This window comes from Protomyctophum parallelum (assembly GCF_964188405.1).
Source record: "Protomyctophum parallelum genome assembly, chromosome: 9".
Taxonomy (NCBI): Eukaryota; Metazoa; Chordata; class Actinopteri; order Myctophiformes; family Myctophidae; genus Protomyctophum; species Protomyctophum parallelum.
Window position 1 is genome coordinate 17310196 of NC_139706.1, and position 57990 is coordinate 17368185.

The 57990-nt window shown below is 43.4% G+C and overlaps 2 protein-coding genes across 12 annotated transcripts; one reads left to right on the forward strand and one right to left on the reverse strand.

Annotated features, from left to right (window-relative positions):
* Positions 1-19094: 19094 nt before the first annotated feature.
* Positions 19095-46279, reverse strand: vezf1b (vascular endothelial zinc finger 1b). Of its 11 annotated transcripts, XM_083774064.1 has the most exons (9): positions 46155-46279; positions 31126-31206; positions 27948-28834; positions 26845-26934; positions 25687-25756; positions 24963-25131; positions 23486-23527; positions 23005-23073; positions 19095-22808 (listed from the first exon to the last, which is right to left on the reverse strand). In XM_083774064.1, exons 1-9 carry the CDS (start codon positions 46185-46187, stop codon positions 22444-22446), a joined length of 1806 nt encoding a protein of 601 aa, XP_083630190.1. In that variant the 5' UTR covers positions 46188-46279; the 3' UTR covers positions 19095-22443. The 11 variants fall into 11 exon arrangements, with proteins under 11 accessions (XP_083630190.1, XP_083630195.1, XP_083630193.1 ...); XM_083774069.1 differs by lacking the exon at positions 26845-26934; XM_083774067.1 differs by lacking the exon at positions 23005-23073.
* Positions 46280-50088: 3809 nt separating this feature from the next.
* Positions 50089-51189, forward strand: LOC310864831 (gap junction delta-2 protein; the record flags this gene model as incomplete). The annotated part of the gene is made up of 1 exon (XM_083773625.1): positions 50089-51189. The coding sequence occupies one exon, from the start codon at positions 50089-50091 to the stop codon at positions 51187-51189; it is 1101 nt and encodes a 366-aa protein (XP_083629751.1).
* Positions 51190-57990: the final 6801 nt, after the last annotated feature.

Consider the following 57990-nt stretch of genomic DNA (forward strand, 5'->3'; position numbering starts at 1 on the left):
GAAGGCATGAGCCACAATCCACCGTCTTGGCAAAGACCACACCACCCATAATTCACAACGGTCACAGCAAACTCTGTTGCATCACAACTGGTGTAGGTATTGGATGGAGCCCGCACATCACAGGTGTAAAAAAAACCTTCTGTATTGAAATACTGACAACGTTTCGATCTATTTGATCTTCATCAGGTCATGTGTACACAAAACATACACTTTTATACTAAGGGAGTGCCCCCATCAACCAATCAAAACACCACATTTTGGTGCCCCTCCCACCACTGCAGGTGTGACACGTCAACCCTGAGTGAGTATGTGGGGACCCAGACATATTGATGTAAATATAGTCTGTTCAGAAATGTTAGTGCCTCTCATAGAGCTTGTTGGTGATGCAGAGGAAGGAAATGGGTCGGTAGCTCTTCTGGGATAATGGGTCTTTGCCAGGTTTAGGGATTGCAACCACTTTAGCCTTTCTCCAGACAGAAGGGATGGTTTTCTGTGCCATGCACGTGTTCAGCATCCCCACAAGCCAGGTCTTTGCGCTAGGTCCCAGGTGCTGTATCATTTCTTCCAGCATGTCATCAATCCCTGCTGCTTTTCCGGGTTTCAACTTTCCCATTGCAGTTTCAAGTTCTTCTAGGTCGAAGGGTTTGGTTTGAGGACTGGCTGATTGTGGTTGGTCTGATACCACTGTGCGATGGTATTCTATGTGGGTCGGTGGCGGTGTTGGTTACGACTGTTGGCCACCAGTTGTGACCAACACCGCCACCGACCCACAGGAGAATACCATCACACAGTGGTATCAGACCAACCTCAATCAGCCAGCCCTCAAACCAAACCCTTCGACCTAGAAGAACTCGAAACTGCAATGGGAAAGTTGAAACCCGGAAAAGCAGCAGGGATTGATGACATACTGGCAGAAATGATACAGCACCTGGGACCTAACGCAAAGACCTGGCTCGTAGGGATACTGAATAAATGCATGGCACAGAAAACCATCCCTTCTGTCTGGAGAAAGGCCAAAGTGGTTGCAATCCCCAAACCTGGCAAAGACCCATCACCCCCAAAGAGCTACCGACCCATTTCCCTCCTCTGCATCACCTACAAGAGAGGCTGCTACTCCAACGCCTCATACCACTCATAGACACCAAGCTGACTAAAGACCAAGCTGGTTTCCGTCCCGTCCTGTGCTGGACAGAGCTCAACCTCACCCAACACATTGAGGATGGGTTTGAGGGAAAACAAATAACTGGAGCAGCATTCAGAGATCTCTCTGCTGCCTACGACACTGTCCAACACCGCACAATGGTCAGGAAAAGCCTCCTCAACAACAGGCGCTTCTATGTCCACTTAAATGACCAGAGGAGTAAATGGAAAGCCCAAAAGAACGGCCTACCACAAGGTAGCCTGCTCGCCCCCTCCTTTTCAATATCTACACAAACGTCGAGCCACTACCCAAAGTAGTAGTACTGGAATGAAATGATAGAACACCTCACACACACATAGTTTCCTTTCGTGGCTGTTTACATTCGAGGGTCGCCGGTCCTCTCGAACGGAACAGTTTAACGTCATGCCCAGGACGAAAAGATATAGAGAACACCAACATGACAAATAACAGCAGGAAGGCATGGGCCACAATCCACCGTCTTGGCAAAGACCACACCACCCATAATTCACAACGGTCACAGCAAACTCTATTGCATCACAACTGGTGTAGTTATTGGATGGAGCCCGCACACCACCAAAAAAAGAAAAACAACATACTATAGTATGCCCTCCGTGACCATGGACTTTAGCCTTTCGCTTTTCTGCGATTTAACCTTTTTTCAAATCCTCAACAATGATGAAGAATCGTGCACTATAGCGTGCCACTTAATGACCTTGACCAATATCAATGACCTTGAGCAGTATAAATTACCTTCAATAAGACTAGTAAATGACCTTGACCAGTATAAATGACCTTGACAAGTACAAATGACCTTGACCAGTATAAATGACCTTCACCAGTATAAATGACCGTGACCAGTATATGACTGTGACCAGTATAAATTACCTTCATGAGACTAGTAATTGACCTTGACCAGTATAAATGACCTTTAGAAGACTAGTAAATGATCTTCACCAGTATAAATGACCTTTAGAAGACTAGTAAATGATCTTCACCAGTATAAATTACCTTGACCAGTATGCGGTCCGTGACCATGGACTATAGCCTTTTGCTTTTCCTTGATTTTCACCTTTAAAAAATCCTCAACAATGATGAAGAATCGCACACTATAGCGCGCCGCTCAATGACCTGAGACCATGGACCAATGAATGAAATACAACACATTGAGCAGGGCACTGCAGGGAGTTGAACCCCGTTCCGGTAAACCAGAAGTCCGACACCAGTGCCTTAGTTTTTGTGTTGTTGTTCATTTAAAGGTCCAGGTGTGCATACGCATGTGCCCCTGTGTGTGTAGGTGCATGTGTGCATGTGTGTGCACGCTTCAATGACCACTGTTGGACCCAATGGCGATCAAGGACCTCAGGGAGCCACCCATAATTCACAACGGTCACAGCGAACTCTGTTGCATCACAACTGGTGGCCAACAGTCGTAACCAACACCGCCACGACCCACAGGAGAATACCATCGCACAGTGGTATCAGACCAACCACAATCAGCCAGCCCTCAAACCAAACCCTTCGACCTAGAAGAACTCAAAACTGCAATGGGAAAGTTGAAACCCGGAAAAGCAGCAGGGATTGATGACATACTGGCAGAAATTATACAGCACCTGGAACCTAACGCAAAGACCTGGCTCGTGGGGATGCTGAACACATGCATGGCACAGAAAACCATCCCTTCTGTCTGGAGAAAAGCCAAAGTGGTTGCAATCCCCAAACCTGGCAAAGACCCATCATCCTCAAAGAGCTACCGACCCATTTCCCTCCTCTGCATCACCTACAAGAGAGGCTGCTACTCCAACGCCTCATACCACTCATAGACACCAAGCTGACTAAAGACCAAGCTGGTTTCCGTCCCGTCCTGTGCTGGACAGAGCTCAACCTCACCCAACACATTGAGGATGGGTTTGAGGGAAAACAAATAACTGGAGCAGCAACTGGAGGGCGAAGCAAGCACGCAGGCAGCTTGTGCCTGCCTGCGTGCCTGCCTGCCTTCCTCATGTGGAAGCTGCATAGTTGAGTTTGTGTGTGTGTTTCTTTTTCTGTCTTTCTTTCTTAGGACGAAGATCAAGGTAGACGCCGTTGGAAGGCTCAACACAAGCCGATGCCCCTAGAGATCCATCCCAAAGCTTCCCTCAGGGAGTCCAGCAAGCCAGCTAGCCAGCAAGCCCGCCCAGTCAGCCAACGCAGCCAGCCAGCTCCGCCAGTCAGCCAGTGTAGAAAGTCAGGCTGCCAAGCCAGCGCACATCAGCCCTTGCAGTCAACCATTGTAGCCATACCAGCCTTGCTCAGTCAGCTCAGCCAGGCCTCTCTCGAGGCCTGGCTCTCTGTCTGCCTGGCCCGGTCTGCCCCGCCCTGCCTTGCAGCAACAGAACCAGCCTTGCTGGCAAGCCAGCCAGCTCAGAATACGAGCTCAGCAAGCCAGCGCAGCTGGCAAGCACGCAGTTAGTCTAAACCAGTTTCAGACTGGCAGGCCAAGGCAGACAGACAGGAAGACCGAGGCGCCTAGGCAGGCAGACAGGCCAGGAAGGCAACAAAGTGCAGGCAGGGGGACTGTCCGGCCTAAGGCTGCGCTGCAAGGGTTGGAGCCTGGCCAGCTCCTGCTGGTCTAGACTGAGTGGCTGTGGCTGCACAGTAAGGCTGCGGTAACCTAGTCTGGGCTTGCTGCTGCACTGGCTTGCTCAGCTCGCATTCTGAGCTGGCTGGCTTTCCAGAAAGGCTGGTTCTGTTGCTGCAAGGCAGGGCAGGGCAGACCGGGCCAGGCAGACAGAGAGCCAGGCCTCAAGAGAGGCCTGGCTGAGCTGACTGAGCAAGGCTGGTATGGCTGCAATGGCTGACTGCAAGGGCTGATATGCTCTGGCTTGGCAGCCTGACTTTCTACACTGGCTGACTGGCGGAGCTGACTGGCTGCGTTGGCTGACTGGGCAGGCTTGCTGGCTAGCTGGCTTGCTGTGCTCCCTGAGGGAAGCTTTGGGATGGATCTCTAGGGGCATCGGCTAGTGTTGAGCCTTCCTATGGCGTCTACCTTGATCTCCGTCCTAAGAAAGAAAGACAGAAAAAGAAAGACACGCACAAACCCAACTATGCAGCTTCCACCTGAGGAACCGAGACGCGAGAAAAGAACTGAGCGTCACTTGGGATGGTCACAAACTCTCCAACCATACCCACCCCATGTATCTTGGAGTTACACTGGACAGGACACTCTTCTTCAAAAAAACACCTGGAGAACACAAAAGCCACGGTCAACACCCACAATAACATCCTGTGAAAACTAGTGAACTCCCAAGTGGGGCGCAGACCCACAAACAATCCGTGCAACTGCCATGGCCCTGTCTTTCTCTACAGCAGAGTATTCCTGCTCAAGCTGGAGCCGATCACGTCACACCAAATTGGTCGACACAGCCCTAAATGACACCTGTCGCATCATCACGGGATGGGTCAAGAAAACACCTGTCCCGTCCGTGCCTTTATGCGCTAGCCGGCACCTCCCCCCGCACATCAGACGACTGTGTAACGCTCAAGATGAATGGAAAACACAGGAGATAGACAGTGAAGTCTGGAATGAAATGATAGAGAACACCTCACACACACAGTTTCCTTTCGTGGCTGTTTACATTCGAGGGTCGCCGGTCCTCTCAAACGGAACAGTTTAACGTCATGCCCAGGACGAAAAGATATAGAGAACACCATAATGACAAATGACAAATAACAGCAGGAAGGCATGGGCCACAATCCACCGTCTTGGCAAAGACCACACCACCCATAATTAACAACGGTCACAGCAAATTCTGTTGCATCACAACTAGTGTAGGTATTGGATGGAGCCCGCACACCACAGGTATAAGAAAGACGTGATGCAGAGGAGGGAAATGGGTCGGTAGCTCTTCGGGGATAATGGGTCTTTGCCAGGTTTAGGGAATGCAACCACTTTGGCCTTTTTCCAGACAGAAGGGGTGGTTTTCTGTGCTGTGCATGTGTTCAGCATCCCCACAAGCCAGGGCCTTGAGTTAGGTTGGTTAGGTAGGTCATGGTTAGTGATGGCTGATTATGGTTGGTCTGATACCACTGTGCGATGGTATTCTATGTGGGTCGGTGGCGGTGTTGGTTACAACTGTTGGCCACCAGTTGTGACCAAGACCGCCACCAACCAACAGGAGAATACCATCGCACAGTGGTATCAGACCAACCACAATCAGCCAGCCTTCAAACCAAACCCTTCGACCTAGAAGAACGTGAAACTGCAATGGGAAAGTTGAAACCCGGAAAAGCAGCAGGGATTGATGACCTACTAGCAGAAATGATACAGCACCTGGGACCTAACGGAAAGACCTGGCTTGTGGGGATGCTGAACACATGCATAGCACAGAAAACCATCCCTTCTGTCTGGAAAAAGGCCAAAGTGGTTGCAATCCCTAAACCTGGCAAAGACCCATTATCCCCAAAGAGCTACCGACCCATTTCCCTCCTCTGCATCACCTACAAGCCTATCCCGTCACACCAAATTGGTCGACACAGCCCTAAATGACACCTGTGGCATCATCATAGGATGCATCAAGACAACACCTGACCCTGTCCCAACACCTGTTTACATTCGAGGGTCGCCGGTCCTCTCGAACGGAACAGTTTAACGTCATGCCCAGGACGAAAAGATATAGAGAACACCAACATGACAAATAACAGCAGGAAGGCATGGGCCACAATCCACCGTCTTGGCAAAGACCACACCACCCATAATTCACAACGGTCACAGCAAACTCTATTGCATCACAACTGGTGTAGTTATTGGATGGAGCCCGCACACCACCAAAAAAAAGAAAAACAACATACTATAGTATGCCCTCCGTGACCATGGACTTTAGCCTTTCGCTTTTCTGCAATTTAACCTTTTTTCAAATCCTCAACAATGATGAAGAATCGCGCACTATAGCGTGCCACTTAATGACCTTGACCAATATCAATGACCTTGAGCAGTATAAATTACCTTCAATAAGACTAGTAAATGACCTTGACCAGTATAAATGACCTTGACAAGTACAAATGACCTTGACCAGTATAAATGACCTTCACCAGTATAAATGACCGTGACCAGTATATGACTGACCAGTATAAATTACCTTCATGAGACTAGTAATTGACCTTGACCAGTATAAATGACCTTTAGAAGACTAGTAAATGATCTTCACCAGTATAAATGACCTTTAGAAGACTAGTAAATGATCTTCACCAGTATAAATGACCTTGACCAGTATGCGGTCCGTGACCATGGACTATAGCCTTTTGCTTTTCCTTGATTTTCACCTTTAAAAAATCCTCAACAATGATGAAGAATCGCACACTATAGCGCGCCGCTCAATGACCTGAGACCATGGACCAATGAATGAAATACAACACATTGAGCAGGGCACTGCAGGGAGTTGAACCCCGTTCCGGTAAACCAGAAGTCCGACACCAGTGCCTTAGTTTTTGTGTTGTTGTTCATTTAAAGGTCCAGGTGTGCATACGCATGTGCCCCTGTGTGTGTAGGTGCATGTGTGCATGTGTGTGCACGCTTCAATGACCACTGTTGGACCCAATGGCGATCAAGGACCTCAGGGAGCCACCCATAATTCACAACGGTCACAGCGAACTCTGTTGCATCACAACTGGTGGCCAACAGTCGTAACCAACACCGCCACGACCCACAGGAGAATACCATCGCACAGTGGTATCAGACCAACCACAATCAGCCAGCCCTCAAACCAAACCCTTCGACCTAGAAGAACTCAAAACTGCAATGGGAAAGTTGAAACCCGGAAAAGCAGCAGGGATTGATGACATACTGGCAGAAATTATACAGCACCTGGAACCTAACGCAAAGACCTGGCTCGTGGGGATGCTGAACACATGCATGGCACAGAAAACCATCCCTTCTGTCTGGAGAAAAGCCAAAGTGGTTGCAATCCCCAAACCTGGCAAAGACCCATCATCCTCAAAGAGCTACCGACCCATTTCCCTCCTCTGCATCACCTACAAGAGAGGCTGCTACTCCAACGCCTCATACCACTCATAGACACCAAGCTGACTAAAGACCAAGCTGGTTTCCGTCCCGTCCTGTGCTGGACAGAGCTCAACCTCACCCAACACATTGAGGATGGGTTTGAGGGAAAACAAATAACTGGAGCAGCAACTGGAGGGCGAAGCAAGCACGCAGGCAGCTTGTGCCTGCCTGCGTGCCTGCCTGCCTTCCTCATGTGGAAGCTGCATAGTTGAGTTTGTGTGTGTGTTTCTTTTTCTGTCTTTCTTTCTTAGGACGAAGATCAAGGTAGACGCCGTTGGAAGGCTCAACACAAGCCGATGCCCCTAGAGATCCATCCCAAAGCTTCCCTCAGGGAGTCCAGCAAGCCAGCTAGCCAGCAAGCCCGCCCAGTCAGCCAACGCAGCCAGCCAGCTCCGCCAGTCAGCCAGTGTAGAAAGTCAGGCTGCCAAGCCAGCGCACATCAGCCCTTGCAGTCAACCATTGTAGCCATACCAGCCTTGCTCAGTCAGCTCAGCCAGGCCTCTCTCGAGGCCTGGCTCTCTGTCTGCCTGGCCCGGTCTGCCCCGCCCTGCCTTGCAGCAACAGAACCAGCCTTGCTGGCAAGCCAGCCAGCTCAGAATACGAGCTCAGCAAGCCAGCGCAGCTGGCAAGCACGCAGTTAGTCTAAACCAGTTTCAGACTGGCAGGCCAAGGCAGACAGACAGGAAGACCGAGGCGCCTAGGCAGGCAGACAGGCCAGGAAGGCAACAAAGTGCAGGCAGGGGGACTGTCCGGCCTAAGGCTGCGCTGCAAGGGTTGGAGCCTGGCCAGCTCCTGCTGGTCTAGACTGAGTGGCTGTGGCTGCACAGTAAGGCTGCGGTAACCTAGTCTGGGCTTGCTGCTGCACTGGCTTGCTCAGCTCGCATTCTGAGCTGGCTGGCTTTCCAGAAAGGCTGGTTCTGTTGCTGCAAGGCAGGGCAGGGCAGACCGGGCCAGGCAGACAGAGAGCCAGGCCTCAAGAGAGGCCTGGCTGAGCTGACTGAGCAAGGCTGGTATGGCTGCAATGGCTGACTGCAAGGGCTGATATGCTCTGGCTTGGCAGCCTGACTTTCTACACTGGCTGACTGGCGGAGCTGACTGGCTGCGTTGGCTGACTGGGCAGGCTTGCTGGCTAGCTGGCTTGCTGTGCTCCCTGAGGGAAGCTTTGGGATGGATCTCTAGGGGCATCGGCTAGTGTTGAGCCTTCCTATGGCGTCTACCTTGATCTCCGTCCTAAGAAAGAAAGACAGAAAAAGAAAGACACGCACAAACCCAACTATGCAGCTTCCACCTGAGGAACCGAGACGCGAGAAAAGAACTGAGCGTCACTTGGGATGGTCACAAACTCTCCAACCATACCCACCCCATGTATCTTGGAGTTACACTGGACAGGACACTCTTCTTCAAAAAAACACCTGGAGAACACAAAAGCCACGGTCAACACCCACAATAACATCCTGTGAAAACTAGTGAACTCCCAAGTGGGGCGCAGACCCACAAACAATCCGTGCAACTGCCATGGCCCTGTCTTTCTCTACAGCAGAGTATGCCTGCTCAAGCTGGAGCCGATCACGTCACACCAAATTGGTCGACACAGCCCTAAATGACACCTGTCGCATCATCACGGGATGGGTCAAGACAACACCTGTCCCGTCCGTGCCTTTATGCGCTAGCCGGCACCTCCCCCCGCACATCAGACGACTGTGTAACGCTCAAGATGAATGATAAACACAGGAGATAGACAGTGAAGTCTGGAATGAACGAAGGAAAGTCTGGAATTAAATGATAGAGAACACCTCACACACACATAGTTTCCTTTCGTGGCTGTTTACATTCGAGGGTCGCCGGTCCTCTCGAACGGAACAGTTTAACGTCATGCCCAGGACGAAAAGATATAGAGAACACCATAATGACAAATAACAGCAGGAAGGCATGGGCCACAATCCACCGTCTTGGCAAAGACCACACCACCCATAATTCACAACGGTCACAGCAAACTCTGTTGCATCACAACTGGTGTAGGTATTGGATGGAGCCCGCACACCACAGGTATAAGAAAGACGTGATGCAGAGGAGGGAAATGGGTCGGTAGCTCTTCGGGGATAATGGGTCTTTGCCAGGTTTAGGGATTGCAACTACTCCAGCCTTTTTCCAAACAGAAGGGATGGTTTTCTGTGCTATGCATGTGTTCAGCATCCCCACAAGCCAGGTCCTTGCGATAGGTCCCAGGTGCTGTATCATTTCTGCCAGTATGCCATCAATCCCTGCTGCTTTTCCGGGTTTCAACTTTCCCATTGCAGTTTCACGTTCTTCTAAGTCGAAGGGTTTGGTTTGAGGGCTGGCTGATTGTGGTTGGTCTGATACCACTGTGCGATGGTATTCTATGTGGGTCGGTGGCGGTGTTGGTTACAACTGTTGGCCACCAGTTGTGACCAAGACCGCCACCGACCCACAGGAGAATACCATCGCACAGTGGTATCAGACCAACCACAATCAGCCAGCCCTCAAACCAAACCCTTCGACCTAGAAGAACTTGAAACTGCAATGGGAAAGTTGAAACCCGGAAAAGCAGCAGGGATTGATGACCTACTGGCAGAAATGTTACAGCACCTGGGACCCAACGCAAAGACCTGGCTTGTGGGGATGCTGAACACATGCATAGCACAGAAAACCATCCCTTCTGTCTGGGAAAAGGCCAAAGTGGTTGCAATCCCTAAACCTGGCAAAGACCCATTATCCACAAAGAGCTACCGACCCATTTCCCTCTGCATCACCTACAAGGCTATATGAGAAGCTGCTACTCCAACGCCTTGTTGCCACTCATAGATACCAAGCTGACTAAAGACCAAGCTGGTTTCCGTCCCAGCCGCTCCTGTGCTGGACAGAGCTCAACCTCACCCAACACATTGAGGATGGGTTTGAGGGGAAACAAATAACTGGAGCAGCATTCAGAGATCTCTCTGCTGCCTACGACACTGTCCAACACCGCACAATGGTCAGGAAAAGCCTCCTCAACAACAGGCGCTTCTATGTCCAGTTAAATGACCAGAGGAGTAAATGGAAAGCCCAAAAGAACGGCCTCCAACAAGGTAGCGTGCTCGCCCCCCTCCTTTTCAATATCTACACAAACGACCAGCCACTACCCAATGCCTAATGCCAGCGTTTCATCTACGCCGACAACCTCTGCATTACGACCCAACAAGCAGACTTCCAGAAGATTGAGTCTGTCCTTGAAAGTGCCCTCCAAGAAATGTCAAGCTACTACAATACAACCACCTGAAACCCAACCTATAGAGAACACCTCACACACACATAATTTCCTTTCGTGGCCGTTTACATTCGAGGGTCGCTGGTCCTCTCGAACGGAACAGTTTAACGTCATGCCCAGGACGAAAAGATATAGAGAACACCAACATGTCAAATAACAGCAGGAAGGCATGGGCCACAATCCACCGTCTTGGCAAAAACCACACCACCCATAATTCACAACGGTCACAGCAAACTCTGTTGCATCACAACTGGTGTAGGTATTGGATGGAGCCCGCACACCACAGGTATAAGAAAGACGTTCTTTGTTGAAATACTGACAGCGTTTCGATCCATTTGATCTTCATCAGGTCATGTGTACACAAAACATACACTTTTATACTAAGGGAGTGCCCCCATTAAACAATCAAAATACCACATTTTTGTGCCCCTCCCATCACTGCAGGTGTGACACGTCAACCCTGAGTGAGTAGGTGGGGACCCAGACATATTGATGTAAATATAGTCTGTTCAGAAATTGTAGTGCCTCTCATAGAGCTTGTAGGTGATGCAGAGGAGGGAAATGGGTCGGTAGCTCTTCGGGGATAATGGGTCTTTGCCAGGTTTAGGGATTGCAACTACTCCAGCCTTTTTCCAAACAGAAGGGATGGTTTTCTGTGCTATGCATGTGTTCAGCATCCCCACAAGCCAGGTCCTTGCGATAGGTCCCAGGTGCTGTATCATTTCTGCCAGTATGCCATCAATCCCTGCTGCTTTTCCGGGTTTCAACTTTCCCATTGCAGTTTCACATTCTTCTAAGTCGAAGGGTTTGGTTTGAGGGCTGGCTGATTGTGGTTGGTCTGATACCACTGTGCGATGGTATTCTATGTGGGTCGGTGGCGGTGTTGGTTACAACTGTTGGCCACCAGTTGTGACCAAGACCGCCACCGACCCACAGGAGAATACCATCGCACAGTGGTATCAGACCAACCACAATCAGCCAGCCCTCAAACCAAACCCTTCGACCTAGAAGAACTTGAAACTGCAATGGGAAAGTTGAAACCCGGAAAAGCAGCAGGGATTGATGACCTACTGGCAGAAATGTTACAGCACCTGGGACCCAACGCAAAGACCTGGCTTGTGGGGATGCTGAACACATGCATAGCACAGAAAAACATCCCTTCTGTCTGGGAAAAGGCCAACGTGGTTGCAATCCCTAAACCTGGCATAGACCCATTATCCACAAAGAGCTACCGACCCATTTCCCTCTGCATCACCTACAAGGCTATATGAGAAGCTGCTACTCCAACGCCTTGTTGCCACTCATAGATACCAAGCTGACTAAAGACCAAGCTGGTTTCCGTCCCAGCCGCTCCTGTGCTGGACAGAGCTCAACCTCACCCAACACATTGAGGATGGGTTTGAGGGGAAACAAATAACTGGAGCAGCAATCAGAGATCTCTCTGCTGCCTACGACACTGTCCAACACCGCACAATGGTCAGGAAAAGCCTCCTCAACAACAGGCGCTTCTATGTTCAGTTAAATGACCAGAGGAGTAAATGGAAAGCCGAAAAGAACGGCCTCCCACAAGGTAGCGCGCTCGCCCCCCTCCTTTTCAATATCTAAACAAACGACCAGCCACTTGAAACCCAACCCATCAAAAACCCAACTATGCAGCTTCCACCTGAGGAACCGAGACGCAAAAAAAGAACTGAGCATCACAAACTCTCAAACCATACCCACCCCATGTAACTTGGAGTTACACTGGACAGTTTAACGTCATGCCCAGGACGAAAACTTATAGAGAACACCAACATGACAAACCCTACACTTAAACCCTCTATATTTAATAAAAAACAATTCTGGACAGGAATCCTGTATTGCAGGGGTGCCCAAAAGGTACATCGTGATTTACCAGTAATCACAAAGGCTGTGCAGGTAGACCATATGGCATGCCCCTGTATATAATCTATCACTTGAATTAAGGTGACTTGACACCAGTTCAAATGTTGCACACAAACATCAGTAGCAAAAGTACAAAGTTATTGTGACAGTAATAATTGCTATAGCGTGTGTTCAGTAACAGGAATATTCCTGTCTCTCCAGCCCTTTAATAAATAGAAAAGGGTTTAATCAGGAGTTGTAGTAGCCACAGGATAATCAAAGAGGTGGATATTGCTCTTGTCTTCATGTCTTTATGTATGTAAATTGTCTTGTTGTTTGTGTTATGTCAAATGCGTGTATACGTGTTCTGCATATACTTGGCTGCTGTGTTGCAAGATAATGGGAGTTACTGATACTATGGGACTGAATGGGAGTGAAAGGGAGGTACTGTTACTATGGGACTGATACTATGGGAGTGCATGGGAGTGGATGGGAGTGAATGGGAGGTATTGTTACTATGGGACTGATACTATGGGAGTGAATGGGACTGAATGGGATGTACTGTTACTATGTGACTGAATGGGAGTGAATAAAAGTGAATGGGAGTGAATGGGACTGAGTGGGAGTGAATGGGAGGTACTGTGACTATGGGACTGTGTTTAACAAAAAGCTGGAGAGACCGGGAGACCTCTGTTACTGAACAAACACTATAGCAATGATTACTGTCACAATATAGAGCTATTTAACACTGTTACTGAACACACACTATAGCAATGATTACTGTCACAATATCTATTTAACACTGTTACTGAACACACACTATAGCAATGATTTCTGTCACACTATAGAGCTATTTAACACTGTTACTGAACACACACTCTATAGCAATGATTACTGTCACAATACAGAGCAATTTAATTTAGGTAACCAAATTGACCCCAATAGTAGATCTTTACACTCTCAATAGTTCAATTGTTGTTAAGCATCTGCTTAATTTCCAAAAAACTACACAATTAGAGAATGTAGAAGATTGCTACTTTTGATCCTTTAATTATATAATGCTGATTGTAGCATAGTGGTTAGTGACTGAGCTTTGTTAACATGAGTGCCCGGGATCGTTTCCCACCAATTTCAAAGAATGTTTGTTGCTTCGCGCCAATTTTCACAGAATGTGTGTCCTTTACCTACCAAACAATACTCTTCTCACCTCTAGTCGATTATTTATTCAGCGTTTGAACCACGGACCAACATTTGACGCCATCTAGTCTCTCAGACCCATTTGAGCCACTGACCACCATTGTGAGAGTCTATTAATGTGAAATGGTGGTCCGTGGCTCAAACATGTTATCACTTTTTAAGTTACTTGTTGTGTTTAGAATCTGTGACCAGTGCCAGCAGAATATGCCTCAACTCGATTTTTACAGATTACAGTAAATTATTAAAGTACAGAATGTAAGCTTTCATATGATGTATCATTCAATGAAATTGGACAATAATTGAAGGAGATATGACCATCTAAAACTTGTTGAAACAGAAACCCCAAAGCAGAGAATAAGCCATGCAAAGAATCCTGAAATTTTAGCACCACTTGAATGGGTGTGACAATAGATACTTGTCCACAACCCTAATTTCTTGCATAATCACTCCCCCACCCACTAACCACTCCCCCACTAGGTTAAAGTAAAAGTAAGTTAAAGTAAAGAAATATAGGACTGAAGTTGTTTAGTGTATATTTTGTAATAATACAATCTAAAAAGTAACTAGTAGGCTAACAGAGTTTTCAATGGATATAGGCTATGTAGTTTTAGACCAATGCTTTAACATGTGTGCAATGAAACAAAGGGCAGAAGAATGAGATCTAACACCTTAGGTGCCCCAATAAACCCTTTTGAAAGTACAACAATTCAATTTAACTTATACACTACCTGGTTGTAAATAGCTGCAGTACAGAATTTTATGCAGGTCTACTTTAAGCAATCAAAGTCAGACAATTGACCCAGTATTTTGCTATTTAAAAAAAACAGATACAGCAAACAGCAAGTCATAATGATCATTAGTCAATTGATACCGTTTCGTAGAGACGGCCTACACGACGCGTGATCTTGGCGCTGGGTGCGCGAGGGAAAAAATAAAGCGATTTCCCGACATTTCCTTTTCAATTGATACCGTTTCATAGAGACGGCCTACACAAACGTTCTATATACCAAATGAAAGCCTGCATTTCATAGTTTACATAGTATATAACCTTTTTTTAAATGAGCAAGAAATGAGCGACACAGACGGCTAGCTAACTAGGCTAGCTAGCTTCTAGCCTGTTGTTTGTTGGTGAAAGACTCCAAGTTGGGAAGTGTATTTCAGCGAGTAGCTATACGTGGTTTTGTTTATTTACTCCAAGCTGGGAAGTGTATTTCAGCGAGTAGCAGCGAGGGTTATACTTTACAGAAAATAAACAAAACCACGTATAGCTACTCGCTGAAATACACTTCCCAGCTTGGAGTCTTTCACCAACAAACAACAGGCTAGAAGCTAGCTAGCCTAGTTAGCTAGCCGTCTGTGTCGTGTGTTAAAGAGCAAAGAGCCAAGATCATACGTCTTATACGTTCTTTTAATCATAACTAGCTCATTTCTAATGTGAGTCTATAAATGTAACATGGTGGTCCGTGGCTCAAATACTTAATGAATAATGGACCTCGACTAGATGGAAAAACAATTGTGTTTGTTTTGGTAAGAAGGAAAAACACTCGGTCATCGACGGGCCCGTTGTTTATAAACCTTCAACAGTAACCATTCGGTCGTACAAACATCATATATAAACATCATAACAAGTAACTTCAAGTGATAGACGTTTGAACACAAAAACAACAACAGCGTTAAGTATTAAATAACATTTAATCACTTACTTGCTCCGAAGACGGACCCGGAAGATGGTGACGTGGCACTTCCAAACAAACACTGACCAAGCCGACCTCCACGCGTCTCTTCCGTATTTGAGGACGGCGGCACTTCCTTCCGGTGTGAGGCCACGCCCGCGAGATTTAACAGCGAATCTATTGTAGTCACATTGTAGTCATCCTACTTACATCCGGGTCCCTTGGTCCCATCCGCTTCTAATGCAAAATAGCTACATAAAACGCGTGAATCTTTTTTTTTTTTTTACAATAACGTTATTTGTCAGAAAGGAAGCCATTGAGGGTTAAAATGGGTCTTAATGCTTCCAACTCATATAACTGTCACCAACAACACTTTTAATGATATTACATGAAGCAGACAGCCCTGTGATGAAACCTTTAGCATTACACTGTGGATAATACGTTTTTATTCACAATGGAATGTTATTGTACTCTTAATATATCATGGTGTAGCACAGCACAGTAGATTCATATTTCAATCGATCTGGGATGTTAAAATTGTGCAAAACTCTGTTCAATGAATGGCCTCTTCTGCTACATTAAACATTACTAAACATTAAACGTTACTTATACCTGTTATTGAGACTCCTATAGAGCATGTTGACATGGATAGCTTGGTTAGTAGTATCTCTGTTAGTTAATGCAGTTTGATTGATTAAATTAATAGCCTATTTTATTAGACAAAAATGTAGAACAGTAGTGTCATAGAGTGGAAAATGCCATTTGGTTTAATGTCACAGAATGCAGTGCCACGTAGAGCAGCATGATAAATGGTTAACTTTATAGTGTGTTCAAAAATGGCATATCTGCAAGTTCAGTGTCTTGAATGAGATGTGCTGTGAGTTTGCATATCTGCTATTGTCCAGCATAGGACCGTTGCACAGTGAAGTATAAACAAGGCTTATTCTGAAGGCAACCGGATGTCTTAAATTAGCTAGCTCTCAGACAGGAAGTTCTAAATTAGCTCAAAAGACGGAGCCGCTTTGGTACTGGTGCAAGGCAAAGTTTCCAGTCCTCTCGCCGACCACCAGGCTGGCCGACAATGTCAACCCAGGCTGCTGGTTCGGTATTCACCGGCTGCAGATTGATCCAGAATTATCTCACTCAATGTAGAGGATTTGGCTACCAGAGGATTGGGCTATCATTCCAGGCAGGTGTGGTGAATGTGCGTGCTATCAACTTTGTCAATGACTGCATGGGGTCAAACTCACAACAGTTTGTGGCAGCAGCGAAGAGTGAGCAAGATTCTGCAGATGTCCTGCAAGCAGTTGAGCATTACTGCTGTGAGCAGCCTAATCTTAGCTGCTGCAAGCGCCAGTTGAACATGAACACAGTGAAGGACTCAACTTTCAAACATTTGTCAGTGTTGATTTAAATGAAAATATAATGTTTATTCTTAAGTAAACACATTTAGCTCTTTCCAAAAATATCTTCTCAAAAACTATTTGTTGTAAACTTGATGAATTGACATGTTATGTTAATAGAAAATGGTTAAAATTGCACATTTTGATGCACTCTAATATACCTATATACACTGGTTGGTGTGTGTGTGTGTGTGTGTGTGTGTGTGTGTGTGTGTGTGTGTGTGTGTGTGTGTGTGTGTGTGTGTGCGTTACACACTCACAATAATCCACACACGATGCTCTTTATTAACTCTTTATTATAGTTTAATTTATCCATATCTTATATATTGCAATATCATTTGGGGAGCTACTTATAATACACATCTTCACAAACTCCACATTTTGCAAAAAAGATTCTGCAGGATTGCCACATACAGTGATTGGTCTGCTCATTCTGCCTCTCTTTTTAAACAACTCAATATTTTACCAATCTTTAATTTAAATACATACCAAACCTGCAACTTTATTTTCAAAGTATTGTTCCAGCCAGTTTCGTTTCCTTTGCCATGTAAAGACTTTTTCCAGTTCAACAGATACAGGTGGGCCCAGCTATGGAACACCTATACAGCAATCTCATCAAATTCTACTTCATTAAAAAATTTCAAACATAAGTTTAGGACCCACTTAATTGACCAGATCACCAATTATATTTCTTTGTATCATCAATTATTTTCTCTAATCATGTAAATAACCAATGTTGTGTTTTTGTTTTGTTTATGTTTTATATACTGCATTCATGTTTTCTGGATATTCTATATCTCATGTACAATGTTTCATTTTAATTTATATAGGTAGAGGCCTCGTATAAGCCCCTTGGGCTTTTTTGCCTCAGCCTGCACCTTACCCTTCTCATATTTATGTTCACTATGTTGTTTTTATACTGTGCTGAATAAATAAATACAAAATACAAATACAAATGCTGTGTGATGTGTGTAAATTACAAAGCTGTTTATACATGGTATGGGGGTATGGTGGGGGCCACAGGGTTTAGGGGCCTGAAGGGCACTGGTTTTCTAGTCAAGGGAATTGCTGTCCGTTTCATTAGTCCATAACGTTATTTGTTTTGAGATAATCCTTTTTTGATTGATTGATTGATTGAAGTATTTATTAACAGTTTGCAGAATCACAGTACAATTCAAGCACAACTCAATACAAAGACTGTTAACTGTGAGTGGACGACCGAATAAAGCATTACACTTGTTTACAAAAGGGTCCACCTTTAGAGACGTACAAATATACACTTCTATAAAACCAAAGAGCAGAACGGGAATTCATCATAAAGGAGGTGAAAAGGGAAAAGAAACATATAGTGAGGGGAAATTCAGATTTTACGGGGGCCAGTTTCGAATTGCAGCCGTCCATAAGTGCCCTTTGAGAGCGGATTTGAAGGAGTCAAGGGATTTGCATGTCTTAATGACTGTTGGTAGGGCGTACCACATTTTGGTGGCATAGGAGCGAAAATAATTTTGTTTGTGCCGAATCTGGGTTGCACATGGTTTGTTGCACTCCCTCTGGTGTTGTGGGTGTGGACTTTGTTAACATTAAGGAAGTATTTGGACATGTACATGGGTATCTTGGTGTATCGAATCGTGTGGACCAGACCCATTGCAAGATGCTGTACTCTGTCTTCGACCCTAAGCCATTCCAGCCTGTCAAAGTGGGCAGTCGGGGGGTGAGGCCAAGTAGGAGCCTGACAAGTTTGTTTTGGGAAGTCTGTTTTAAGGGCCTTTTAAGGGCCTTTGAGGTGCTGTGGTACCAAGAGGTGCATGCATAGTCGAAGAAACCTTGTACGAGGGTTCCTGAGGGTTCCTGTTCCTTCTTCAAGGTGTTTTTGTTGACCAGTGAGGAGATCCTGTAAAGGAATCTTGTTCTTTGGTTGACATTTTTGATTACGTTGGTGGCCATTTTATCACCGGAAAGATTAGCCTCCAGGATGGAACCTAGGTAGGTAATTTCATCTTTTCGTGTGATAATATTGTCACCCACTCTAACCAGGAAGCCATCTGCCTTGCTGAGATTACTATTAGATCCAAAGAGAATTGATTCAGTTTTTCCCAAGCATAAGAACATTACACTATAGTGCCTATTTTTCAGTGTTGCCCTGGAAAACTCAAGTGTATGTAAAAAACTATTAAACAAGCCCAAAATGACAGTCATATTCTACCAGCTGCACGCACGAGAGCGCACACACACACACACACACACACACACACACACACACACACACACACACACACACACACGCTGGCTGCAATGCTATCCCATTGGCTGAGAGGTCGGCTAGAGGCAAAAAGTGTCTGGTTGCCTAGAGGCAAGGCAGCCAATCAGGACGATAGGTAGTCAATACAGCAGCCAATGAGAAAGATAGGTCGAGTGGGCGTGAAATCCAAGGAGAGAGAACATAGACCAGCTGTGCTTACATAGCAGCTGGTAAAAAGAAACTCAACACAGCCCATTAATGTTTCCAAGTTTAATAGTTAAAAATAAAAGGAGAATGAAAAAAACACCCAAATCATTTTTGTTGTTACATACAGAGCGTAGTTTGGCACAATACACCCCACAACCCTCTCCAAAAGCAAACAAGTCACAGAGGCACTTCTTGTTCTAGCAATAGCATGCCAACTGTGAGCCAGCAAGCCGCTAAAGACACTGTTAAGCCTGATTTATACTTCGTCATTCGGCGAGTGACACCGTCGTACGGCTGAATATAAATTAAGCATAAGAACAGATTTTCACCCCTTGATGCCTGAAGATCAGAAACAAATTGATAGATGCAAACAATCTGTGTCAGCTTGACTATTAAATCAGTAACTACAAAGAGTACATACTTATGAGGCCACCACTCACTCACACTCTCTCACACACACACAAACACACGCCTAAAATTCAACTTGAACCAATGTAATAAACTATCCAATTCTTTCTGATCTAAAGGTATCTAGGGTGCTATGGATTATTCACTGGAGACTTCAGTTAAGCATGAGTGAGGCATACCTACTCTCCTCCCAAATGTGGGACTTGAAATGGACAGTCAAATCATGTTTTATTTTCTTTTATTTAGACAAACCCAAATAAAAGGCACATAAAACATTGCGCATGTTTACATAATTATTCTTGACAGACATACATTTAAAAAGAAATGTAGGAATGTTTTACCTTTCTGCTAATCAGAAAGCCTAGTCTTTGTATATACAAAAAGATTACCATTGTTAATGTTCTAATACAAAAAGATTTATAAAAGGTTATCTTGTTTTTTTCCTTGCATGTGTCTATCATAACTAAAACGTCCTCTCAACTAAATGGTTTGTACAAAGATATACATTCATTTGCCTTCACAATATCTGCCAAATTCATCATGAAATTACAAGGAAGACCATTCAAAAATAATTATCTTCCAAATCATAATTTGGACAAAAAAAATGTTTTCTTTCTTCACATATTTTGCAATAAAATGCATCAAATTAAAGCACATGGTTAACCGACACTGGTACATGTATGTAATGACCTATGACCTTAAATAAAAGGATACCGATTCATGTTTCAAGGCTGTTCATGTTTATACCAGTTCAGAATTCTGAATACAAATCAATATCACAAAATAAAAAAATAAAACATGACAATGTAATTTGGTTGACAAGCCGGTCTCGGCCCACGGCCATCTGAATTGAGGAAGGCTTCCTTCACAATACGACTCCACCACACATCACATCTAGAAGAGGAAGCATTTAAGTGTGGAAAAGTTTTGCGAAGTAGTCCAGGCACACTTATTACGGTCACTGTAGAAGGACAAATGACACCACACACACATTCTTCGAACCTAATTTTTTTTTGTAGTGTTTTGTTTGAATAAAAAAGTCACTAGGCTTATGACAGTTTTTGAACTCAATCCTATATTGGACAAGCTCAGTCGTCCACATGCAACATTGAAGAACTGGTGGGAAGGGAATCCTTTGCGCAGATCAAAATGCCATTCCAATTTCAAGCAATTCCCTTGGAGGACAGTGTTGCCTGCATGCATGCAATTCTATCAAATGCCTCAAACACCTTGGCTGCCAAAATGCAGACATGAGCAGGTGAATGATCAGAACAGTTACCATTTTCAACTCACACCGTCGCCTTAATTGAGCAAATTGTACCACATATGCAGTGTGTGCATCTAATTTGCCACAAGTGCTTCAAAAAGGATTCACACCGAGAGGACTTTTACTGAAAACAGGTTTGAGCAGAGCCACTGGACTGCAAATAGGTGCAATCTTTAAAACTAGAATACTATTAGTCTGGTGCAACTGGACAATACACTTCCATTAGCCATTTGATCCCCCAAAGTTGCACAAAGCAAGGGAGAATCGCCATGTTTTGATAACCTAGGCACAGTTCAACCGTTTTAACCCTCCAGTAATGAGGACCTCCCAGCATAGAAACATCTTGTTGTGCCAGTAAAATTTACAGAGCAAACTACATGTTCAATATACCTTCGATCAATTTCCATCTCTCAGGAACGGACGGCCACATCGGGGCTGATAAAGTACTTGCATTGCACTGCCTATGATGGACAGCTAGGTTCTTGTTTCCAAGAAAAAAAAATAGTGTTTTCATATTTACAAAGGGTCAGAATTTGTAATATTCATGAATTTGTTTCTTAAAATGACTACTCTCAGTACGGTTCCTGAGTAGAGACTTACTGGAATCCTAAGGGGATAAATTACTCTAACAAAACTAAATACATCTAGATGATAAAATATCACAGTAAAAAAATTGAACTTTGGGACCGCTTTATAGCATAGTGTCTTTTAAGCCACTAGGTGGCCCACTTGACCTCTACATTAAAAAAGGCTTCAGTACTCGATACTTAAAAACTATTTGATCTTTGATAATACTGGCATTTTCAGGGCATAGCCAGGGGGACATGCATTCAGTGCGAGACATTTCCTCCTTTTTGATATCCTGTACCTTTATCCGTTGTCCTCTATTAAATTCAACTAAAATACATCCAACAATTCAAGAAAGTAAAAGAAAAATATCACATAAAAATCATAACATACAGTATACAGTATCCAGCAGTGAGGAGTGACCGTTTTCCAGCAACTTTAAAATGGAGACAAGACACACAGGGAGGAGTAAACTGCTTGTGGTCAAATGCATTTTTATACAATACAACCAAATGGCATTTGAGACCATTTCCCCATAATCAAAATATAGTTATTTTCCCCACAGAATATCATTCTCTCTCCCTGCATATGGAAGCCATTGTCCCTTTTGTTGTACTTTGTCTTTAAAAAGCATAAAACTATTAAATACTGATACGTCTGCTAAAATAACCAAACCTGCTCTATAAGAGAGCATTTAAAAACCATATCAACACTCCTCTGCTTTAGACTTTGTTTCTGATGCAAAAAATAAAAATACAGTAATCTCCAACACAGTTTGTAGTCAGACATCCAGTTGATAAATAGTTCTCTCCCCCCCCCCCCCTCCCTCCCCACCCAATAGGTCACTTTTCCAAGACTTCAGACACTATCCTTCGGTGGTTAAGGAGAATCAACAATGAGAAATTATCTAAAAGAAAAAAAAAGAAAGAACAGACACGTGGCCCTCCATATCACTGATGACACTGCGTTCACCGCTAACACTGTAGCAACACAGCAGCTGGCCCCGCCCTCTACTGTACAATATTATTATAACATAAAACTATGTTGGTAGGAGGAGGGGGGGAGGGGTTCTATGGTAGAATGAGAATTCAGAAGGAATACACATGGCAGGAGTAGGGAAGGTCGAGGTACAAAACAGTTGCCTATAAGGGATGTCTACCATGGAGGGGAGGAAGGCAGGACTTGGGATAGAAAAGGCATGCTATCCATTGGCCTCATGGAGATATTGAGAGGCCCGGTGATATTCATAGGCATTGGGCTAGTGATGGCCACTGGGTGGGCGATATTCATGTGTGCAGTGGTGGGGATGTTGACAGAAGCCAGGTTCACGGGACCAGTGATGGTAACGGGGTGCTGCAGGTTGAGCGGTGAGGTGATGTTGACCGTGCTGGTGGTGATGTTCATCTGGGCAGCAATGGTGACCGGATTGCTGGCGTTGCCGCCGCGGTTCATAGCAGAGGTAATGGCTGCCGAGTTACTGACGGGCGTCGCAGCAGCTGAGTTATGCACATTGTTGGCATCTGTACAGTGAGATAGACAGGGGAAAGACAACAAAAGAAAGAGGGTGATTAGAGGTAGACACTCCTCCAAGTGAAGGAAAGCCAACGCCCCACACGGCTCCATTGGATTTGGTTTAGCAGGATCACTGAAAAGGTCAATTCAACATTAATAAAACAGTGTTTCAACTATGGTAGGACTGTTAAAAGAAAAACCTACCTTGGGTGCGAGAGATGTCAATTAGGACTTGGAACGAGTTATTTAAGATCTCTCCTACCGTCAACTCACCTGAGGGGTAAATTCAGAAAGCAGGCTCAAAAGGCTAACCAGCTAACTTTTCTCAATATTCATTAATTCATAACAGTTGCAGGCCGTGCACATATTTAGATTTACATAGGCCTATGTGCTGTGGGTTGAATTGTTGCTGATATTGACATGTTTATCCTGGTTAACCAATAGATCCTGCTTTGTGAACTATAACCCTTGCCACTACACATCAACAAAAACAATGGAAATTAGCACATTTGAACAAACTGAACAAAAAAAATGTGTTATTTAAAGGAACCAGACTTTATTTAGATAATAGATTTCTGCTATACAGTGGCATTATATGGTGAATATTGGGTCACTTCAGGCATTTGTACAACAAGTCAAGTTTGAGGGTTTTTGGGGGGGGTTCTGCTACCAGCTACTTGATTACCTTTTCGTGGCATTGAGTGGTTCCACTGCCAGTCACTTATGCCTATTCAGAAATACAGACACATAGGGGGTTAAAGGAGCAAAGGGCAGCGGTGCCATTATGTGGGCATGAGTTTCAACAGTTGGGGTGATAGGTTCCTACATCAAAGTGCATATATTTTGTCCCAGGCCACACCTACACCCACTGGTTGTAAAGAAAAGAGTTTTCTTTCTCCTTCTGGGAAAGCTCCCAAAGGTCACAACTGGGCTTATAAACTTGCCTGAACCTACTAGAAACACTACAGCATGTCAAGTCCCCGATACACCCTAAAAGCAATGAAGGTAAACAGTCAAAAATATGAGTCTGTGCTTTGTAGAGCACAGTAACAAAAAGTTTATATGATGTTTTTCAAAACTAGATAATATAAATAATGTACCGTTTTACATTTCTGCCTATTTGTTTTTATTAAATGTAATCTTTAAGTGCGATCATTCCATTAATTATTTACATAGGCCGTTAAAGCCTGAGTGCAGACTCCCTGAGCTGTACTAGTGGAGAGGGCATCTGTTATTCCTGTAGTCAAATCATATCGTGCCTTTTGGCAGCTCATATCACTGTGCCAGTTTGCAATGTGCGTCAAATGTATTCAATGTGCAAAGCCCTTTAAATTTAGAACAGAGAATCTCATAACAGATTTCTCGCTATGGGCTATCTGTTTCTGTCAGCACAGATAATCATCACACACACACAAGTAAAATAAAACATTACATCAAACTGCTGCAGCCAAACATTGTCACAGCAGAGAACTGCAGCAATGTTTTGACAATTTATTGTACTACTAATCTGATCATGAAGGTGATGAATGCTTATGAAAATTGTTTCTGAAGTGCTCCCTGATTTGGATATTTGCTACTAGGACAAATAAGATGATAAAGGAAAGAAAAAAACAGGAATGATACAGCAGTATATAGCAGCACAAAGAAAAGTTACTGTGCACTGGTAAACAGAACTCATGCAGACAATATTACAGAGTGGGTAACCCGACACTGGTATTAAAAAACGGCAGGTTATATTCAGTTCATGAATGCCTTAGGATTAAGATGGAGACAGGTATCACAAACATCTATTGAAGGCTCACACTTGGAGCAGGCGAGAGACCAATTAACACTGTATCAGGCTCTCGGTCAAGCAGTCTCCTCTGAGGTACATAAGACTACATCTTTGTGGCTTACTGAGTCACTTCCTGTGACTCATCTAGTGAGCGAGACATTAAAGAAAAGCAGAGCAAAAGTGACTCATTTGCAGTGAAACCAAAACTGTAATGACACTACAAGATGATCAACCACTGACCAAAGGTCTACACACTTGAGTCACAGCTAGAGGAAGACCCTGATTTTGAATGGGCGGGTAGGGAGGTCAGAGTGACAGACTGCAAAGTAGAAGACAGACAGACGGGATTGTTGGGGGGGCAGGGGGGAGGGGACGACTTTAAGCCTACCTTTATTATTACATGGGTTGTTGAAGCTGGCCTGGCCGTGTGTCTTGAGGTGACTGGTGATGTAGGCAGCACTGAGCATCTTGCCACAAATGTTACAAGTGACCTTGCCCTCGTGCCTGATCATGTGCGAGCGCAGACGGTCTTTGGTGGCAAAAGCCGAGGTGCAGGCCTAAGGAGAGTCAGTAGTGAGAATAAGTGAGAACATTTTTGTAGTCATTCTCACTTGTGCAGGCCACACTTGAGCTCAACACATAAGCTGCACTGTGGGCTAGGTCAGACGAATCTATAGCACGTTTACACATTCCAAGTTTCCAACCTGTGAGATTGATTTAGCCTGTCTTCAATTTTGGCGATTAGGTGAAAACATTTAGAACTAGAATAAGTGAGCTAGTCAATAGAGGGTTTGCGCATGCATAAAGTGAATGGCAAAGTGAATTTAATGTCGTTTAAAGTCATTTATTGCAATCAAATAAGACTTTTCTGTTTGGATGTATGGGCTGTCAAGGCCAGAAAGTAGTTTTTTGCCACTCAGTAGGCATTCCCGCATAACTTCCGGGTTTGATGATGATGTCACGTGCATACCCTCTATTGGAATGGAATATGAAAAATCTGACTGATACATCTTGATCACATGACATGACAAAAAAAAGGTAAAATTTGAAGAGACTATTTGAAATGAGAATGAGGTTTAAGGGCCAGGATTTGAGCCCATGGGTGGACTTACCGTTACTTGGCACTTGAAGGGCCTCTCTGAGGAATGAACATGCTTGACATGACAACTTAGGTGGTCAGGCCTACAAAGTAAGAGGGGGACATGGGAGACAATGGAGAATCGACATCTCAATAGAGTACAGTTTATAGTACAGTTTCACACATGGCACACATTACATTACACCACATAATATTCTTAGCAGGCTTAAGAATAGGGCTGTGAAAAAACTGAAAGGGGTACGGAATCTATTTATGCAAACAAATCCCATCACACAATCATTTAACGAAACCATTTTTCTCAAACTGCGATCAGGGATCAAAGAGATGTGGCTTATATGTTTCAACATCTGGCAACAAAGTGAATCTCAAATCCCAGAGAGAAAGTTACACAAAATTGACTCTTATGTGTATGGAAAATATCCGCTACATAATTTGGGCAGCAGACAATCTCTGAAATCACTGGTTTGTGCTCCGTCTAAATGTATCGTCAAGGGTCAAAGACTAATTATTCCCTCATTCAGTAGAATCATAATATGCCTGCTGTCTATGAGCCTGAATGCATGTGGACACCTCTTGATGCAGCAGCAGCTGTCGGTTCTACAATACATTAGCTGACTGCACCGAACCCAACCGGACAAAGATTGTTCACTCCAACAAAAGAGTATGGCGCAAAAGAAATATTCTCTGAGAAGGCCGTTTCACACTGGTAGGGCTTTTCATGATGGCAAGCAGGTGTCCGATCTCATCTTCTCAGGAGTGCGATGGAGCTGAAAAGCCCACATCTCGCCCCTCCCACTCAAGGTTCCCGCTTTCATTCAAGATGCAAGGGATATGCCCTTTGAAAACAACCAAGCCTGCAAATATTGCAGTGTCTGAAAAGTAAAAAAATGTATAAGGACTCTACAAAGTTATGAATTACTATGAAGTAGATATGCCCTTTTTTAGCGCTTCATCGTTTCTCAATGAAATCATCCAGAATATGCGTATTGGATAATGGTGCATTATCCAATATTGTCTGCTTTACTAAAAAGTCAAATGGTTTGAAATGACAGGAAAACACCTCTATGGAGGAATGGGATAGATTGCACTAACAGGGGGGGGAGGGGGCAAAACAATGGGAGGGCTACAGTCCATGGAGTGGGTAAATCAGACCAGTCAATCAAAACACTACCATTGCGAGCAGGACTGCCACTGGAGACCACCCTCTTCTGGTGCAGCCTGGCCCCTGCAGCAGCACTCTCCCTGTCCTGTGCCGTTCTCCCTGAGAGGGGGGGGACACGAGGGACGACTATGTGACGCACGCAAAGCTCCAGAAAGATATACAAGGGGCCACTGCTTGCATGTCATGAGCCAGTACTGAAACTGCATGGCTGTTCTGGGGCCATTTGTAAGGTGAAGAGACATCTCACATTATATTGTCTGAATTTGTCTCTCTGCGTGCACATCTTGCTGACTTAGTTTGACAATTTCCCGGGCCTATCAAATTTTAGTTATTTATGCAAGCTGACTCTGATAATAGGGCTTCTTCTTAGGCTTGCTTCAACAGCTTTTTAAAATGTATTACAATAACTAGCCATCATAACAGTTATAACTGGGGCTAGTTTATTTACGATGTACAAGTTGTATACCTTGTTTTGAGATTGACTGGTAGAGTGCTAACGCTTTGTTTTCATTCTCCCTTTAGCTAAGCCAAGTTAAAAAAAAAGTAGCATTAGCCATATATCTTTCAAAAATCTTGTGGACTTTCAAAGGTTTTGCTCTCTCGATCAGTCTTTTTTTTTATAAGCACAAACCTTTGTCAGAATGTGTCCTATTTGAGCATTATGTTGTAGACTGTATGCAGTCTAGCATTCTAATTTCTCATTTAGTAAATATAACTTTCAGGGAGAAATCAATAGCCATTTGGTTGCTGCACCAGCAAATGAAGCATTCTTCAATTAGAGAAACCCCAAAATGCAGCTTCCACTGAAGAACAAATGAAATGCTTAGAAATTAAACACATTTTCGACATAGCTGACTACCTGGCTCTGAAAAACAGAGAATTTTGGAGCCCATTGATATGAAAGCAGTGATTGAGAGCCACCACTTTCCCCAAAACTGTTTGTGCCCTTCAAGAAGCTCACCTTATGTGACTTCATTAAAGTTAAAAATGAAAAAGACACAAACTCACCTTACATCTTAATGTTACACAACAGGCCATTATACAAAAAAATATATATTATTAGACTGAACTACGTAAAACACTGAATAAAAACACAACGTTTTTGTGCATACCTGGAGAAGCCTTTCCCGCACACAGAGCAGATGTAAGGCTTGTGTACTCCACCGTCGTGTGAGCGCACATGATATGTCATCCGGTCCTTCCTCTTGAACCTCTGTTGGCAGATGGGGCACTCAAATGGCTTCTCGTCGGAGTGCGACAGTTTGTGGCGGTTCAGGTGGTAGACGTCACGGAAGGCCTTTCCACACATGTCACACCCGTGGTTCTTCTTCACCGGTTTGGGAGGCTTCTTGGGGATACTCTGCTGCTGCTGCTGCTGCTGCTGTTGCTGCTGCTGCTGTTGTTGTTGCTGTTGCTGTTGCTGCTGTTGCTGCTGCTGCTGCTGCTGCTGTTGTTGCTGCTGGTGTTGGTGCTGGTGGTGCTGCTGGTGTTGTTGGTGCTGCATGGAAGTCATGATGCTAGTGCCCGTGGAAGTGGAGGTGGTGGCTGTGGTCAGGATGCCTGCTACGGTGGAGATGTATGAGGGGTTCCCGCTGTTCTCTCGCGGGACGCTGGAGATGAGCGGCACCATGGTGGGGGCCGACTGTGTCTTCTTGGGCCGCGATACCATTTTGATGCCCGTGTGGCAGGATTCGTGCCGCCTCAGGTGATAACTGTCCCGGAACGCCTTGTTGCAGTAGCCACAGATGAAGGGCGTCTTGGATTTAGGCTCTTTCTTGATAGCGGTGATGGGTGGACCCGCGAGACCACCACCCCCTCCACCACCAGTACCACTGGCCACATTGTCTTTCAGAAGTTCTGCAGCACTGACAGGGGGCTTCTGGTCAAGGGGGATGGGCAACACTGGCTTCTGATCAGGTGGCTCGGTTCCAGAATTTAGTAGTGGAAGGAGGCTGTTCCCGGCCACTTGGTGCTGGTGATGCAGGGCCTCATTGGCCTGCTGAATTGTGGAGAAACACACACACACACACACACACACACACACACACACACACACACACACACACACACACACACACACACACACACACACACAGATATCAGCATATACATCCACCCTTAAAGACAGAGCAGTAATCATAGAGCATAGTAAACACAGATTCACGAAGGAAATTTACACCCAGGTGTAAATAAAGTGAGTGAATGAGTGTGAACATTCCGTACACTCAATCTCACTTTTCATTCACCAAAGGTGGAGTAATGGCTGCATTTGTGCGTATTGCGGCTGTAGCTCATTTTTGCCACACCGTCACGGGGACTCGCTAGTTCCCAAGCGCTTCACCGTGTGTAGTGCAACATCTCCGCCCATTTTGCCTCCATAAATGGTAACCGGAAACTCACGTGATGTTTCTGGTTGATCCGAAATGGACAGATCTTCAAGCTAATAGCGTGTCGGTAGCATAGAGTTATAAACGAAACGGTCGGCACCAGGGTGGGAAGCACCACATAGCAAATTATTTTGGCACGCGATTCCTTCACTTAACTTCAGTTAATTACTGAAGTTAATAAAGTTACTCTCACGTATAATGAGAAATAAGTTAATTATTAGGGCTGGGACTTTAACGCGTTAATTGAGATTAATTAACTACAGAAATATTTACACGTTATAAAAAATTACGCATTTAATCGCACCTTTTCTTTCACCGCGGAACGTTTCTCACTGGGCGCGTTTCTAGTACTGAATTGGATGGGAGCAGTGCATGTTCGGACTAACGGGACTTCGGATCTATGGGCAGTTTCCGCAGCGGTACACTCTACACTACAGCTCCGTCAGAAAGACCAAACCCAAATGAATCAAATGAAGAAGCCGCTTATATCGCTTTTGCTCCATGGATGGGACATTTAGATGTAAAAGCTATCGGATGGACACGTGGATAGCGGCATGGCTGTGTGCAATGTCAGAGGGAAAGGATCCATATATGACCAATGTTAGCTTCCATGCTAGCTGCTTCAGTTTAACATGGACACCGGAGACGCGCGGTGATTTCACCACAGCCTGAAGCTGTCACGCTGTCCTCGATGCGAAACATACTGTAGTAGCAAGCGTGGGAATTCCGTGGTCAGACAATGGTCTGCCCCAACCTCATGTGACAACTAATAAAGTTGTTTATTTGTTTTCTCATGCCCCGCCATGTAAAGCACATTTGAGTATTCATATACACACACGGAAGACACTTTATATAGGCACTTGCTGCAAGTTTTATTGCTTAAAGGGTTATACCACTCATTTTCAACATTTTTCTATGGAGTTGTGTGCAATGGAAATAATAAACAGTAACATTATGAAGTACATTTTTGTGTTGTCACTGAGATGTACTTCATAATGTTACTAATCTTTTTCAGACCTGCAGTTCTAGGCAACACAGAGGCAATATATCCACACAACAACTCTAAGGTATATTAATGACAGTAAAATGTTGAAAATGAGTGGAATCCCGTAGTCACTATTCACTGGGATACCAAAAAACATTTGAAAAAAGGTTTCTCACTGTTCTCGGGTTGAATATTGATATGCGATTAAAATGTGATTAATTACAAAGCCTCTGATTAATTAGATTTTTTTTTAATCGAGTCCCAGCTCTATTAATTATACAGTTCAACATCACAACCAAATACTGTTAAAACTCTGCAAGGATATTATAAAAGCGGCAAGCCCTTTCTACTGATCAATTGCACACTGCACAGTTGTAGAGGTAAAAATAAAAATTTGATCATTTTCAGAGCTTTATCAGTGATGTAAATAGGTTATCAATGTAATGCTTCCCGGGACCCAGGGGTGCTGTTTTAGATGGGTCCCACAGAGTTTTACTGCAGTTACTGAGTACAGTATTGCATCCCAGGACCCCCGGAGGGTGACATGATTGCGTCCTTTCTCAATTTAGTGAGTTTAAGGATGCAGAATGCAGGCTATTTGCATCACTGATTTATTGATCACTGGGGTGATTGATTCCCTCCACTACATCGGGAATTGGAAATCAAATGGAATATTGGACATGGACACAGATTTCATCCATACGGGACCAGTGCTTTGCCTTTATTGGTTACCGAGGGTTAATCCATCTTTTGGACTAAGTTCTAAATGTCGGAAAGGCTAGATTTCAGCCATTTCCTCATCAAATAAAGAATTATTAGTATATTCTGTGTGGCGCGTTCATGTGATCAATATACAGTAGCGAGCGACCTAATAATTAGGCTCTGATTCTGAATGCAATTAGCCTACAAAATACAAACCGGTGGAAATTGCATCATGTCTATAGAGCGCCGAAGTCCTGACGTCACTCGCTCATCCCCTGGTTCACGGAAGTAATTTCTCTATGGAGAATAACATGGGGTCATCTTAAAATCATCTCATATCAGAACGAAAATACATCGCATGGATATATATAAGCAGTGTGGTCCAAAAATAAACAAAGTGTCTCTGTGTCGAGGAGGTGGCTCTGTATCGTTTACGACCGTCAGTCACTCATATTTGTATAGTCTGTTTCTAGCGAAAATTTAACTAATTCAGCAGCAGTAACATTAACGTTTTCTCAGTCAGTTGATTCTTCATATCCATATGAGTGAAACGGCCGGGGTGACATATATGAGGCAATCTAAAATCCTCCTGAACCCATGGCCCTCTAGCGATATTGACGTCAGACTTCGGTGCTCTATTAAATATATATGTGCGCGTGCGTGCGACCCGTGCGTGCGTGTGTTTTGACAAATGTTGGCCACATACATATTTTATTTGAGGTTTGTGACTATGAATTGATTCCGCATGAAGACTAAAGCATGCTAAATGCATTTACACATGATCACGACCCTGAGAATTCAGCCTGTCACTTGAATTGAAAATGGTCGTAGAATCCGCTCAAAGACACTGCAAAAACAAAATTCACACCCATGTGAAGTGAGTGGTGCAACTCCGTGTGGGGGTCCCCGGCACTTCCAGACCCACAGGAATGCGCCCAGGGTGCCGGCCCCGAAGAGTTACCGTGTGGGGGTCCCCGGAACATCCCGACCCCCAGGGGGCCGGGCCGGTTCCAGCGAGGCTGCACAACAGTGAGACTTGGATGTGTGTTAGACTTGGTGGTGATAATATGCCATTTCCGTGCTCAGACCCAGGGACACAGCCAGTCAGCCAGGGACACACATAGCGTTCTATAGACCGATTCCGTAGCGGGTCTCATGGTCGCAGCCTACGTATTTCCTGTAGGCGGATTCGACGTAGCTGCAGGGTTTAAACCCTCACCAGGCGCACCTCTTCCACTACAGTCAACGGCAGAGTGACTGATGTTAGTTTGCCTCAAACTTTACTCCTTTACCTGCTTTTTTACTAACACTAACATTACAAAGATGCCCAGAACATCGAGATGAATCTGTGTAGTTTATGGCTGCTCCAACAGTAGTGGCAACATAAAAAAATAAAAAAACGGAATGTCTAATATCCACCACGGTGGCGGAGACCAGAGCCATTGAGTAATGGTTGAGACGAAGCAGTGAAACGCCAGTCTTACCCAATACCAAATATTTCTGTTTTATTAACACAAGGCTGCTGTACTTTATACCTCATACTTTAAATGCTTAGTATGAGGTATAAACTACAGCAGCCTTGTGTTCATAATACAGAAAGATTGGGTATTGGGTAAGACTGAAATTATGTATCTTTCAGGACCATTCACTGCTTTGTCCCAACCATTACTCAATGGCTCTGGTCTCAGCCACCACGGTGGATATTTTGACATTCCGTATTTATTTATTTTTTATGTTGCCACTACTGTTGGAGCAGCCATAAACTACACAGGTTCATCTCGATGTTCTGGACATCTTTGTAATGTTAGTGTTAGTAAAAAATCACACACGTGTGAACTGAGTGGTGCAATTCCCCCCCCCCCCCCCCCCCCCTCTCTCTCTCTATCTCTCTCTCTCATTAGAGTCACTACCTCTCTCACTCTCTCTCATTAGAGTCACTACCCCTCTCACTGTTTCTGGCGCCCCCTACTGCTATTTTTAAGTCACATACTCATGCTCACACACACAGACACACAGACACACAGACACACAAACACGTACGAGGACATTGCAAGCTGGTTGTAGGAGTGGTTGCACCACTCAAAAAGCAGGTAAAAGAGTGAAGTAAAGAAACTCTGCCGTTCACTGTAGTGGAAGAGATGCGCCTGGTGAGGGTTTAAACCCCGCAGCTACGTCGAGTCCGCCTACAGGAAATACATAGGCTGCGACCATGAAACCGCTACGGAATCGGTCTATAGGAGTGGTTGCACCACAAACATAGAAATGGTCGGAAATCTCGGTACGCTCAAAATGAGCGGTGAGCGGTGAGCTTAAATTGCTCAATGAATCTGGCCCAGAGAGAGAAGAGGAAGATGCATTTCAACTCCAGAGAGTTGGAGTGTTCTGCCTCATCAGCAGAAGCAGTGCCTCCAAGATATGCTTACAAATGTAATTTGGCCGTGGAGATGAAAGTGGAACAGTATCAGTGGGATTCTTCAAAGCAGAAATCCAACTAATAGCTGAACTTTCATTTCTTATACCACTTCACTTCAGTTATTATTTCCCTAAATTTTTATCCCACGATTTTGCAACCCAGTTTTTTTTTCACCCAGTGCCAATTATCTAATGTAATCCTGGGCGCTACACTTCCTCTACCAACCTGGGGGGGCAGCGGACTGACCTCATGCCTCTTTCTATGCATGAGGAGTCCAAGCTGCTTCTTTTCACTTGACAGGGGGGAAATTTCCCTGGCCGGACGTAGCGCGTGGAAGGAAGACGTTATTCTGATCAGTTCCTTTCCCCAGGCGCCCTGGCTGGCCAGGGGGAGGTAGTTTTAGAGACCAGGATTACTGCATGTATTTGTGAGGGTACCTACCCTAGGGGACACAGGGAGAACATGAAAACTGCACACAGATAGGACCTTTCGCCAACCCCACCTGGGCACTGATGACGCAGAGGAGGGAACACGCCCCCAGCGCCCACAGCATCCCCAGCGGGAATCGAACCCAGTACCTTCTAGCTGTGAGGCGACAGCACTACAGACTGCGCCACCGTATACCACTTCAGTTCTGACAGCTTTAAAGTCTGGTCTCGTCTCTCAGTCTAGTCTCTCGCATTACCAGGCTAAGCAAAATAAAACGTTGGTCTCCGATTGGCTGTCATTTTTGGGCTGAGTAGGTAGGGAATTTATTTTATTTTATTTATTTATTTTTTCCCTACAGCAATGTAATAATAACTTCAATATTTCCCTGGGTTACCATCTTTTAAATAATTCTAATGGTTCAAGTTCAAATATATATATATATATATATATATATATATATACACACATATATACCTCAATGTTGAGGATGTAAAATATAATAGTTGTCCCTGCTCCCTAGTCCCTCTCTATAGACTCTATAGAGAGACTCTATAGTATAGAGCGTCGCAGTCCCGCCCCCTACCAGGGCCAAGGAAATGATTCTCCGTTCATTTTCCTCATAGACATTTAAGAAATTATTTATTTAAAGACGTTTACGCCGCGGACAAAGCCAACTCTTGTCGTGACAAATCATGACAACAAACACAATTTTTGTGTAACCGTCTTTAAATACCTTTTGAAATGTCTATGGGAAGAATGCATTGGGAATCATTTCCTGGGCCTGGCGTTGTCATGAAAGGGGGTGGGACTGCGACGCTCTATAGGAAAGGATTAGCCTGCCTTACACAGTGACGTCACAGCTGTCATTAATTAAGGGTCTTGATTGCCTATGCAGTGAAGTTATAGGGTGAAATGCATAAACAGGCTCACCGTCTTAACACATTGGCTGCTGGGCTATTATGCCAGGCCTATTCCTGGTGTGCTATGGACTTTACATTGAATGAAAAAAAGATTTCGGGGCCCACAGCAAAATGTTCTCTTATAGCGAGAATCACACGCATACATCAAAAGAAAGCCTAACTTGTCCACTTCAATTTAAAAAATAAATTTTGATTTTACCATCTTTCATTCTGGAGATAGACCTTTTTGTAACACCTGCTTTTGCCTGAACTCTGCTGTCTTGAACAGACAGCAGTTATGGAAGGTTACTTTTAGGAGGAAAACAGTACACATTGATCCCATGTACAGTTTGTCCTGTAATTGGTTATTGAATGCAGCTTGCGCCCACCAGAGAACTTTAAAGGCATAACAACTAAATATTCACAAAATAAGGCCTATAGCGACATGTACATACTATATACCATATGAAACAGAAGACTCTCTGCTTTCATAGGAAAAAATTATAATAATGTAATAATAATAAAAATCACACCCCTGTGAAGTGAGCGGTGCAACAGTTGGACAGCTCACTTCACAGGGGTCACTGTGAGCATGAGCACGACTTTTTCACATCCCTAATTCTCGACATGTTACGTCATGGTGATGTACGATGATAAGAGCACCCCGCCCCTTCACACAGGTGTGATTTTAGTAATTATATATATATATATATACACATACATACATACATACACACACACACACACACACACACACACACACACACACATTAAATATATATATATATTTTTTTTGTGCTTCTGGTTTAAAAGCCTTCTGCTGTTTCTGTAGCTGTTTCTGTGTTTCCAGGTTTCTGGGTGAAAAGTAATATTTGGTGCCACTCATGACATTTTACATACATGTGTTTGCATGTATGTATCAAACAGAACATAACCTCACCAGAATAAGTCAACAGTAGGTTATGAGAATAACCCATTTATATTACCAACTTGAGCCTATACTCACTCAAATGTGGATAATGCACATTGATCAGGTTTTTTGTTATACATTTTTCAATAGCATAAGTAGGCTACATATTAATTCTAAATATTTACATTTTTTAAACTAATTTGCCCCAATAGCTCTCTAGCATTGATTCTCATAATTTAAATTTCAAGGACGCCCAGTTTGACATGCATTAGGTAGCCTCGATACCCAGGCTTTCATTTCGTCTGCGCGAAAGATGAAAGCCTGGAAAAAGCCGTGGGCTGAACCAGTCTAAAAGTGGGAGTCAACCCTTCCGCGTAGGCGTCGCTCTAAATGATGTGACGTAGCGCTGCACTAGGGGGGAGAGGAGGGGCCGGGGGTGACGGACAGATCGATGAGATCCAATCAGGGTGCGCGCTTTTCTGAGACGCGACCCTCCCATCTAGGCCAGAAATGTCTCTGCTTAGGTCAGGCTATGCATTAGGCTACTGACCCTATTTATATCTCTCGAACTCCAAGTTATTATTGTTATATTGTCAATGTCAATTGACAGTGTACAAATGGTCAGCGTCCATTTGGTTCCATTTGTACACTGAGTTACAGGTCTATTTAGTTACTAACTATTTACCTGGGAACCCCTTGGAACTCCCTGTAGGACCGACCCGTTCCCAATTTGAAAACCGTGCATGTCCTACACAGCAAACTGTCTGTCCGTGTTCCACATTGTAACCACTAACCCATTCTATAGCATTTGTTGTAGCACTTTAGCAGCCATATTAGCATGGTCTGTACTAGCATCAAGTACATGGTCTGTACTAGCATCAAGTACTAGAGACCGTCCGATAATCGGTACACCGATATATCGGAAATACATGCTGCGGTTTAAAACCTAGTATAATGATTTATTTTCTCCAGCAGAGTGCACCGAGGTGTCTCATGTGTGTGCGCGTGTATGTGTGTGTAGAAGAGAGGAGGAAAAGTGACTCGCACTGCACTGCACTCCACTCCACTCCGTGCTGCCAGAAAACAGCCACAACACGTTAAAAGTACTTTGTTAGGAGCAGCCACTCATATCCTTCTGGGACAGAAACTTGCGCTAAATACTGTTATTCATGACAGCAGCAGCTGCTGCAGCCTCTGCTAACTACTGTGCTAACTATGCTGAAGCAAAAAAAACATCCATGCGCAAACCAAAACAAACCAGGGTTGACCAGGGTTGACACATTTCGTGGATGAGAAACAAGCAATCAGGTCTATAGAAATGTTAATAGGCCAGTTCAAAGTCAGTAAATCAGAAATGATTCGATATGGTCTTAAAATAATCAATTATAGTGCCGACTGTCAAACTTCGTTGTCCAATGTTGTTTTAGAGCAATGGAACTCAAACATTTCCATGTCAAGGACTACCAATATTTTAAAGCAACTTTACAGATAAAAAAGTCCAAAGTAGCTTATAATGATCAGACTTGGCAACACTGTCTCTAGGTTGAACAACGTTCTACATTACAAGCTCACATATGAAATATATTGTTGTATTGTTATTATCTATAATTTGAATCTTCAAACTGAGATTAAGTTAAACAGTTAAATTAACACTGGTGATAGTGTAGGCCTACTTCCAGAGAGCAAAATGGTATCAAATGGGGGTCTGTGGCCTAATGCATTTCAAACTGGGGGTTCTTGGTATTATATCGTCTGCATATCTTTATTATCTTATCAACTTGGGGTCTGTTACATATACTGAAAGTGGGATACTATAGGCTACTAGTGTGTAAGTAAACTGTGTATATGGCTATATGCTATAGGCCCCTCTAATTTAACTGCTACAGTATTTATTTACTGATTTAGTTTAAAAAAAGAATCAGTATATCGGTTGCATATCAGTTATCGTTACCCTCTATCATATCGGTACATGGTCTGTACTAGCATCAAGTACATGGTCTGTACTAGCATCAAGTACATCGTCTGCACTAGCATCAAAACTGCCATCTTTGTCAACCAAAACTGTTGGGGTTCTTTAAGAAGATGAGCATTTTGGCATGCTCAGCTGTTCCTAATCTCATCTAAGATAATGATTGACGATGATCGACGCTAAACAGCCTCTCGTTCTCTACATGGAGGAGGAACTTTGCTGCTGTTGAACTCGGCTCCTATAGAGCGTCGCAGTCCCGCCCCGAGAGAGACCCGGAAAAGAAATCCCCGTTCATTTTCCTCAGACTTTTCAGAAAGTATTTATTTAAAGAATTAATACTTCATACTCCTATTTTAGAGCCGAATAAAAGTCGGCTCTAAAATAGAGCCTACAATGTGACGTCATTTGAGGTTCGGGGGGGGCGGGTACGGTCCTAAAGTCGGCTCTTCGGTGCTACTGAAAAATTCTGACGAGCCAAAATCATTTCGGCACTACAGCGCCGAAACAGCGGTAAAATACGAGTGTTACATTTATTCAGAAGGCAACGTTTCGGTCCCTACGGACCTTCTTCAGGCATAACACTGAGTTACTATTACAAACATTTGAAAGAAATCAACCAATCACTAGACTGTCTGATTAGAAAAGAGGTGCAGCTTTTGATGATCATCAATATTAAGGTTGGGCGAAATGCCAATTTTTTCCAATCACCCATCGTCTGTCCCAAAATCGCCAATGGACGATATATTCGTGTTATAAAAGTAAAGTGAGAACAGCTCACGCAAAAAAAAAACAGATCTACAAGCTCTCAAGGTGTCGCGTCCTGCCTGATTTTGCAGCGCCGTTCGGTACGCGTTGAGAGCTTATAGATCTGTCTGTTTTTGCAGCACCGGTGTCAGGGTAACAAAATAAGATAAATTACAGGCAGATATTAATTGAAGTTGAACAGACAAGCAGCAGCAAGCTAAGCTAACATCACTACAATATGGTGATGATAAATTGCCTAATAAAAATATTCGACTATAGACTCATCCAATCCACGATTGCCGATATATTCGTATCGTCATCCAACCCTATCATCAATTTGCTGACATCATTTAACACCCTGAACGCCTGGGGTTATTTAATCCATTAAATCAGAGCACCCACTCCCAGCGATTTATAGCAGCGAAGCACATTTAGCGACGGACCGGATGTTATCCCGGATGTGGCTGAAGTAGCTTGGTGTAGCAAAAACACTCTTGAGTGTCTAACGCAACTTTCTTTCTTAGAATTGGACAGAATGATTTAGATCAAGAGTTAACGTTTTAAGGTGCAACAGACTCCCAGCCTGTGGAGCGAGGCGATCAGTTTTGATATCAATAATCTCCGTCTTTTTGATCAATCTCCGTCTTGAGTGCTGCGCGGTTACTAATTGAAAGGGTGGAGAACTTCGTCCTGTGCGCTCAGGGTGTTAAAAGGCACAAGGACCCCAGAGATCTTTTATATAATTTAGATTACATTCTAAAAGCATTATACAAAAAAAAGACAGTTGTAAAAATACATTAGGAAAACAATTCAACAATTAGAGACAAAAGACACTAGGTCACCTGCTCTCATAACGTACAGACGTTGAGTGGAAGAAAAAAAATACATGAATATATATACACACTTACTCCTAAAATTGTTTGCCTAGCAGAGCTCATATGCAAAGGAACTTGTTTATATTACTGTCCATGTCTTTCATAGATCTTAATGCTCACAAATCAGAACCATCAGCCCAGGCCACCAAACTGCCCAAATACTCTGACTGGTGGCATGAAGGCGGATGTGTGCCGGAGAATGAGGCTGGGCTTTTAACACAGAGACGGCCTTTAATTTATCTGAAATAGAAAGTGACTCATTTCCTGGGCATCCGAGTGACTCGGACAACAAGCGCAGCCACGAATACAACTCTTGCAGGGGGGGTTTAGAAGGCAGCTGTTCAGCAAGGTGCCGAATGACTAAGACATAGGGAGGCCATAGGAAAGTATTCAAATTGTCAGTGCTGTGGGATGACGTCAGCACACTCAGACAGAATAGAAACAAATTACACGTGTGAAGTGAGCGGCGCTCTTATTATCATCATATACATCACATTCCGTGCTCAGCCAATCCGCTGAGCACATTCCATGCTCATATGGACACACATACACACAAAGCTGTGCATAGGAGCAGCTAGCACCGCTCAACAAATAACTGTGTACAAAATAAATAGTTCATGGTCTCATCTTCATGCTTTCCTTTTTTGAGGGGCACTAGCTTTGTGTTCCGCCCTTGACATCATGTGGCAGCCAAGTCTGTGGACTTTTTAAGTTTGCTTTTGTGCGTGCTCACTGTGACATGTTTGTGCATGCCCTAAAGGCGCCCCTCACATCACACAAGTGTGTTTTATATATATATATATATATATATATATATGCATACACTGTACTTATACTTGACTTTGTGTCAGACAGGGTGTCCAGTTTACACTTAAGCTTAAATTCTCACTCATAGCTTGCAGACTAAAAGATCTTTAGTTCTCTGTTGCACAGATGCAGACTGATGAGTCTAAAAAACACAACACTTCTTGATCACAGCACACGCTACCACTCAAGAAGAATCTAAATCTGTTGCTTGTAAGTCGATCTCCCATGGTGATGGAGCTGATTTTCATGTGACCAGTCAACTTCTGGCACAGGGTGTTCTAGTTAAGCAGAGAAGAGTACAACCTGTCCAATAGATTTACCTAGTCACTTACACAGGGTCCATGGCTCAATCTTTCACCAGAAGAAAGCATGGAAAATGAATTAACCAATCTATAACTGAGTTTTTTAAAAGGCCTGACAAAAAAAGAGAGAAAAGCAATGTGCTTTCCTAAACTCCTCATAAACATGATATGCTGCCTTTGTGTGCTATGAAGCCTTGCACAACCAATGTTAAAATGGCCTTATGGGACTCAAGTTACCAATTTTTGAAATTAAACTCCTTGATGCAACCGTTCTCGAGTTGACATTTTAAAGCCACTATCATCACTGTCATAGATATTGACTATGCACTACTTTCATGTGGCTTGTGGCCGACTGAGGTGTCACAGTTTGTCAGTTTCACACTGTCATTTCCTTAACCAGATTCAGCACACCAATTTCCTCAACAGCTAATGTGGCATTGTAGTAAACCAAGTTTATTAAAAAACTGTTTAAGTGCCAAAACCGTAATCCCGTCTTCTAGACGTCCAGAGCTGCCAACCTGCACACATTTTGTGTACCAACCACGCAATTCTAGGCGTATAGACACCTAGAATTGCGTGGTTGGTACACAAAATGTGTGCAGGTTGGCAGCTCTGGACGTCTTTGCAATGGGTGCCAAGGCCGACAAGACGTAATTCAAAAAATAAAAAAATACATTTGAGAATTGGCACTCAGAGCCTAAACTGGTGACCACTAGGGATGCACCGATCCGATACTCGTATCGGAGATCGGCGCCGATCCAGGCTAAAATTCTAGATCGGGTATCGGATCGGTGGCCGATCCATTATCTGATCCGATAATTATGTGTAATTACAGTATGAAAACAACCCTACCTCCTCTGTGACACAGCAGTGTAGTATTGACAGTATAACATGTGGAATGCAGCCAGGCTAGCCTGCGCACACATTAACCTGGTCTAATTGTTGCACAGTTATTTAATAAATAATTCAGTGCATTTATATCTGTGTTTGTTACATTTTGTTTTACAAAGTTGAGAAAATAATGATTCCAGACTCCACACAGTGAGGCATACAGCTTAATAGGTTATTACGTTTCTTTGTGGGGGGTATCGGATCGGTACTCTGTATCGGCAGATACTGGACCCCCATGTATCGAAATCGGTATCGAATGCCAAAAAGCCGGATCGGTGCATCCCTAGTGACCACCAGGTGGCACTGAAGGAGTTAAAGATTCACAGAGCAATCGGCCATGGAGTAAAATCAAAAGGTTTTCAGCTGATCTGCTGTGATCAGCCGGTCTTTCTCATGAATCTTATTTTGTGTTGTACTCCTGTCATCAGGCATATTTGCATGCACCAGGCTTGTAGCGTGGATTAAATGATTGACTGGACAAATTAGCATCTCCGGGCCGATAGGTGTGAACGGTTTTGCCGACGTGCTAATGGGGGACCATTTAAAACAAAGGCGGCTTGCATGCTGTAGTTTGCTACCAACAGAAATTTGCATGCACAGGGGCTGCCAAAGTAGGCTATCTTTTGTTGTTTTTCTTTTTTTTTCACCCCCTCTCTTCGAAGTTAGACTGGGCCAGCTCTAAACTGACTGGGCCCAATGGACCCTACGCCGGTGACATGCACGCACAGAACCATGCTGTTGGATTTAAAGTTTCTCATTGTGAGCAGAAACATTGAATTGAGCAAGGACGATTTAATTACCTCATGTGCGTGTTTGCTAATCTTCAATTTGTCAAAGTATCAGAGCTTCTTCTCTTTTCGTGTAAAAAAGAACAGATCTACAAGCTCAGAATGCATCTGAATGTGACCCAGTGTTACATTGTACATCTACCCAGTATCGAGTAGAAATGTCATGACATCATCAAATCTGCAACCTCTTGTTAAAGTCAATGCAACAGTACAGTACCCTTAAGGCCTATTCATAGTCTGGATTTTCGGTGGTGAGCTGACCACCGCGACCACCACTGACCACCGCGAAATAACATTGAGCGGTGGTGGTGAGTAAAAACAGAGAGAAGAGGCTCGTGACGTCATGTTGTAGTTCGGTGGTCACCTAACCACCGAAAATCCAGACTATGTATGAGCCTTTACTACCCTACACCTCCATTAAACACCACCTAACAAAATAACAAAAAAAAAAAGATAGCTAAATTTATTTTACCAAACTGAAAAGGTGTCATTTGCCTGGTAGAATAATAATTTGGCTTCGATAGGCCAAATGTTTTTGGTTTAATCTGCCAACTTCATTAATTTAACTTACAAATTATTTTGTGTCCAATTATTAGGGAAACTTTGTACGATAAACGTTAACGTTTATCGGTCCTAAGACCTTCGTCAGTGCTATATCTATATAGCACTGACGAAGGTCTTAGGACCAAAACGTTTTTTTATTGCACTATGAGCACAGAGCACCATAAGAGCATGATAAAAAATAAAAAAAAATCCTAAGTCTCAGTCTAAGGAGTTTTACTTATTTTTCTATACGGTGAGCGAGTCTTTTCCTGTCAAAGTTTCCCTTATGTTTTTGAGACCACCGCTACCGTAGTCAAGTTTTATTTAAATATTTGATAGTTGCAGCCCTAGTTATCATACCTACCAAATAGTCACTAAAAAAAAGAACAACAAACATAGACCAGCAGTGTTCCGTTTACTCAACAATGACATGATGAAAACATGGATTACACATTTGGTTATATAGTCCATACAAAGACAACAGCAAAGCAGGTGATTCTTAAAACTACAGATAAAAATGACAAATCCACGCCTTTGAAATAAACCCAACGTCTTCTGCCACCAACAAAACAATGCAAACAATAGAAGCTTGAAAAACAATTTCAAATACATAAAGCAATGACAGACTCACAAAAAAATGACCCAATGGCAGTAATAAAGCAGTGTCGGAGGACATCTTAAGTCTGCAGCTGCCAGCATTGTCCAATTGGTCATGGCAGATCCCCAAAGGGATAGGATGAACAGAAGGGGAGGGGGTTTATGAATATTTTGGGCAGGGGGTGAAACAGAGGTTCACATTGTAACCAACAACCTTACAACAGGTCGGCCCAAAGACACCACGATTGAGACACTCTTGTTCTTTTCTGTAATCACCATAGGCCAGGGTTAAAGACCTGACCCTTGGCTTTTCAGGTTCAGCCAAGCATCCCAACTCGGTCAGCCAGACAGGGGATGTGGTCCGGTTAGTCCAAAGATCCCAAATTGTGCTCAGTTTTTGGGGGGCAGTGTGCTCTTTTGTGGTGGACACAAATCCAAGCGCTGATGCACTTATGGCCCTCAGGGGGGTCTGTTCAGCTGCCGTTCGCGTCCCTACTTAGTGCAGGCGGCACATTGTGGAACAATGTTTTGGGACAGTGGAAAAAGCTAGGGGCCGTCACAGGTTGTCGAGCCGCTTTTATATCTTCCACACTGTAGTGGGACTCAGACTGGAATTGTTAGTGCCATTAGCATTTCTTATAGTTGTGTGCGTGTGTGTGTGTGTGTGTGTGGACAGACCAGGCCTGTACACACCCGCACACACACACAAGCATGTGTGCACATCAGTGTGTGAGACAGCCAAGCACTCACGCAGACACTGAGGCACAGTGAGAGTGGCCCGCTGTGCCTTCACGCTGCTCTGATGATTTTGATACAAATCCAGTCTGAAGGCTGAGGTCATTCCAAGATAAATAGTGCTGAAACACGGAGCAGGGGGCGTGGAAAATAACGCAAATAAAAGCAGTGCCGTTGTGCTCCTCCTTCACAACAAGGAGGACATGTTAACAACAAGGCAGCTCAACACACCGATAAATCATTTTAAATATCATGACTATTAAGGTGGTAAGGGATTTACTTTCAACTGTTCTGTACGCAGTGACCTTAAATGATCATATACTGAATTCAGGACATGACTCCATTTCCAAGTTTGACAAAGTATTTTCTTCCTTTTAGTTGTGCACCATCACACATACATAATAAATAACTGTCAAACATACAACTGTTACCTAGCTTCTTGTGAATTATCATGTATCACAAATAAATAAAATCTAATATAGAATATACAAGGCATGGAAATTATTTGATTGAGTAGCCAACCACACGTATTGCGCCACACAGTAACCCCCCACCCCTTCACATGCCATCAAAACAATGCCTACAGAACAATAACAAGTAACGCTCACCCGAGTGTAGCCTCATTAGATGCCTCATCACATGCAGTGAATCAAGTGGGGCCTAAATAACGTTCCCCCTTCTCTTGTGTGGCACAAGCTTCAGGTATTCCGGCCATGTTAGCCATGAAATAAAACCATCATTATGGCTCCCTGCTCTTGCCAATTAACTGAGAACAGCTGCAGCTCTTCAGCGGGGGGACAGAGTAGGATAGCATACAACTGTGCCTGTAATACACTTTTACACAATTCGGTATGGGAGGAGAAAAAACAATGTAAATATGTGGCCATTATCAAGACATTTTATGCGTGGGTCGAAATAGGCACAACAAACTTATGTGAAGCTGTGTTCATGGGCTTCGAGTCTGTATTTACACTCTACAGACAGCAATCTTGACATTCCGAAGGAGACATGGTTTGCTAGACCTGGTTCACAGCACTGCGGTAATAGCAGTCCACAAAAGTGTTCAATCCACAGATTTTAGTTATTACAGTCTATTTATTATAGTCTACTCTACTGTATTGAACAATTCAAATGAATTTACAGTACACATTAAGAATGCTTAGGGAGCCCAGCTATGCAACCGAATTACTTCCCACAGCTAAGCATGCACAATATTTAGTCATTTAAATCAAATGCAAAGTGACATGTTTTCAGTGATCAACGGGTGGAATAACGGGAACACAACTCGGACAAGTACTTGGTGCATCAGGGCTTGTGCTCTGGCCAGCAGCACTTTGTATTCTGCACCGCAGCTTAAAGCATAGTTTGCATTCTTCTCTCCAAGCCGCGGTTACATTTTTGGGGAAGAGGGGATATACAGTTTTGGAGTCAGAAAAGTTTGCCCCGTTCCCAATATAAACAACACATTATGTAGTTAAGAATCTGAAGAGATGGGGGTCAAGTATTGGAGTCGATTGGGTCAAGTATAGTACTTGGTCGCGCGACGGTGCCGTGGCACCCGACAAAAAATACGTATTTTCTAAACAAAAATGTGTTTTCAAACGTGGTCACCTTTCTTCAGTTGACGCATCATGTTTTTTTTAACGGAGTTACACGCTTGAGCGATTTACAATGTTAAAATAGCTTCTTGTTATGGGAATATAACCAATAATGTAAATGGTTCACAATTTGAACTTCACATTCCCGACAAGAATAACCTGGACACGAACGTGTTTACTTTATATCATCTGTATCCGTAGTAGTGTGATAGTAACGTTGTTTCTCTCCCAGACAAGAGACTACACAGATCACTGAACCGTTAGCTTTGGTTAGCTTAGCCACCACCGCTAGCTAATTGCCCAGCGCGCGCATGACGAACACCAGTTAGCAAACTGACCAAACACTTTCATTTTTAACTATAAATAAAGGATCCAATTAGCAACAAATGGCACCGAAATAAACGAATTTACTAAGACGGACGGTAGAAAGAACAACCCGGTGGGCAAAAAAACATTCGAGAGCCGCCATGGCCCCTACACAGCTGGGGGTCTCGGGTTGGATGAAGCTGGCTAGCAGCTCGCTTTTACGAGCCAAAATAGCATGTTAGCTGACTAGCCTAGCCTGCTAACTGGCTAGTTGACATGCTATCTGGCAAGCTAACGCTATCACCATTGTTTTGCTTGGATAGCTCTACTTGAATTCAGTGCGCACAGAAAAGCTCTGGATATAAATGCATACCCCTTAAGAAACACGCTCATAAGGTTTGCCCCCCACCCCCCACACACACACTTGTGTTCCACATACCTGGAATAAAAAGGTACTCCAGCTCGGTTCCATTGCAACACTTTAAAATCTGCAGGAAACCTACAAGGAATCTACAACAAAGCAGCTAAACATGGCAGCTACAACTTCCTGTGAGCCTCCGGCTGAGCTGAACGACGGCCAATCTGGACCGGAACCAACCATAATCTGGAGCGGAACCACCGGGCACGGAGCTGGACTTTTGTGGGATGTCTGGAATTTACAACAAATAACAATTTTAGAGAAAACATTTACAGCTTTTATTTGTACAAAAATAATAGCATGTTTAGACGCTATTTAAGTCATTATAAAAGGTTTACATTTAATTATTATAGCCGCCCTATAAACCTATATACACTAGCCTACGCATTTACAGACAAAAATGTCCAAATCCACTCGACCTACATAGTTTTGTAATCTCCGTTTGATGATGATTGATCATGTGTTGGGACTATGTTGTTATATGTTATGTCACGATCCACGATATTTATGAAAACGGAAAGAATCAGTAGCCTGCATAGTTCGTATTACTGCTGGCTACTGCTGGTAGGATAAACTTGGAGTGTCGAGATGAAAAGTTTATTTTACTAGACTATAGTATAGAATGCATCACTTTAATTCAGTTGTACAAATAACTTCTTGACAAATGGGAAAATCTCTCATGTCAGTGTTTGAAGTGTAAATAAAAAACATTACAATGCAATACCTCTGACCTTCATTCATATAGCCTACAGTATTTTTTCCCCTTTTTTCCAGGCTCTATTTTATTTTATTATATTTATTTATTACACAAATAAATGTGTATTTATTAATAATATCAACTAACAACAACAACAACAACAGTTAAAATGTCATGGCAATTCTATATTCAATCAGTGGTGGGGAAAAAGTACTCAACTGTTTCACTTAATTAAAAGTATCAATACTGCAATATAGAAATAGCCGATCTACAAGCTCACAATGCATAGCATCAACACATTGTTAGCTTGTAGATTGGCTATTTTCAAATGGCCAAAATGTATATAGTGCTGAAGTGGCTAATGTTTTGTAATAATAATCAAAATCTACAAAGTTACTATCTATTCTATACAGTAACTAAAGCTGCATGTCAAATAAATGTAGTGGAGTAAAAGTACAATATTTGTAAAAGTAGCCCAGGCTATTGGAAATTGGAAATACTCAAGTAAAGTACAAACATACCTCAAAATTGTACAAAGTACAAATACTTAATAAATGTACTTAGTTTACTTTACACCACTATAATATATTTAATAATCAAATATAATTAATAATTAATATAGATATACTGTGTAACGATTTTTAGACAGAATCTGTAGATATAAAGGGCTTGATGTGAAAAATGCAGGTCAAAGGTTTGTTACAACAGTACAACAGATCGGTGCAGTTGCAGTTAAGGTCCATGCACACTGGACGCGTTTTTGGATTTTTAGCAGCATGTTTCTGTCGGTTTTCAGAAAAAACGCGTCCTTTATAGGTAAAAATGTGAAAAGCTGCCTCGGTGGGGCTATAACAGGCCGTTCTGGACAATTTGGGGCAGAGGTTCATCGTTGGCATCCAGGAAGTGTGTGTGCAAAGTTTGGCATCAACCGGGTTAACGGTACCGGAGATTAGCTGTACACGGACGGACGGATGGACGGACACACACACACACACACACACACACGCACGCACGCACGCACGCACGCACGTACGCACACACACACACACACACACACACACACACACACACACACACACACACACACACACACACACACACACACACACACACACACACACACACACTGTTAATAAATACTTCCAATCAATAAATCAATCAATCAATAAATCAATCATCAATCAATCAATCAATAAACACAAGATAGAGTTAGCATTTTGAAATGTAAATGCCATTTGTAAAAAGAAATAAAGGAAGAAAGACATCCTGGAAATAAAGTTTAAAGAGCTGGGATATAATCTCAGACTGGTGCAATATTAGATGAATTGTATGCAATAGGTTATGTCAGGAAATAAATAAATAAATATATATATATATATATATATATTTATAATATTCAAAATGGTGGAGAATCCATCATTGTAGACATTGATTGTTCAAGAGGCAAAGCTGAAGAGCATAAGAAATAGCCTTTCAAAATGTTCAACTTCATCCTTTAATTATAGCACCCTCATCTGGACAGTTATTGTTGGCATCAGCTTTTTCAATGTTTCAATTCACTTGCATCTAAATTGGTTGGCTTATAAGATTGAGAAAACATACATATAAAACAAATGTATTAGTGTATGGCTTCCCACATTAAGAGGCTATAACCATTTCATGTGGTAGCAGTCACAGGAAATTATTGTGGATAGAAAAAAGACAATAAATTATGTCAACCTGACCAGCCTGAACCCCTGATCAAAATAACCTGCAATTATTGTGTGGTCACAATCGCATAGATATGGACAGGTCCTAACCAAATTACCATATATATATGGACACAGCACATTCAATACCTAAGTCTTACCATGTTGGATTTCTGCAGGCCATATAAATATTAAAATTTCAGATGGCTTGCCTGTTGGGCCGTTAAGGTGCAGATTGCGTCTGGCTGTCCTGTGCTGTTTATGACCTTGCACACTGAACTAATCCAGCCTTTCACTCCATCCATAGAATGACAATTGAATGCCCGGCCCTAACAAACTACAGGGCAATGGTCATATGTCAGTGCTCTCAACTCTAGTGGCAGAGTGGGGGACCACAGATCAAACGGTGGATCACATTTAGTTGAAGATAGATACTGTTGTTTCTATTAACATAACAATCATCCAAGGGAGGGAGGGAGGAAACTCAAAGGACCTGATGAGATCACTCTGGATATATTCTTGTTGGATACATACGGTAGTAACTGTACAGTTCTATTTCTGGACTCGGATTGGATTCCTGGATGTACCATCTCCTGCCATCTATTCTCTACCAATGTTGATTGTCTGCAGAGGATGATATTTATACGATTTTGCAAGGACAAGACTGTGATCACTCTGGGACTGGAACACCCATGGACAAAATAGTTTGAAACAAGTTATTACTGTGTTGGGCCCACTGTATGGCACGCAGACTGAGGACCTGAGAGCAGAGAGAGAGCATCCAGCAGAAAGTGGTTCTGCTTACAAACTGTCCAGTTTGATGGGACGATTTTTGAGGCATTACCAGGAAAAAGTACAAGATATGGATTGTTTTATTTCTCTCTAAGTCACTGTCTTACTTTTCAAACTGGCTAGCCACAGAACCCTTGCATAAACCTGCATTGTGTCCCTTTTCCAGCTGGTTCCCAACAGTTTTTGTTTGACCATTCCCGGCTGTTCAGAATAGGTGCCCCCTCATTGTGTTTTTAAATCTTTGTTGCACTGTACATTGCCTGCCTTTGTAACGCTATAGTACAATGCTAGTTTCAGATAGACTGGTTGAATATGTGTGGTCAGCCTATTCTCCCACACTACGCTCAGCAGGGTTAATTTCATCCATCAAGCTGCAACAATATTAAAATTAGCCATGCGGATTGCATGGCAAAGTCCTCCTCCACATTTGCATTGGAAAATCAAAGATTACATTGGGGTGAGTTGACCTTTCATTCTCTAATTATTTTATAAGCTTGCTATACAGCTTACTTGCTGTCCGATTTAAGGATACATCTTATCTATGCATTTAGTTTAGGGAACTAAGAAAAATCAGGATTGAATTGTATAAGGAACTGTATAAGGAAGTACCGAAATAAGTTGCCCGCTCTTTCTTGTTAATATTATAACGTTACCAGATACAAATTATTGCTTTGCTCTGTACGTAAGAAGATTGTAAAATGAAACCCAGGTCACTTAATCCTTAACCAGAGCACTTATGTCTCCATCGATATCTTATCTTATGTATTCAGGTTAAGCCATGGGAGACTGGTCCATTCTTGGCCGTTTCCTGTCTGAGGTGCAGAACCACTCCACAGTGATAGGGAAGATCTGGCTGACCATGCTTCTCATCTTCCGCATCCTGCTGGTGACCTTGGTGGGCGATGCGGTCTACAGCGATGAGCAGTCCAAGTTCACCTGTAACACCCAGCAGCCTGGATGCAATAACGTCTGCTATGACACTTTTGCTCCTGTGTCGCACCTCCGCTTCTGGGTCTTTCAGATTGTGCTGGTCTCCACCCCTTCAATCTTCTACATTGTTTACGTTCTGCACAAGATTGCCAAAGATGAGAAGCTGGAAGTCCAGAGGGGGCAGGTGCTGGCCCAGAGGCCCGCCAGAAAGTGCTTTGCGCAGTTGGGTAGAGATGGGTGTATGGAGGCCCTTCAGGTTGGCATGCCCACCTACTGTCCCCAGTACCGGGAAGATTGGGAGGCCCAGGAAGAGGATGGAGTGGAACAAAGCCTCCTGGAGGAGGACTATGGCGAGGTAGGGGAGGATCCTACCCAGCTGTCCAGCCAGGTGTTGCTCATCTATATCCTTCATGTGTTATTGCGCTCTGTCATGGAGATCACCTTCCTGGTTGGCCAGTACTACTTGTTTGGATTCGAGGTACCTCACCTGTACCGTTGTGAGACCTATCCCTGTCCTACTCGTACAGATTGCTTTGTGTCACGTGCCACCGAGAAGACCATCTTCCTAAACTTCATGTTCAGTATTAGCTTGGGCTGCTTCGTGCTCAACATCGCAGAGCTCCATTACCTGGGCTGGGTCTACATCTTTCGTATCCTCTGCTCGGCCTGTTGCAGCCCTAAGAGGGATAGGGTGGAACTGTATTCAGACCACAACCCCCTGCTGCTGCAGCTAAAGCACTCCCTGAGGGGAAGGCTGGTTCTACAGACCCCAGCTCCCATAGCCCAGGAGAAGGTTGGAGGTCTGCTCACTCATGCACCAGCTATCTCCTTCCAGACAGACTCTACTGTGGAGTGCACCTCCAAGAGGAACCCAGAGGAGCGAGACAAAGTGAAGGTCAAGTTGGCCAACATGGCCAAGCTAGGACGGACGAAGAAGTCTTGGCTATAAAAAACAAGGAGCATTTAGCATTTTGTGTGAAACGGAATAACTTGTAAGGAAAGACTGGCAGAGCGCATGGGGAGTTTTTATTTTTTCAGTTGTTACACAATAATTATCATTATTGTGGCTATGATTTATATCCCAAAATTGTAAATCTAGACAAGGCCCTTTTATTTAGAAACATTTCAAGAGAGTTTATGGATTTTTCTTTTTAAACTTAAACATGGACAATGCTTTACAATACCTCACCAGATGCAGCTTACTGACTATCAGGGTGCTGTGAAAAAGGAAGTGTTTTCTTTTTCTTTCTTTTTTTGCTGTGAATATTTGTTAAATCAACTTGACATTATTTTTTTGTTGGAGAAGTTGTATGTACCTTGCATGTGAAACACTTTTCATTCTTCCATTACCATTGTAAGGATTTTAAAACACCCTCTGCTTTTAGATTTCCAACGCTTTTTAGGTCTTGACAATCAGTGATTTTCCTTTCAGAATGATGTTTTGTTCACCTGTATTTTGCTGGAAAAGATTTCCATGTGTCTCTCTATATGCTGCCAGTGCTTGTAGAAGTATTGGAATAAATTTTAAATACAATGCTCCACCACATTTCTCAATATGGACTCCTTATTACTATTAGCTTGCAGTTTATGCTCAGATCTTCTTTGTAGTTTATTAATCCTGCTGGGGAAATTAAATTCCAGCTTCATCATGGTCATGATGAGCAGTTTGGGGTTTTGTGTCTTGATCAGAGACCGGTGACTTTCTGATTGACTGAGCCTGACAGGCTTTCCCTATAAGCATTCAATCTGAGATATAGCCTATTGTTGTATGTTTTGAAGCAGGTTTAGTAACCAATAGTGATGCTAAATCATATTCATTGGCCAAATATTATGAAGGGATTGCCTTGCTGACATTGGTTGAGGTACACAATTAAATATGTCACACTAACATACTATTATGTGCAGTAACAGTGCAGTGACAGTAGAGGAGGTACAGGCTAAAAGCAGTAGATGCTGGTGCAAGATTATTGGTGTTCAACTTCAATCATGCACAGTGGTGGAATTAGTGTTGTTTTCGTCGACTTAAAACCAAGGCGAAAAATGTTCGTCGACTACCTTTTTTCACTGACGAAAACTACATGGAAACTAAATGAAAACTAAGCTATGATGACTAAAACTAAGACTTAATATGTTGACAATTTCGTCAACAGATAAAAACTAGAATAAAATGTTAGGAAGGGACTAGTGGACAAGAGATCCAGTACTAGAAAAAGTGCCCTTCCGGGCACAGGTCTCCACCAGGTTATCCACAGATCCGTGCAGTTAGAGGTAAAAACACTTTTCGGCCAGTTATAGCGCCACCTTGAGGCTGAGTTGAAATTGTTCATGTGGCATTTCGTCCTCGGCCTAGTGGGAATGTGGGTGCACAATTTCACGGAAATCACGCGATGTGTTCATGATTTGCAGCATTTTGTTTGAAACTGAGCACTCCTGTGAACTTTGGAAGACAATCTTAACCAATCAGGATGGAGTCTGATAAATCTGAAAGACCCGTTTCGTTGAATGGCTCTAGAGAGACTGTGTACCAATTTGCGTGATGTTTGGACAAAATCTGTAGGTGTACTGTGCAAAAACTTGTTTTGCACAAAGCGGCCTCTTGGTGGCGCTATAACAGGCCGTTCTGGAAAGTTTGGGGCAGAGGTTCATGGTTGGCATCCAGGGAGTGTGTGTGCAAAATATGGCATCGAAAAACTTGTTTTGCACAAAGCGGCCTCCTGGTGGCGCTATAACAGGCCGTTCTGGAAAGTTTGGGGCAGAGGTTCATGGTTGGCATCCAGGGAGTGTGTGTGCAAAATTTGGCATCGACCGGGTTAACGGTGACTGAGATTAGCTGTTCACGGACACACACACGGACACACGGACGGACGGAGTGCAAAACATACTCTCCCCATGCCTTCGGCTGGTGGAGACAATAAGTAAAAGACAAGTCATTTTACACTTGGTTGCATGCTGAAAATAGCCGATCTACAAGATCGTAGATTGTAGATCGGCTATTTTCAGCAAGTGTAAAATCAGCCATTATGACGGCATCAAGGCCCGCCAAAACACATTTTAGTCGACTAAATCACCTGTAGATTTAGTCGAATAAAATCTTATGACATTTAGTCGACTAAAACTAGACTAATACATTCTAGGTGACTAAAATGTGACAAAAACTAAATGAAAACTATTCAAGAGACTATGACTAAAACTAAAATACCGTAGAAATTTGCTGCCAAAAACAACACTGGGTGGAATTGCAGACGGTTCATAGGAGATTGAATGGTAAAATCGAACCCCAGGTACATATTTAAAAAAAAAAATCTTAAAATGCCATCATCCTGTAGGTGTAGGGGTCTCATATATCGTGCCACAATATAACTCGATATTAAAACGAATATGTATCCTCGAGAGACAATTATCTATGACTTGCTTCCACCCTATATCGGCCCTGCAAGGCCCATATAGCTTTGTTCCATTATTGGCTCAGCAGCAGGTTTGAACTGGAAACAGACATTACAGTGCACCTTCATAACTGTTTCCAGTTCAAATCTGGTGATGAGCCAATCAAACAATTCTATGGGAAAATGAACTGGAACAGGACACAGGTGTGCCACCTTCTGAAAACTGGGTTTTCCATGATTATGCCATTTTGTAGTGGTCTCTCCGAATGATGATTGATTGATTGATTGATTGATTTATTAACAGTTTGCAGTACATTTCAAGTACAACTCAATACAAAAACTGTTAACACTGAGGGAACGACACCATAAAGCATTACACTTGTTTACAATAGGGCCCACCATTTTCAATTCATCAAAACATTTAGAGACGTACGAATATACACAACTATATAGTCAAAAATAAATCATCATAGGAGGTAAAAAGGGAAAATAAATATATACCGTGAGGGGAAACAGGGGAGGGTGGGGGATTCAGGTTTTACGGGGGCCAGTTTCGAATTGCAGACGTCCGTAGGTGCCCTTTGAGAGCAGTTTTGAAGGAGTCAAGGGATTTGCATGTCTTAATGACTGTTGGTAGGGCGTTCCACATTTTCGTGGCATAGGAGCGAAATTAATTTAATCCCTTGTTTGTACCGAATCTGGTTTGCACATGGTTTGTTGAACTCCCTCTGGTGTTGTGGGAGTGGACTTCGTTGACATTAAGGAAGTATTTAGACAGGTACATGGGTATCTTGGTGGTGTAGCGAATCTTGTGGACTAGACCCATTGCAAGGTGCTGTACTCTGTCGTCAACCCTAAGCCATTCCAGCCTGTCAAAGTGGGCAGGGGTTTGGTGGGTTCGGGGAGTGAGGCCAAGTATGGCAAGTAGTAGCCTGACCATTTTGTTTTGGGAGGTCTGGAGCCTTGTTTTCAGGGCCTTAGAGGTGCTTGTACGAGGGCTCCTGTCAAGGTGTTTTTGTTGACCAATGAGGAGATCGTGTATAGGAATCTTGTTCTATGGTTGACCTTTTTTTTTTTTTTTTTTTTTTATATATATTTTTTTTGCGGCTTACGCCTTTTATTGATTTTTTAAGGGACAGATAGTAGGCTGACAGGAAACGGGAGAGAGATGGGGGGATGACATGCGGTAAAGGCCGTGTCGGGTTCGGGAGTCGAACCCGCGGCACACCGCGACTGGATCACCAGTCCGGTGCCCAGACCGTTACGCTACGGCCTGGGCCGACCTTTTTGATTACGTTGGTGGCCATTTAATTGGATGATGTATGACGACAAGAGCGCCCCTCACTTCACATGGGTGTGATTTTAATACTAATAACCAATGAAAAGCAACCTCGCCCTGACTGCTGGGCGAGCTCTGACGCTTTGGCATGGGGGATCAGATCAACATATGGGATTAATTCCATGGCCATAGATGGAGTGTGTCTTCAGTGTGGGTTGATGAGGTCAGATCAACATATGGAATGTCAGAACAGGTCAGATCCATATATGGAAATCTAAGGGTGGCAGCGGGGGCAGTGTCTTAAGTTAAGTGTACAGGGTTTTATGAGGGCCCATGTAGGGCCGGTCCTTAATTTTCGGGCCTGTTGAGAACTCTAGTTTTCGCCGGCTGTCGGGCGTGGCTGCAGTAATAACTTTGGGTCTAGAGTTTGAATGGACAGGTATCAATCAAAAGGGAGACATCGAAGAGGAAGGATGGATTGGGAAGGATCAACATTATGGAATGTCAGAACAGGTCGGCTCCATATATGGAGATTTAAGGGATCTCCATATGGGCATTCCCATATCGCCATCCCTGATGATGTCACGTGATGTCACGAGGCATGACCATATATGGAGACCTGGGGTGACGGACGGACGGAAGGATGATGAACTCATCAGTCTTCTAGATCTGACTAGACTAGACTAGACTCCCCAGGGAGTAGCCTAATTAATTAGTGACTGAATTCAGACACAACCCACCCAGGACAACAGTTTTAAGCACAGAGCCTATTCAAGGGCTTTCAAACTGGCATACATTCTCAACGAGACATTCAGTACGTTTTTTCTTTTTTTTTACTTCATAGAAACACTCTTCTGGCTTAATTCAAGTAGCTATAAGATATTAGACATTGCAATATTCCCATGCAACAACAGAAAAGAATGTAGGCCTATAATGTAGACATGACCTGACACATAGGGCTTAGGGCCTAAAGTGCATGTGTTATGACTTGATGAATACGCGTTTAAGGTCCCGACGGACATATACTGTAGGCTATAGTGTGGTTCTTAGGTGCTATTAGCTGGGGTGAATTGGTCACTCGAAACCTCTGTGTCAGTTAGGGAACAAAAATCACACTCGTGTGAAGTGAGGGGCACTCTTATCATCAGACATCATCATACAACACATAATTCCGTGCTCAGCCAATCAAATCATCACAAATGTCATTCCGGCCAATCACTTTTGCCGTGTTCACTTTTCTGCCCTCACTTTTTGGGTGTAAGCACACTTCACACTAAGTGTCAAGAAACCAGGCGTCTCTTCCGGGTTTTTAAACAGCTGGTGGATGGAAATGACGCTCGCACGCGGCTGCAACTTGATATTTGTGCCTTTATCCTCAATATGACTTTGCTCAGCCAATCAAATCATCGCTATGGGGTGATCAGCCAAGAGTCACCTAGAGTTCTTATCTGCTTGCTTCTTATTGGAGTTAGATAGTACAGAATAAAGAATATTATTAACGCAATCTGGGTATTCTGAATATAGTTAGGATTTGGAATTCTAACTAACTGAAACTCTTCTGACTCCTACATATGTGACGTCAAGCTGTCATTGTGCCAGATTAGGTGGCTGTCTCATGCTGGGCGTTGTATCCTTTGTAACAACTAACAAGCACCTTTCATTGAAATCTGTGAAATATTATCGTAACGCTGCTTATTAGAGGATAATGAGCGAGATGTCTTTGCTTGTTATGAGACAGTGCCTCCGGTGCATCACAGAAGCATGTTTTATATAGGCTTAGCAGGTGAGATTAAGCTTGGTTGCTAAAAGTTGCACATTGAGCAATTTGAGTAATTAGCATAATATGTGACCATACGTATTATGCGTATACGCATTAAGTAGCATGTGACGTGTCACATGCATTTTTTGCAGAACTATACTTGCATAAGTGGCTATATGGCCGTTTTAGCCCAAGGAGTGTTTTTTGTGCAAAACTAATGCTTGGAATGGATTCAGAATCATGTACGTGTCAAACCCCGTAGTTTGACACATACGTGTCACATACGTTTTTTATTTTTTGGTTGTTAATGGTATATGGTCACATCACATATCTATCTATCTATCCGTTCGTCCGTCCGTCCGTCCATCCACCTATCTATCTATCTATCTATCTATCTATCTATCTATCTATCTATCTATCTATCTATCTATCTATCTATCTATCTATCTATCTATCTATCTATCTATCTATCTATCTATCTATCTATCTATTTAAAGTCTCTGCATGTAGGTGTTTAATCCACGTAACTCAGGAACCGTTCACCCCACCGACTTCAGATTCGACACACGCGTTCCAAACCCCCACAGGGAGTGCAGTGCCGAGTGCCAGAACCGCCACAAAAGGCCTCTGCCCGGGATCTGGACAGGGCGCCTGCCCAGGTTCCATATATGGTGCTGGCCTGTTTTGACATCACACCACTACATATTTGGGCATGCCTGATACAGAACTCCATAAACTGGCATGTTCTGAACATCACAACACTCCATATTTGGGCATGAATGACACAGAACTCCATATAGTGTATTGGAATAAAGGGACACAGAGAGACACATACAGAAATCAGACAGATGGGTGGAACAGGTACTCTGCATTTCCGGTTGTCCAGAACCAGCACAAAAGCCTCATTTGGCATGCTTGACAAAGAACTCCATATTGGCATAAACGGGACACATACTATATTTGATTTCATTTTTTTTTGCATATAATGTGTATATTTGTATGTCCTAATGTTTTGATGAATTGAAAATGGAGGACCCTTATGTAAACAAGTCTTAATGCCTTTTCTGGTTTTATCCTCTTCTTAGCAGTTTTTGTATTGACCTGTACCTTCCTTGAACTGTACCCATTATGCAATCTGTTAATAAAATGATCAATCAATCAATGAATCAATCAATTTTCTACATGCTGGTTGTTTTTATATCATATACTTGCATTGACGGTCTGTACGTTTCCCTACAGCCCATAGATGCCAATATTTTTGTTCTATTGTGAAACAGCACCCTTTTATATAAGGCCTTATTATATGCGGAAATAGCAAAAAGTTAACTT

Bases quoted from the DNA above. Each gene is read 5' to 3' on its own strand.
- vezf1b (XM_083774064.1), bottom strand. From the start codon at position 46,187: ATGGAACCGAGCTGGAGTACCTTTTTATTCCAG. The intron at 25,132-25,686 runs GTAAGTCCACCC...GACTCTCCTTAG, and splicing joins CCTTCAAGTGCCAAGTAACG to GCCTGCACCTCGGCTTTTGC. The intron at 23,528-24,962 runs GTAGGCTTAAAG...ATTTCTGAATAG, and splicing joins CAACCCATGTAATAATAAAG to GCATAAGTGACTGGCAGTGG.